The sequence below is a fragment of the Lissotriton helveticus genome, chromosome 5_1 (assembly GCF_964261635.1).
Source record: "Lissotriton helveticus chromosome 5_1, aLisHel1.1, whole genome shotgun sequence".
Classification (NCBI taxonomy): domain Eukaryota; kingdom Metazoa; phylum Chordata; class Amphibia; order Caudata; family Salamandridae; genus Lissotriton; species Lissotriton helveticus.
In genome coordinates, this window is record NC_136065.1 from 2,143,600,392 (window position 1) to 2,143,672,480 (window position 72,089).

General features: G+C 49.7%; 1 protein-coding gene across 1 annotated transcript; it reads right to left on the reverse strand.

Annotated features, from left to right (window-relative positions):
* Positions 1–2,707: 2,707 nt before the first annotated feature.
* Positions 2,708–53,677, reverse strand: LRRC8A (leucine rich repeat containing 8 VRAC subunit A). The gene is made up of 4 exons (XM_078646274.1): positions 53,428–53,677; positions 38,363–38,489; positions 16,092–18,255; positions 2,708–5,789 (listed from the first exon to the last, which is right to left on the reverse strand). Exons 3-4 carry the CDS (start codon positions 18,246–18,248, stop codon positions 5,514–5,516), a joined length of 2,433 nt encoding a protein of 810 aa, XP_078502400.1. The 5' UTR covers positions 18,249–18,255; positions 38,363–38,489; positions 53,428–53,677; the 3' UTR covers positions 2,708–5,513.
* Positions 53,678–72,089: the final 18,412 nt, after the last annotated feature.

Below are 72,089 nucleotides of genomic sequence, written 5' to 3' on the forward strand. Positions count from 1 at the left end.
GAACGATTATTTGGCACGATTAACAAATGATTTACTTTCTATTCATCAACAGGTTCGAGAAGCGCTCCCCAACAACTCCAGTGGAGGCTCATGATCTCCGCCCTGGAGATTACGTTATGGTAAGGGCGTTTGAGAGAGCTAGCAGTTTGGAGCCGAGATGGCGTGGCCCTGAACAAGTGCTGCTTGCAACCCGGACCGCCGTGAGAGTCACGAATAAGAAGCGGTGGATCCATTCTACCCACTGCCGTCGTGTTTCTCCAGATCTGGTGAATCCTGAAGTTTTGTCTGATTATCGAGACATCTTGGATGCAGAGAAGAGCCCAGCTGCTACGCCTAATGAATCGGAGGGAGCCTTCCCGGACCACACTGTTTCTGATGGAGTGAAGTACAATCTACGTTCGAGGAAATAATTTTTTTTTGACCAAGACTGGTTTGTTACCGTTCTGAGGTTTGTGAAAACGGAAGCCAGGAATATCAAGGGGGGGGGGGATCAGTTCTGTCCAGTGTAGAGACACCAGTCTTGAATCTCGGAGAAGACACCAACGGCAGCCTCAGTCCTCAGCACTAATTTTTATTTTTTTGTTTTGCTTTTGAAGAACTTTGTTTTGTGAACTATGGCACCTACTCCAACACGAAATAAGAGAATTCTTGGTGCTGTGCTTTTTGTTATGACAATAGTGGTAATAGCAGTGATAGCTTGGACTATAGAACGATTGTTTCCTGCACGAGACTATTTACTGCCTACCACTCCAAGCCCATCTGAACATTTTCACTTTACCTTGCCTTATCATGAAGAGAGACATAGACAGACTTATTTGAATAACAGTTTCATTCAGATTCTGCACCACACCCACAATATGACCAATGCAACAAATTGCTGGGTATGTGGAATGTTGCCTGGACACCAGAAGAGGGGAGGAACTCCACTTATTCCTCTCCCATTTTCTCATAATGGTTCCTGTAATGCTTGGTACACTCTTCTTTTTACTTTACGATGGCCAACGAAAGGTGGACTACTCTTCCGGTTAAATCGAGTATGCTACAATGATAAAGATGGCTATCCACAAGCTGAAGGAACTAAATTTGAGTGGGATGAATATCGTCCGGACAATGTATCTACACCTCGTATTTTTACAAATCAAAGACTTGTAAATATGTCAAGTTTGCATGTGATAACTGTTATCGATACAAAAGCAGATCTCTGTATTAGAAATAAAGGAACAATCCCTGTAGGCCGAAGTGAATGTAATATCACTCTTACCTTCGATACACCAAATGGCATCACATTTGTAGCCTCACGTAATACATATTTTATTTGTGGAAATAAAGGATACCATCGTCTTCCTATTGGATGGTTAGGAACTTGTTACATATCTTTTGTATTGCCACCTGTGTTTATTGCTCCGCCTATGTATCATAATGACTATGTATTATATCATGATTTCATATTGAATAGCGTCAAGAGAACATTAGAAATCGAAGATGTAGACCAAACCGACACCTCTTTACAGCAAAATGTAGATTTCAATTTAGGTTTGTTCTCTTTTGTTGGTGCGGCATTAAACAGTAGGAAGATAAGACGACTTACACGTGTTGTGGAAGCTGCTGCTAATGAAACTTCCTCAGCTCTGGGAAACATAACTGAAGAACTTCAGATTACTAGAATTGTGACGCTCCAGAACCGGATGGTTCTAGACGTAGTATTAGCTGACCGTGGAGGTGCATGCCGCATCATCGGTAGTAGTTGTGTGTACGTGCCAGATAACTCACCTTCTATGTACGATGCTATTTCCAAATTACATAAAATTGCTGCTGAGATTCATCCAGGGAATGGAACATGGACATTCTCTAGTTGGTTCTGTACTCTACTTAGTACATGGGGTTGGAAATTATTAACTATTCTATGTATACTCTTTTTCCTCTGTTTGTGTATTCAATGTGGCCCTACCTTATGTTCTGTATGTATTACAGCCTGTATCCCGTCCAAACGAGCTATTACTAAGCATGAGCAAATGATTAATGATGAAATGATGAAGATAATGGCCATCGATATCACTGATGAAAATCCTGACTATTCCCATTATGAGGTAGCTTCAGCTAAACGCTAAAAGGGCCGTCTGTCGTAATTTGGCAGCACCTGAGTTAGCGTCTAGCTCAGCTACACGATCTTTTCTGTTAACTTGACCAAAACGTGCGGGAGGCATTTTGAATCCTTCAGCTTCCATTTTGTATGAACATGCTGCCTCGTGGTCAGCATGCCCTTTTGTCCTTTCTCGATACCAATGACCATTCACCCTGCCCAGCAACAGGCTATTTTTAGTACTGGTCAGGCACACGCATGCGCATTTGTACACCGACTGGTCATCTCTCAGGAATGTCCTCCAAAACTGACCAGTGGTACTAAACTCCTCCCACATGTTGGCCGTGTTCCAAAAATGTCCTTATATGTACCTAAAACTGTGTAGAAGTATAACGCCTACCTTTTTATTGCCATTAAACTGTATAAAAGAGGTCACGCACCGATGTTCGGTGTGATACTTCTTGCATTGCCGAAGGGTGCTGTAGGAATGTACCACCACCCCATGGGGTCCTAATAAACTTGTCTTTTGCATTTTCCAGTGTCCGTGCCAACTTCTGTTTAAGGTGTTCGAGAGTTTTAGCAGAGTATGTAGACCTGATTGAACCCAACACCACAACGTACCCTATGTTGATTTGACCACCCTAACTTACTATTGCATTTTGGACCAAAGTTATAGGCCGTGTTCTCCATTTCCCTCTCACAAGTCATTTTAATACAACTGTCAAAAGGCTTTAGGTTCAATGTTTGCTACAAGGCATTTCACAGCCGTTCAATGTCTTTAGAAATCACTGAGAGTAATATTTGTATTTCAATGTCAAATATGTGTTTTTCGTATGCTTTCAGTTCACCCGCCTTTTTTATTTGCCTACAAGTACTATTAGAAGGTAGTTTTATGCACAGCAAGTGAACCTATTCCAGTTGAGTCCTGGTTTCTTTTAGATCAGTTGAAGACTGTACACAGTGATTAAGTAACCCCTTCAAACACAGACGACTCAAAGAGCTTCATTCTTACATCTGGCAGACAGAGAAACAACAAACAGGCATTTTTTCAGATTCTGTATTTTGTCATTTGAGAGTGTTTTGTCAGTTCACAGGAGTCCACAAATGTCTCATTCACTCCCATAACTCGAGAAACATGGAAACACTGAAAGGCTTTTCCTTTTAGAGCCCAGCTCCCCAAGTGCTGCTGAGATGAGCGGGCTCACAGAGTCATTGGCAGGTTAAACCTAGAGACACAAGTACCAGAGCAATCGGGATTATGCACAATGTCAGAGGCCCCGGTACGTATGCACAGTGGTGTCATTTGGTAAATACTGACAAGAAAAGGGGAAGCAAAGCTGCAGACAGATGCGGCAGCACCAGCCAGGGAGCTGCTCTTTCGCCGCAGAGGCACTATGTCGCAAACACAATTTATTACAGAGAAAAGAACACCCAGGCCTGAAAAGACGTTCTCCAAGCAGCCTGGCGGTCCCCCTTTTAAACTTTCCCTGATGGCCATCTCTTGAGAGGGTAGGGAGACTAGCAAGTTAACATATTCAAAGTCCAGTTCATAGAAAGCACTCATGCAGCGTGCCCAGGGTCACACAGTTTGGTCAAGTGTGGAAGGCAAGGTTGGAAGTCAAGTCTCTGAATCCCAGTCAGGGACAGCACTGCTAGCCTGTGCCTTACCCTGACAAGGACAGACTGCAGGGAGGACTCCAGCAAGAGACGGTATCTTCAGCCGTCCACCACTCGCCAGACTATGTGCCAAGATTCAGCGCCCACTCCAAACACCCAACGGCCAGCGCTGGGACCCTCCAGGCTTCCACCTCCTCCTTCGTCAGGTTTAAGCCCTTGAACTTTAATCGTTTGCCAAATCCTTATAATGTGACATATTTCAACGTCCTGGCTCTCAGGAACTCAAAAGGAAATTGCCAAAATGAAATACAAAGTTTTTTTGGGAGTGTGGAGAGACTCGGGCCAGGACAGGTCTGGGCACATCAACCCAGTGAATAAGAAAGTCAGTTATAGATCTCCGCCGTGAGTATATATATGAGACATAAGGAACGGCATTGGTCAGACAAGCCCAGCTCCAACCAAGAATCTTAAAAACATAATAAAAGTAAAATGTCTCCTTTTAGAAGAATCAACATTATCTTTGATCTGTTAAAGTACATAATAAAAACAAACTGTAAACTTTTCAGTCAAGAGAAAGGCATGACGGGGTTAGGGACGGGTAAGACTTGGGGGGGGGGGGGGAAGGGGTTGGAGGGTGATGCATCCAGGCCCAGAGGTGGGAGGGGGGCTGTGTGTAGTGTTAAGTGGAACATTGCAATGAAAACAGTTCAGGACACTACACTCCCACATCCTTTGGTCACCATCTGCATCCCCAACTCAAAGGTTGAGCAGTGGCAACCTGCAGGCCACAGTCCCCCGCCCCTCCCCCCTCACGTTGCACACCTTGCGCACCCCACCCACCTCTCTGTGCCCCCGGTTCCCATTCCCTCACAATGGGTGAGGCCCCATGGGCAGAATGGGCTTCACCCTGGTTAGTACATTTATGCTCGTCCATTGGCACAGCAAGAGCAAAATCATGAATACAAGAGGTCTGGCACCATGACACCAACTGTGCTGACTGGCACTCTGCCTTGCACCTAGTGTGGATAGAGCCAGATGCCACTAACCTTCCCTGCCCCCAGCTCTATCCCCGACAGCAGCAGCGGTGTCTGTAACAGTATGGAAGGTGAAAAACAGCTCTTGGCAGTCAGTGCGCGTTGGCTGATGCACTGGACTCTCTCTGATGGCGGGCACACGTGTACGCGGCCAGTGTGGCACACACATTCATGGCAGGTGCTCTCACACACTGCACACTCAGGTGGCACATGCCCGTGTACTCTCCAGCTTCAGACTCCAGTCCACGGCCACATTTTTATCCAATCCGTACATCCGATCCAGACTTCTGACCACAACTTGGAGCCATTGTCAAAGGTCTGGAAACCCCTAGCCAGGCAGTGGCTTGTTGGTGCTGCGGAGCACAGTCACTACCAACGCACCCCTGCAATCTCCGGCAGCCCAAACCTACAACGCACTCTATGGCCAAGGACCCAAGCCTCTCCCAGGAACTTGGTACAAGCATCAACGCGGTCAGAGGGTGCATAATGTCCAATGATAACATGACTGCAGACCTCAGAGGGGGCGTTGGCTCTGGTGTGGTCACCCCGCTTTCAGGGACATCAGCGCATGCAGGACAGCAAGGGCTCGGCTAGCCATCAGGTGGGTGCATGCAAGAGTGGGGCCTGGCTCTGCAATGCATTGGCCTACTGGAGACAACTGGTGCTCTGCAGGGCAGGGTACTTTCAAGAGGCTTCTCTCCATCCCTAGCAGCTGGTACCATGCCACCACCTACGACCCTCCGCTCCAAAGTCCTCTCGTGCCTGGTTCCAGCAGGGCTGGCTCAGAGCGGCTCCTTGTCCGCCCTCCACAGCTTCTCCTTCACCTCCAAGGGCAGGGTATTGAAGAGGTCTTCCTCCACAACCAGCCCACTCCGCTTCAGCAGGGGGCACTCGCCCAGCTCCACCGGCAGGACCTCCAGGCGGTTCCCACGCAGCTCCATCTGCGTCAGGCTGGTCAGCTCGCCCACCCGCGAAGGCAGCGAGTGCAGGACGTTGTTGCCAAGGTTCAGAGTGCGCAGCTTCTTGCACTGGAAGAGCTCCGGAGGAAGGGCCTCGATCTGGAACGGGTGGAAAAACAAAGTGATCAGCACTGGAAAGAGGGTGAGAAACAACAACCAGACACAGACTGAGAAAAACACCCAGACACCGACTGTGAGAAACAACACCCAGACACCGACTGTGAGAAACAACACCCAGACACCGACTGTGAGAAACAACACCCAGACACCGACTGAGTGAGAAACAACACCCAGACACAGACTGTGAGAAACAACACCCAGACACCGACTGTGAGAAACAACACCCAGACACCGACTGTGAGAAACAACACCCAGACACCGACTGTGAGAAACAACACCCAGACACCGACTGTGAGAAACAACACCCAGACACCGACTGTGAGAAACAACACCCAGACACCGACTGAGTGAGAAACAACACCCAGACACCGACTGAGTGAGAAACAACACCCAGACACCGACTGAGAGAAACAACACCCAGACACCGACTGAGTGAGAAACAACACCCAGACACCGACTGAGTGAGAAACAACACCCAGACACCGACTGTGAGAAACAACACCCAGACACCGACTGTGAGAAACAACACCCAGACACCGACTGTGAGGAACAACACCCAGACACCGACTGAGAGAAACAACACCCAGACACTGACTGAGAGAAACAACACCCTGACACCGACTGTGAGAAACAACACCCAGACATCGACTGTGAGAAACAACACCCTGACACAGACTGTGAGAAACAACACCAAGACACCGACTGTGAGAAACAACACCCAGACACCGACTGTGAGATACAACACCCAGACACCGACTGTGAGAAACAACACCCAGACACCGACTGTGAGAAACAACACCCAGACACCGACTGTGAGAAACAACACCCAGACACCGACTGTGAGAAACAACACCCAAACACCGACTGTGAGAAAGAACACCCAGACACCGACTGTGAGAAACAACACCCAGACACCGACGGTGAGAAAAAGTTACAAGAAATGTAAAACAAGCATTGGCAAACACAAAAGGTCTAGCTCACCTGCCCAGACACTGGCGTGCACGCTTGGGCCAGTGTGCTACAAAGTTTTCTGCTAGATGCAAACTAAGTGGATACTATACGTTCTACTGACCCACTTGATGCAGGAGGCAATGGATGTACATGAACATACTATGAGGACTGACACTTGCTGCAGACAAAATGCCCATGAATCAGTAGGAGAATATCGATCAAGGCCTGCCAAATGATCCACGTACAGTAAATGAGATGAAGAAAGAAATGAGGGAAATTGGCAGACTAAGAAACAATCAGAAAAGGCGACCAGGAGAACAAGGGAAAGAAAAAAAAGCCCTTGGGGCTTAATGGTTTTGCCAATGCCTATTGGCTACGCTCTGCAGCCTGGCCAAAAGGAAACGAAATGGCGCAATCAAGTGTCATTTACATTGTATGGCAGCATATGTATAGCGCTTACTACCCTTATGTGGGCACTGAAGTACCTGGGAAACAAGCTACGCCACGTAAGGCAAAGAAGTGCACGCCGACAAAACGACAGAGGTGTACATTTCTTTTTATTTACAGATTCGAGAGGATCAGTAAATAAAAATTTAAAAAATATAGGGAAAGCAAAAGTGCTTTAATTATGGCAGGCAGCAATTTGGTGCCAGGCCATCAACAAAAAAAAAATACGCAGGTGTGGAGGACGACAGAGGAGCAGGTGGAGGGAGCAACCGGGAGTGGGCAGGGGAAAAGACCCCTCCCCCGAATAACTAACAGGCATTGAGAGCTCTCCGCTGCGTTCCTGTTCAGAGGGGACCTGGCCGGGCAGTTCGGGCTGAACTGTTCCCATTGAAGCGGAATCAAGACTGATTGGCTACTTGGGCCCAATCTGAGGTGGCGTGGTGTGCAAAATAAGGATGGACTGGGATGTGGCCTTGAGTGATTACCGGTGGCTGAGATTATTCCAAGCATTCCACCCACCAATGTTGTATACTTCAGATGGTGTGGTTGCGTCGGGAATGTTTGGTGGGCTGGCGACGAGCTCTAGGCAGTAGCCGTGCTCAATGATGGACAAGACCCACTGGTCCGTGGTGATCCCCCAGCGGGTTTAGTGTGATCATGGTGGTTACGTCATGGTGGTTACGGGTAAGCCAGTTCTTAACGCTAGTGGCTCACTTACACGGGGGTCCTTCTGCCCTTAGACCTCTTCTCTCTAAAGCAGCCTCGAGTGAAACCCCTGCCATCCTCCTGCTGCCTCTGGAAGGACTAGGTTGGTTCTGGGGACGTAGGTTTTTGAGCAGCTTTTGGACTGTTGACTACGAAAGGAGACCCTGCCGGAAGGGACCTGCAAGGCACCCAACCACCCTGGAACACCCTCCCCACCCACCGGCGGCAGACCCAAGACCTGCTAACTTTCAGAGGACTCCTCAAGACATGGCTCTTCAAGCAGTAGCAGCATTCCCTACACCACAGCGCTTGAGACCCTCACGGGTGAGTAGTGACCTTTATAAATGCTATGATTGATTGATTATCTCTGTGTCTTTCTTGATTTTCTCAAGCATCGGGTCAACCCGAGGTCCACAGATGTGCTCCCCATCAAACGGGAGGTTGAAGAGGTGCTGTTGCACCTCAAGCTTGAAGCCAGCATCTCTGCCAGGAGTTGGCCCACAGGATTACAAAGGTGTTCGCTCGTCTTGTGGCGGCATCAGCGACATCCAAAAGACGCCTAATGGTGGTATTGGGATGGCTTTGCCTTCCTCAAACAGATCTTCCCACCTCTTATGATACTGGACATGGAGGTGTTGCAAGAGCACCTCCATCTCCTTCCAGTGGGCTCTGAGGTACCTGGAAAAGAGGCCTACTGAGTAGGCGATGCACCAGTGCATGGCTGCACGTACTGCCGCTCTTCCCGGCAACATCAATCCGCTTGCTCTCCTTGTCGGAGCGCCCCGTCGCATGGGCTGCTGCTCTCGCCTCAGGGTTAGTGACCACTAGGGAGTCAGGTAGAACATGATTCCTGATGAACAGTGAATCAGATAGGGCTGATTTATACTTTTTTCTTGATGTATGGTGTGCACACTCAAGATTTGACAAGCTCTTTAACTATCCTAGGAGCAGATTTAATAACTGGGAAATACTGTACAGAACACACTGTGTTGGAGAGTGTTTTCACCAGGAAGTCATCTTCTTCCGGGGGGTGGGTGTACATGTCCACTTTCTGGCACGTGGCCGCACATTGGATAACGCTGTGGTATGCAGTTATGTACTAGGTAGGGGATGTGGTCCAAATCAGGATCCGTCAGGGGCTCCACGTTGTAATCCTCTCTGGAGATTAAGGGCTTGGGCAGGCGGTGTGTGAGGAAAACTGAGGGGACCCCTGAAGAGAAGGCACAGGAGGAGAGTGAGGAGGTGGTGATGGCTAAGGAGGTGGTGGGGTAGGAAGTGGAGGAGAAGAAGGAGGAACTGAAGGTTTGTCCTTAGGTCTCTTGGGGTTTTAGAAGGACGCACAAGAAGGAAAGTTTGCACTTCTTGGGCAGAACCTTGTCAGACACCGGAATTTTGCCCGTGTGTGGATGAAGTGACAGGCCTCCTATGTCTATCGTCCAGCTCCTTCTGAAGCTTCTCGAGGATGGGGGCACTCCTCCCTCGGGGCGGCAGGGTTTAGTGCCAAATGTGGCTTTAGCATAGACAGCGGCTTTGGTGCTGGTGATGGATGCGAATTCACAGGCGGCCAATAGGAGGCACGGAGGCAACCTGGAGTCACTGGAGACCCACAGGTGGGAGGGAGACAACCTGGAGTCACAGGATACCCACAGGTGGAAAAGAGGCAGCCTGGAGTCACTGGAGACCCATAGGTGGCAAGGAGGCAACCTGGAGTCACTGGAGACCCACAGGTGGTCAAGGAAGCAACCTGGAGTCACCGGAGACCCACAGGTGGCAAAGAGGTAGCCTGGAGTCACCGGAGACCCACAGATGGTGAAGGAGGCAGCCTGGAGTCACTGGAGACCCATAGATGGGTGGGAGACAGCCTGGAGTCACAGGAGACCCACAGGTGGCAAAGAGGCAACCTGGAGTCACTGGAGACCCACTGGTGGCAAAGAGGCAGCCTGGAGTCACTGGAGACCCACAGGTGGCAAAGAGGCAGCCTGGAGTCACTGGAGACCCACAGGTGGCAAAGAGGCAGCCTGGAGTCACTGGAGACCCACAGGTGGCAAAGAGGCAGCCTGGTGTCACTGGAGACCCACAGGTGGCAAAGAGGCAGCCTGGAGTCACTGGAGACCCACAGGTGGCAAAGAGGCCGCCTGGAGTCACTGGAGACCCACAGGTGGCAAAGAGGCAGCCTGGAGTCACTGGAGACCCACAGGTGGCAAAGAGGCAGCCTGGAGTCACTGGAGACCCATAGGTGGCAAAGAGGCAACCTGGAGTCACTGGAGACCCACAGGTGGCAAAGAGGCAGCCTGGAGTCACAGGAGACCCATAGGTGGCACAGAGGCAGCCTGGAGTCACTGGAGACCCATAGGTGGCACGGAGGCAGCCTGGAGTCACAGGAGACCCATAGGTGGCACGGAGGCAGCCTGGAGTCACTGGAGACCCATAGGCGGCAAAGAGGCAACCTGGAGTCACTGGAGACCCATAGGTGGCAAAGAGGCAGCCTGGAGTCACTGGAGACCCATAGGTGGCAAAGAGGCAGTCTGGAGTCACTGGAGACCCACAGGTGGCAAAGAGGCAACCTGGAGTCACTGGAGACCCACAGGTGGCAAAGAGGCAGCCTGGAGTCACAGGAGACCCACAGGTGGCATGGAGGCAACATGGAGTCACTGGAGACCCACAGGTGGTCAAGGAGGCAGTCTGGAGTCACTGGAGACCCACAGGTGGCAAGGAGGCAACCTGGAGTCACTGGAGACCCACAGGTGGCAAAGAGGCAACTTGGAGTCACTGGAGACCCACAGGTGGCAAGGAGGCAACCTGGAGTCACTGGAGACCCACAGGTGGCAAAGAGGCAGCCTGGAGTCACTGGAGACCCACAGGTGGCAAAGAGGCAGCCTGGAGTCACAGGAGACCCACAGGTGGCAAAGAGGCAGCCTGGAGTCACGGGAGACCCACAGGTGGTCAAGGAGGCAACCTGGAGTCACTGGAGACCCACAGGTGGCAAGGAGGCAACCTGGAGTCACTGGAGACCCACAGGTGGCAAGGAGGCAACCTGGAGTCACTGGAGACCCACAGGTGGCAAAGAGGCAACCTGGAGTCACTGGAGACCCACAGATGGCAAAGAGGCAACCTGGAGTCACTGGAGACCCACAGGTGGCAAAGAGGCAGCCTGGAGTCACTGGAGACCCACAGATGGGCAAGGAGGCAACCTGGAGTCACTGGAGACCCACAGGTGGCAAAGAGGCAGCCTGGAGTCACTGGAGACCCACGGGTGGTCTAGGAGGCAGCCTGGAGTCACAGGAGACCCACAGGTGGACAAGGAGGCAACCTGGAGTCACTGGAGACCCACAGGTGGCAAAGAGGCAGTCTGGAGTCACTGGAGACCCACAGGTGGCAAAGAGGCAGTCTGGAGTCACTGGAGACCCACAGGTGGCAAAGAGGCAGTCTGTTGTCACTGGAGACCCACAGGTGGCAAAGAGGCAGTCTGGAGTCACTGGAGACCCACAGGTGGCAAAGAGGCAGCCTGGAGTCAATGGAGACCCACAGGTGGCAAAGAGGCAGCCTGGAGTCAGTGGAGACCCACAGGTGGCAAAGAGGCAGCCTGGAGTCACTGGAGACCCACAGGTGGCAAAGAGGCAGCCTGGAGTCACTGGAGACCCACAGGTGGCAAAGAGGCAGCCTGGAGTCACTGGAGACCCACGGGTGGCAAAGAGGCAGCCTGGAGTCACTGGAGACCCACAGGTGGCAAAGAGGCAGCCTGGAGTCACTGGAGACCCACAGGTGGCAAAGAGGCAGCCTGGAGTCACTGGAGACCCACAGGTGGCAAAGAGGCAACCTGGAGTCACTGGAGACCCATAAGTGTCATAGTACCAGCTTGCAGTCACAGGAGCTTTTGCATTTGACACCCTTCTGGAAGTCAAACAACGCCTTCGTCAACTGAACATTTCGAATGCCATGTTGTTCCCGGCCCATTTACGAGTGGTCACGCCTACTGGTGTTCAGTTCTTCCAAACCCCACAGGAAGGGTGGGGTTGGATTCAGTCAAGGACAGGGGCCCGAGCCAGGTGAGGACTCCCCGCAGCCCACCCCTCGCAGAAGGAAACCGGAGAAAAGAAAGGGGCCCTATCGATAGCAGAGGACAGATGCAAGCGTCACGGAGTGATCAGGGCTCTAACAGAAATCAGCAAGACTGGCATGAGCCCCCTTTCCTCTCAAAGTTAGCAGATTGACCCAAACTCTGAAAGTACCAAGGACACCAGTTCGGCAGAGGACGCGGACACTGACTTAACTAAGGTTACCCCGGGCACTGCAGACATCATTTCGAGAGCGCTTCGAGGACCATTGACCAGCGAGAACACTGGGGAATGGTTGACTGGGGGACCCATACCCTTGTTGGTCCCTTTCCTTTGTATCCTAGTTTATAGATTGGGGATACAACTCCTTTTATCCTGCCTAGGATTTGCGGGGGAAGGGTTGGGAAGTTCGGCACAGCTTCCGACCAATTTCACTTACCCCTTGTTGCAGTTTTGTGCGGATACCTGCAAATGGATACCAGTTGGTATCATGTTTGGATAGGATCACAATTATACCTGTCCTGGGGAGCAGGAGTTGGGGTTTTTGCTGCTTGATTGGTTCTCAGTTGGGGTTTAGTCGTGCCTGGCTGCAGGGGTCCACTACAGATACATCACTGGGAGAGAACGTTATTACTTGGTAGTAGGTGGCGCCAGGGATTGATTGCAGCTAGTACAGACTAACACATGGCACCCACCGTGGTATGTTAGAGGGATGAACACCATGACGAAATGACAAAGTGTTTGCCCATCTTGTCAGGAGAGGGGTAGAGATTGTCCTGTTGCAGGAAACACATCTCATTGATAAGAAAGGGGCCGCCCTACAACGCAGATGGCGGGGACAAGCCTACTATACAGTTTAATCCGCTTTCACTAGGGGTATGCTGGTGTGGATAAAAGCTGGGGTACGATTTCAATATACTAGCCATCTGGCGGATCCTGAGGGGCGGTATGTGTGGTGTCTGGTGAACTAGATGGCCGGGATGTCACTATTGGGAGCCTGTATGTGCCGAATGTCGATCAGGTCTCATTCCTAGCAGGGCCCTCAAGAACATTAGCACCAAACCTGGTGGGGTCGGTACTCCTGAGGGAAGACTATAATTGTGTGGTAGATCCCGAGGTGGATTGCTCTCATCCGTCCCGAAGGGAGTCCCAGATTGTCAGGACAGCTAGGATTAACAGGGAGTGGCGGACCTAGTGGGGACTCTGACTCATGAAGGACACCACATCCGAAGGAACGGGATTATTCTTTTTTTTTCTTACCGGCATGTACGTTTAGATGCAAACTTGATATGCATGAACTGGTCACAACTAGTGAATATCTTTCCAGGACGATTTCAAATCACAATATCCTGTTATTGGGGTTGAAATGGACAAGGGCCATACCCTGTATTCCCATGTGCCAACTGAAACCAGAATCCCTTGAGGAACCAGTTTTCCAAGCCACAATACAGGCAGCTAAGGGGCAATATTTGGCTGAGAATGAGGGGACGGCACGGCACCGAGCCCACTTACAGAGTGGGACGCCTTCAAGACGGTTGTCAGGGGCAGATGCATCTCAGTCTGTAGGTATCCGTGGGACCCTGCTGCAGGGGACACAGACATCAAGAAACGCAGGCCCAAGCAGCGGGAGATGCAAGTGACGTTGATAGAAAAAAAGAAAAAGAGGCCAAACAGGTCAAAAGACTGGGGTGCTTTGATTATAGGAACTATATGATCCTGGCACAAGCAAAGAGGAACCGCACTGACGCGCTTCCTGCATGGCTGGCCAATCGTGCAAAACGAGGTTTGGTCATTTTAGAGCTCAGAGAATACTCCCACCCTATATATATTGGCAACAAGATATTAACCGGGTGTTTGATACCTATTATGTTCACCTATATGGGAGCACGGTGGCCTGCACCGATGTGGACATGGATGCCTTTTTTGGGACGTTCGTCTTGCCAACCCTGACCGTTGAAGAGGCGTGCTCTCTGGGAAGAGACATAAAGCTTCCTGAGATCAGAGCTGCCGTAAAATCTATGGCCAGGAAGAAGACTCCCGGAACAGATGGACCGCCGGTGGTATTCTACTTTGTGTATGTGGAGGAGATCGGCCGCAGCTGGTGGAACTTTATAACATACTGAGGCAGTTGGGTTGGCTCCCCGCGACCACTCAAGAAGCCCAGTCGTGCCCCTTTTAAAACCCAGCAAACCTGCTTTTGAAAAAAAACTGCATATAGGCCGTTGTTATTGCTCAATTTTGATTATAAGATCCTTAGTAAGATTTTGGCCATGAGTCTTCTCCCGCATACGACCACCTCATTCATGGGGACCAGGTGGGATTTATCCCCAGTTGCAACACAGCCCTTAATATTCAGAGATTGCTGCGGGTGCTGGAGGCCGGTACATATGACAATGAGGAAGCCGCAGTCTTTGCGGTTGACATTGAAAAGGCATTCAATAGCCTGGAGTGACCCTATCTTTACAAGGTAATGCACTGGTTCAGACTGGGTACCCATGTTTGTGGCATGGACTGGCTTGTTTTACATGGACCCCTGGCTAGAGTGAGCGCAGGGGGTACGATCTTGGAGAGTTTTCGGGTGGGCCGTGGCACTAGCAAGGGTTGCCCTCCGTTGGCCCTGCTGTTTGCTCTGGCCTGGCATGCCAGGTCTGGACTCCCCTACCGGGGCCTGGAGGTGCAGGGAGAACATAACACATCGTGTTATACGCTGCCGATCATTTGCTCGTCCTCCACACTGTGAAAGAGGACCTTGTGGGAGCGAAGGAGCTCCCGACGCACCTCAGGAGGGTCTCGGCTTACAAGTTAACTGGCAAAAGTCATGCTTGTTTCCCACTAAGCCTAACAGGGACAGACCGGCGGTTGTGGGTGATGTGCTACGGGAACCCAGATGCCTACCGTACCTAGGGGTTAGAATCTATCACGACCCCACGGATCTCCTGGAGGGCAATGTCGGGAAGGCTATCCATGGAGTGAGAGAGAGTACAGAATTCTGGTCTACACTTCCACTATCTGTGGCTGGCAGAGTCGCCCTACTCAAAATGGTGGCTTTGCCACAGCTGTTGCATTTTGTGTAGACCTCCCAGAATGGATCTCAATGGGCTAAATCCAAGACGTTAAATACGGGATTTGTGTGGTGGTACGGCAGTCGCTGAGTGGCATTAACCACTATGCAGAGACCGACTGATGCAGGCGGCATGGCTCTCCCAGATTTTGAAAGCTACTACCTGGCAGCACAGTTACAATGGCTCACACAGTGGGTGGCCACAAGGGTTGGACGGACAGGGAACTTGTCAGCTGTCTTGCGTTGTTCTGGGGCTACCCACTCCGGGAGCGAGTGACAGCCCCGAATTTATGATGCTTCGTAGATGCTGGATTTGATGCCCCCAGAAGGCAAAACTAGGCGGCCATATGCTCCAGATTTTCTGATGGAATTTCTACTAGAACTTCCGCATGGAGGAGACTGTTGGGGGCTGAGAGATTGGGTGACAGCTGGGATCTGTTAAAGGGTGGTTTTCGACTCTCATTTGAAGACTTTAGAGAGTGACACAATCCATCACACAGGCACTTCCTCTTATATAGAGCGCTCACTGCAGCAATTCGAAAACACTGGAGTTCGGGATTGTCGGAACCTCTACACTCTAGAGGGTGCCAAGATATAGTTGCATCTTCAGGCACGTACAAAGCAGTCACCTGCTTATACCGACGTCGGGAAAATGTGATATCCCCCTTGACCGCCTGCGGTCGCGCTGGGAGGAGGACCTGGGTGTCCTCATAGAGGAGAAAGTCTGGGAAGATTCTTGTGAGTCGCTTCTCCTGGTCCAAAGGGAGATCGCCAGAAATTGGAAGACCCTGAGGGGGCCCAGTTGCGAGGGATGGAGAAGGGAAGTCCTCCGCTGGATGATTGTGAGGGAGTTGTCCATTTAATCTAATATGTGCATTGCTGTATTTCAAGATGCAAATTGCATCTCATAAAAAACCCCAAACCTAGAACAAAAGTCAGAGCCATGTTCTTAATCTTGATTCTGATGCAACCATCCTATACAAGCATGGGACAGCAGAAAGCTGGAGGTGAACCAATGGGCACAACCCTCAAGTAACGGCCACAGCACCCCCAACTACTCACCCGGTTGGCTGTCACGGCACAGTACTGAAGGTTCTGCAGGAGCCCGATGTCGGGAGGGATGACGGTGAGGTTATTGTGGCTGAGGTCCAAGTAGCGCAGCTTGCGGCAGAGGAAGAGCTGGGTGGGAATCTTGTCGATCTTGTTGCGGTTGAGGTAGAGCCGCTCCAGATTGGTGAGGTTGCCGATCTGGATAGGGATGTAGGCAATGTGATTGTACCAGAGCTTGAGGCAGGTGAGGCGGTGCAGGTGCTGGAAACTGATGATCTCCTCGATGGTCTTGAGGTTGTTGTCCTTGAGGTCGATTTCTTGCAGGTTGTGGAGACTGAAGATGGAGTGCGGGATGCGCTCCAGGTCACAGCGGAGGAGCTCCAGCTCGGTCAAGTTCACCATCTTTTTCAGGCTGTTCAGGACCATGAGCTTGGTGCCCTCGTTGTTGATGGAGAGCTTCTGCAGGTGGATGCCCACATCGGTCACCACCTGTGGCAGCTTGGTGAGGTTGCTCTTCAGCCGCAAGACCTTCAGCCGCTTCAGCTCTCGCAGGCCATCAATCACAATGTAGCGGTTGTTCTCGGCACTGAGGTTTCCAGTCAGGTGGAGCTCCTCCAAGTTCTTAAGGCTGTAAATCCAGAGCGGGATCTCTTTGATATCTGTAAACTTGATGTGTAAAGACTTTAGGTTCTCGCGAAGGAAGGCCAAGGCTGGGGCTTCTATTTTAGCAGCTGTGTGGTAGAGCCACAACTCCTTGAGGCTGGTGAGCTGGGCAATGCTGGGCGGGATGGTGACGTCAGGAATGAGCTCCAGCTTCAAGACCTCCAGCTCCAGCAAGTCGAAGACGGTGTCTGGGATGCCGCTGAGCATGAAGAGATGCAGCTCCAGCTTATCCTGCGAGTTCTTGGTGATTCTCTGCCGCAGCTTGTCCAGAGTCCACTCATTGTTAAGGTTCAACTGTCGCAGCTTGTTCTCGCTGACCTCAGAGAGGAAGACAGCAAAGCGCTTGGAGTAGAGGGGGTCGTACTGGTCAATGAGGTGCAGCATGAAGGCAAAGTCATTCTTGACGTCAGGAATGTCACTGTAGCTGCTCTCCTCCCGGATCGACTCAAAGGAGTACTTCTTCAGGGAGCGCCTCAGCATCCACCAGAGCGTGTACATGCAGATCAGGCCGTAGAAGATGACGAGGCTAATGTAGAAGGAGGCCAGGATCTTGAAGAGGGTGGCAAGGGGGTGGGCGCAGCGGAACATGCTGTAGCCGGTCAGGCTCTCAATGTCCACCTTGCAGTCCACGTCGAAGGTGATGTTACGGACATAGTACATAGTGTAGCTGATGATGAGAAGGAACTTTATGACCTTGATGATTGTTTGGCGCATATACAGGCGGTAAACGATGTCTCCTTCCTCCACATGAGTGCGGAACTTCTTCACCTTCTCAAACAACGCCTTAGCCTGCTCGCCTTCCTTCTTGTCTAAGACCCCAGTCTCGGAACGGTCCACAATGCCCTGCTCTATCCGGGACTTGGTTCTCTGCAACATAGGGACAGTGGCCTCCACATCCTCACTCACAGTGGAGGCCTTTTTATCCATTGAGCCATTCATCTTCCCGGGGGCTGGTTTGGAGTCACTTTCCTCTACTACAGTTTCAGATAGCGCTCTGGTGGTCCATGGTGAGTCAAAGCACTTTAGCAGGATTGAAACAAAGTGTTCCAGCTTGGAGCTGGTGCGGGGGAACTTGAACCAGAAGTTGCTGCAGGCCAGGAATATAAGTGTGTGCAGCAGAACTAGGTAAGGGAAGTACTTGGCAAACCAATGAAGGCGGTTCTCATAGCACACAGCGTCCACATAGTTGTACTGATGCCGGTCGAGGTCGTACTTGATGCCGGTCGGGCCAGGCTCCGCAGAGGAGATGATGCTGGCATTGTAGTAAGAGGCCTCGAGAGCCGGAGCGGACCAGGCACGGTGTGAGTCATTGCATGAGTCTTTGGTGACCCATTTGCATGGGAGGCAGATCATTTTGTCTTGTGTGACCTGCAGAGTCCCGCCGAAGACCGCAATCATCAACATGACAATCGAAATGTAGTCGGTGAACACGTCCCACCATGGCTTCAAGATGCGGTATGCAGGTTGGGTGTCAGCAAAATAACGAAGTTCAGTGATCGGAATCATGGTTTATCTGAAACGAAAGGAGCAGCAATCAATGGTGGTATATAATCAAAGGGGTCTGAACAATGCAGGTCTCTGGTCACACAGAGAATTAGCCACACTAGACCAGGCAGCGGAAACCACAAGCAGCCGTACAAAGCGCACCAACACATTTAGGGTCTGATAAAATAGTTCACTTTGCTCATTAAAAGGAACTGCTTTGTGACAACAATCAACAGATATATCTCTCTCTCTCTATATATATATATATATATATATATATATATATATATATATATATATATACACACACACACACACATACATACACACACATACATACACACCACTAGCATGCATAGTGTAGCTCATAAATTAATCGAACAGCACCCAAGGCATGTAGCTCATGCACTAACTACAGGAGGGGTTGAGTGTATACTCCGAATGAGACCCGATCGAATATTTTAAACGTCCTCCTTCACAGTCAACATTCAACAGTTTCATGCCCACCAACCTTCCCACCTTCAATTTACTGACCCTCAGACCTCTCTGCAGATTAAGCCTTCTTCCCCTCTAAACCTCAGACCTCCCTCAAAACCATCCGTCATGTGTCTTAGTTAGGCCCTGGGAGACACGCTACCATTATTCACCATGCAGGGCTAGAAAATTCCACTCGACCGCTCGCATAGTGGAGCTAAATTTAACAAGGTCGAGTTGTTTTTAGGTCCTACGCGCCCTTTCTGGAGAGTAGGAAAACAAACCAACTTTTGTCCTCTGTCTGTGAAAACGAGCAAATGTTACAAGATAAGATTCAAAGGCATTTTTATTGCTCACAAAGTTAATGAGCAATAAAGATGCCTTTAAATCTTGTTATCTGGTCACTTTTGCTTTGCTTTCACAGACTGAGGTCAAGTAGGTTGCAGTTAGGTTGAGGACATTTTTTTAAGGTACTAGTCCTGCAGGACTAGTACAATTTTTTTTAATTTTTCGAGCCCTGCCATGTACACGTTTCCTAAGTTGCCTTCTCTTTCACGTGACGGCTATTGACACACATTTACTAGCGTGCCAGAGGCAGATTAGTTTTTCTGACACCACCCCGGTTACAGATTCCACTTAATAAGATAATCATCACAACTTCTTGAACATCACGCACAAGGCCTCGGTACACATTGTGCAACTGGTATTAATTTTCATCCACAAGGCGACACAGCTATTAGTAGAATCATAATAAAGTTAGCCTGCCTAACGTCTCGGCTCGAGAACAAGGATGCCTTTCGTTATAAATTAACAAGCATTTCCGGGGTTAGGCAGAGGAGCACTTTGCTGTCATTGCGAGGTCAGACCCCCAGCTACTAGTTGATCCCTCGGCAGGAGATGTCCAGTTTGTGACCAAGACGGGGATTTACACTCTTTCCCTTCAGGTAGTGGGGTTGGGTCCACCAGATCCGGGGTTCTTGGCAGAAAACACACACACCAGGCATCTAGGTTAGGGAACACATAGCCGAAGGAGTACGAGATGTATACATCTATATACTGTTTTATATCTGTGCATATATGCATTGTTTCAGCAAAGATGGTGGAGCTTTTCATTCTGTTCACTGTCCTTTTATTTCTAATCATTTATCTGCTTCGGTCTATTGATCACCACAACACACATTCTATACAAGAATCACACTGGTTCAATAAATATTGACAACGCCCCGTTGTGTATTCCTTGTATACTTCTCTGAGAGTAAGAGTGACTAAGCGAAAAGGTTCTAGACCTGTTACCATAAGCCCTGAGAGGGGTTCAGAGTTGTCATGTTCTGTAGTTGCCAAAACCATTTGCTACCTGTCTAGGTTTAGGGGTGCATCGAGGGGCACTATGGGCTAGCTGGTCTCTAGGATGACATATCCTGCGGGGTGTATAGAATCAATCTGGTACCATCGCTACGCTTATGCTGTCCAACAAACACACAGTTCCTACTGGGAAGGGGTGAACTACACCACATCGCCCCACATCCTCAACCAACACAGAATGCTTTCTCATCTCGCCCCCCCACGCTGTTCATGTGTATTGACCAATCCCCACCTCTCACTTCCAGCCCTCATACTGGATGCAGGCCAACTGCCTGACAAGACTTGTCTTTGGAAACAATAACTCCCCGTGGGACGCCACCTGGCGGCCTCCCGAACTTGGACCCACACCACCAGCGACAGACCACGCCTGCGACCCTGGCATCATCCTGGACAGCAAACTCACCATGAAACACAAGATCAACAGAGTCTCCATCTGCTATTACACCCTTAGCATGCTCCGAAAGATCTTCAGACGGATTCCTGTTGACACCAGGAAAACCGCCACCCAAGCCCTAGTCACCAGCCGACTACCAAGGTAGCATGCTCTACGAAGGCAAAACCACACACCACCTGAAGAGACTCCAGATGATACAGAACTCAGGCGGCAGACTCAACCTCATCAAACAGAACCACATCAACACGCACCTCAAGAACCTCCACTGGCCCTCCGTCCAGAAGAGATTCCAATTCAAGCTGCTGATACATGCCTACAGGGCCCTCCACGATCAAGGACCATCATACATCAAGTGCCGTCTGAACTACCACCAACACTCCAGACACCTGCGCTCCGCCTTCCACGGCCTCGCTCACACTCCACGCATCTGCCAAAGCTACAGTGGAGGACGATCCTTCTCCTACCTCATCTCCAAGTGGTGGAACGACCCCCACACCCAACCTTCAAAGGCCATCCTCTCTCACAGAATTCAAGTCATCACATCAGGATCCTAGCACTTGGATACCCTCACAGGTGATCAGCCACGCTCTAAAAACCCTGAGTGATTGATACCAAACGTAGACCTTCCGTTGCCCTCAAACCTCAGAGTCGACATCATTTTCTCAACTTCTAGTCTCACTTACTTCCCAATTATAAACCGCAGACACCCCCACACTCACTTTAGCCCTGGACGCCTTTCCCACATCTTATACCACTCGAGATGCCACTCTACTCAGACTGGCACTATTCCAATCATACCACCAATTTCAGACCGCTGGCCAAGACAGTATGTTTCTCTCCTTTCCACCCTAAAATCTCACCACAGACTGATATGAAAAGCATTCATAGCTGTGGAACAAACATGGAGATGTGAAGTTTGTACTGGAGGTAAGGAGAGGGCACAACACTGCATTACAATGGACTCTGGTGGTATACTGTATAAAGGTGAACACAAAGGTGTTCCATCCCTAGCAAGTGGTGCCGAGGCCTTTACACTGTTCCCGATTCATGATCTCTAAAACTGCGATCTCATTGACCGGTCGCAGATCACTCCACCTCCACTCTTCCACTGTAGTGGTCTCTGAGGAACATCCCAGATTACCAGACCTCTGTAGCAGAGAACCCCAAGGCTGGTCCCAGATCACCAGGCGTCAGCAGCAGAGGTCACCAATATCAGTACTAGATTACCAGACCATGTTGACCTCTGCTGCAGACGTCTGGTAATCTGGTCCTGATCTTGGTGACCTCTGCTGCTGAGATCAGGAACAGATTACCAGACGTCTGCAGCAGAGGTCACCAAGATCAGGACCAGATTACCAGACCTCAGCAGCAGAGGTCACCAAGATCAGGACCAGATCACCAGACCTCAGCAGCAGAGGTCACCAAGATCAGGACCAGATTACCAGACCTCAGAAGCAGAGGTCACCAAGATCAGGACCATATTACCAGACCTCAGCAGCAGAGGTCATCAAGATCAGGACCAGATTACCAGACCTTAGCAGCAGAGGTCACCAAGATCAGGACCAGATTACCAGACCGCTGTAGCAGAGAACCCCAAGGCTGGTCCCAGATCACCAGACGTCAGCAGCAGCACTGGTCACCAAGATCAGGACCAGATCACCAGACCACAGCAGCAGAGGTCACCAAGATCCAGATTACCAGACCTCAGCTGCAGAGGTCACCAAGATCAGGGCCAGATCACCAGACAGCAGCAGAGGTCGCCAAGATCAGGACCAGATTACCAGACCTCTGTAGCAGAGTACCCCAAGGCTGGTCCCAGATCACCAGACGTCTGCAGCAGAGGTCACCAAGATCAGGACCAGATTACCAGACCTCAGCAGCAGAGGTCACCAAGATCAGGACCAGATCACCAGACCTCAGCAACAGAGGTCACCAAGATCAGGACAAGATCACTAGACGTCTGCAGCAGAGGTCACCAAGATCAGGACCAGATTACCAGACCTCAGCAGCAGAGGTCACCAAGATCAGGACCAGATCACCAGACGTCTGCAGCAGGTCACCAAGATCAGGAGCAGATTACCAGACCTCAGCAGCAGAGGTCACCAAGATCAGGAGCAGAGCACCAGACCACAGCAGCAGAGGTCACCAAGATCAGGACCAGATTACCAGACCTCAGCAGCAGAGGTCACCAAGATCAGGACTAGATTACCAGACCTCAGCAGCAGAGGTCACCAAGATCAGGAGCAGATCACCAGACCTCAGCAGCAGAGGTCACCAAGATCAGGAGCAGATCACCAGACCTCAGCAGCAAATGTCACCAAGATCAGGAGCAGATCACCAGACCTCAGCAGCAGAGGTCTCCAAGATCAGGAGCAGATCACCAGACCTCAGCAGCAGAGGTCACCAAGATCAGGACCAAATTACCAGACCTCAGACGCAGAGGTCACCAAGATCAGGAGCAGATTACCAGACCTCAGCAAAAGAGGTCACCAAGATCAGGACCAGATTACCAGACCTCTGTAGCAGAGGTCACCAAGATCAGGACCAGATCACCAGACGTCAGCAGCAGAGGTCACCAAGATCAGGACCAGATTACCAGACCTCAGCAGCAGAGGTCACCAAGATCAGGACCAGATCACCAGACGTCTGCAGCAGAGGTCACCAAGATCAGGACCAGATCACCAGACGTCTGCAGCAGGTCACCAAGATCAGGAGTAGATTACCAGACCTCAGCAGCAGAGGTCACCAAGATCAGGACTAGATTACCAGACCTCAGCAGCAGAGGTCACCAAAATCAGGAGCAGATCACCAGACCTCAGCAGCAGAGGTCACCAAGACCAGGAGCAGATCACCAGACGTCAGCAGCAGAGGTCACCAAGATCAGGAGCAGATCACCAGACCTCAGCAGCAAATGTCACCAAGATCAGGAGCAGATCACCAGACCTCAGCAGCAGAGGTCACCAAGATCAGGAGCAGATCACCAGACCTCAGCAGCAGAGGTCACCAAGATCAGGACCAGATTACCAGACCTCTGTAGCAGAGAACCCCAAGGCTGGTCCCAGATCACCAGACGTCTGCAGCAGAGGTCACCAAGATCAGGAGCAGATCACCAGACCTCAGCAGCAAATGTCACCAAGATCAGGAGCAGATCACCAGACCTCAGCAGCAGAGGTCACCAAGATCAGGACCAGATTACCAGACCTCAGCAGCAGAGGTCACCAAGATCAGGAGCAGATCACCAGACCTCAGCAGCAAATGTCACCAAGATCAGGAGCAGATCACCAGACCTCAGCAGCAGAGGTCACCAAGATCAGGACCAGATTACCAGACCTCTGTAGCAGAGAACCCCAAGGCTGGTCCCAGATCACCAGACCTCAGCAGCAGAGGTCACCAAGATCAGGAGCAGATCACCAGACCTCAGCAGCAAATGTCACCAAGATCAGGAGCAGATCACCAGACCTCAGCAGCAGAGGTCACCAAGATCAGGACCAGATTACCAGACCTCAGCAGCAGAGGTCACCAAGATCAGGACCAGATTACCAGACCTCAGCAGCAGAGGTCACCAAGATCAGGAGCAGATCACCAGACCTCAGCAGCAAATGTCACCAAGATCAGGAGCAGATCACCAGACCTCAGCAGCAGAGGTCACCAAGATCAGGAGCAGATCACCAGACCTCAGCAGCAAATGTCACCAAGATCAGGAGCAGATCACCAGACCTCAGCAGCAGAGGTCACCAAGATCAGGAGCAGATCACCAGACCTCAGAAGCAAATGTCACCAAGATCAGGAGCAGATCACCAGACCTCAACAGCAGAGGTCACCAAGATCAGGAGCAGATCACCAGACCTCAGCAGCAAATGTCACCAAGATCAGGAGCAGATCACCAGACCTCAGCAGCAGAGGTCACCAAGATCAGGAGCAGATCACCAGACCTCAGCAGCAAATGTCACCAAGATCAGGAGCAGATCACCAGACCTCAGCAGCAGAGGTCACCAAGATCAGGAGCAGATCACCAGACCTCAGACGCAGAGGTCACCAAGATCAGGAGCAGATTACCAGACCTCAGCAGCAGAGGTCACCAAGATCAGGACCAGATTACCAGACCTCTGTAGCAGAGAACCCCAAGGCTGGTCCCAGATCACCAGACGTCTGCAGCAGAGGTCACCAAGATCAGGACCAGATTACCAGACCTCAGCAGCAGAGGTCACCAAGATCAGGACCAGATCACCAGACCTCAGCAGCAGAGGTCACCAAGATCAGGACCAGATTACCAGACCTCAGACGCAGAGGTCACCAAGATCAGGACCAGATTACCAGACCTCAGCAGCAGAGGTCACCAAGATCAGGAGCAGATCACCAGACCTCAGCAGCAGAGGTCACCAAGATCAGGACCAGATTACCAGACCTCAGACGCAGAGGTCACCAAGATCAGGAGCAGATTACCAGACCTCAGCAGCAGAGGTCACCAAGATCAGGAGCAGATCACCAGACCTCAGCAGCAGAGGTCACCAAGATCAGGACCAGATTACCAGACGTCAGCAGAAGAGGTCACCAAGATCAGGACCAGATTACCAGACTTCTGATTCAAGCGCCCTATAACTAACGTCTTTCCTTCCAACTCACCGCCCTGAGATCACGTGGGTGGATTTAGATTATCTGACTGCTTCATCAAGAGCAGGGTCCATAAAGGGACAGCAGGGTGCCATACAGTTCCAAAAACAACAGGCTAGAAAGAGTTTTGTGATGCTCTATAAAAACCAGACCGAATACAGGAGACTGGCATTTGCCCTCGCATGATCTCGGAGTACCAGACCTCCATGGAGAGATTAACAGTGGAGAGGAAGAGAAGAGCAAATCCTGCCAAGCTAGACCAAAGATGACTCGAAGAGGGGGCTAGTTCAGATTACTCTCATCTGCTGTCTTACCACTCGTTCACAAAGATGGCGGCCACCAGCTCTATAAGGGAGAACATCAAATATTGTCCGTCTTGCAGCAGGTCGAGAGGAGTGAAAGAAAGAAGGAAGGACAGAGAGGGCTGTACCTAACAGAAAGAATGAAAGAAAGTAGTGGAAAGAGAAAGCAAGAGGGCTGGAGCAGACAGCTAGCATGAAAGGTGGACAGAGTCTGAGAGGGCTACAGTGGAGAGAGAAAGCACAGGAGAGCTCACGCAGACAGAACGATAGACCCCAAGTCGGGAGAGAGACAGGGGATGGAGGGGGAAGAGTGGGGATTGAGTTGACTAAAATAAAGAGAGAAGCCAACATCTAGATTATCTATTTTTCTACATACATAAACTATTTTTGTGTATGGACTAAAATGATGTGGAATAAATGATAAAGATTGTATAATGCCCTTCTGGGATTTTGACATTAGATGTGAAACAGAACTTGGAAGACAAACACGACAAGTTAGAGAAGGCGAACATCATAAACCGAGATAAGGATCGAACCTGCGTAGTATACCTCATTGTTGTAACTAGGAAGACAGAGTAACCCGGCTTAAATCCTCCAAGAGCCGAATCACACAGACAGTAGAAGTCCTGATGGGAGAGGTCAACCGGTCGAGATGGCTTTCTAAAATGGACTTGACCTCTGGCTAGCATCTGGTTATCATTTGGTTCCAGAAGGTCCTTGCACCTTCTGGGTATTTGTGTATACAAATATTCATCTGCACTTTTTAGGTCTGGCTTCACAGAGAAGATGTCTATTTGACCTATTGTTACCAATTCTTTAAATTTCGGCAGATGGGTTACTCCGTCACAACGGTGACCGATATCTTGCCTGTTGAAATATAAATCTCATAGGAACTAATGACATTCAGATTTTGGCGGATGGGATATCAAGAATGCAAAATTATTCATGACAAACATCTGCATCAAAACTAACTCCCCAAGAATGTAAAAGGCATGCGACTGATCAATCTAACAATCTCCCCAAGTATTTCAGTTAGTCATGTATTGAACCACACAATTAACTAGCCTTAGAACCTACCTATGGCTGCATGGAGCAGCATGCTATCCGTCTACAGAATGCTTCAAGGCATCGCTGGGGGGGGGGGGGGGGGGGGGTAGCAAGTGTCACATAAATTCACAATACAAGGCAGTAAAATCCAGTTCTTCGCGTAGATTACTTCTAAACTGAAAACAATGCTCTTTCGCTGCTGATTTCCAGGTCTCGGTTTATTGTGCTAAGCACCATTTGTCCATACCTACGGGTACATGGAATGGCATATTACAGCCGGACCAACTGGCTTTTCCAGTCCTTCTTTTTAGGTCTAGCCTAGGCAGCGCTTGCCCTGTCTCTTAGAGACATGCTGTATTCAGGATATTAGTCACACCACTTTTGTCCTGGTTGGCTCAGATATATAAATTCCTGATAGCAAACACAAGGAGATGGACTGAGCGCTGAAACTTTTCAGACACTCACCCCCAGTCACAGAACTGGGTGGAATCCATCATCTTTCTACCCAGATCTGTGACTGGGGGTGAATGTCTGAAAAATGTCAGCGCTCCGTCCATCATCTCCTTGTGTTTGCTTTGTTCACCCTAAGTTGGCAGGGTATGCCCAGACGTGGGTCCCTTGCTCACTTTGCAACTGGATTCAAGCTAACCTGGCTGATAAGGGCTGTTAACCCGAAACCGGTCCCAGGATGCTTGTTTCTGGTCCAGGGAAGACATGGCTTTGCAGTTCGGCTGGACTGTTCCCATAAGGCACAGGGTCAAGACTGATTTGCATATAGCTGTGTCTGAACTGGGGTGGCGAACTGAGCTAAAGAACGATGATGGATTCAACCCAGATCTGTGACTGGGGGTGAGTGTCTGAAAAGTGTCAGTGCTCCGTCCATCATCTCCTTGTGTTTGCTATATAAATTCCTGCTACCATATTTTATTTTTTTATTTTACAACCAATTTTTTTAATTCATTACTACCATTTTTTCAAATTACCCAACACATTAGTTCACATATTTCTCAGGGTTTTTATGCCCACTTTGCCCTTCATTCATAACACAATGCCATTAGTGCTTTTACAAAGAATAAACTATACAAGAGACATTGATTTTGCATATTCACACAATACATCTTATAAACCATTTTCAAATAGGGAATTTAAAGTGAACAATTCTTTGTTAACTTTAAATTCCCTTTTTGCGGTTTTATTCACGCGATCTCGACTCGTAGGTATTGGAGTGCTTTACATGAGCACCGGGTTCAGTACACACGGTAACATATTTTTTGTAGGATAGATTAGGTGATTGCCCAGAACCACGAGATGTTAAGTCCATGCAGAGACTTGACCCTCATCCCCCAGCTCCCGAGTTGGCCGCTCTGGCCATTACCCACATCCTCTCCCCTTCGTATCCGTTTCCTCCCAACCCCTTGACAAAAGCAGTGTCTTTATTATTCACAAACTAGCCCCCTTTGAGGTTTTTTCTACCCTGTGATGTTTTTTTTCGCTCTGTCTAAAACTCTTTCCCAAAACTTTCTCCAAGATATCCAGAGCACACCAATCTGAAGGTGTGACCGGCTGGCCAATGACAAAGCATCCTCACCCTTGTATCCCATACCCAATCACAGAGTAGCTTTCCTGGCGAGCCCCCAATCACAGCTCCAACACCCTTTTCATTCTCTGTGTGGGGCAGGAGGCTGCATGTTGCTGTTGCTGTGAACGTTGGGTGGCCTGTGTGGTGACGGGAACCTTGGTGGCGGAGGTTTGTACTCTTTCAGGAATTATTATAGCCACAGAGAGGAAGGTAGGTGCCTCCTGAGTCCGCAGGGCGTCCTGTAGGAATGGGGCATTACCGTCGGATTATCGCTAAACCCTTTCCTATATGTTACATTTCAGGGCGGGTATGGTCATGTGTGTGCGTGCGCTGAATTGTCTTAACAATCAATGTTAAAGGGGTGGGGTGTAAATGTAATAGTACTTGTATAGTGCAGGAATCGACCCAGGAGGGTATCTCGGCGCTTGTACGCATACCGCTGTGGACCCTTCCTGGCTTTTCCCTGTGAGGTGTCCACTCCTGGGCACCCCCCAGGTGCAGCCAGGCATCCCAGCGCTGTTGGGGCCCTTGTGGAGATTAAGCAAGCTATTGCCCAGAGTTGCAGAGTGGGACCCATGATTAGAGTAGGCACCGAGGCGAGAATGATCAGGTCCGAGGAAATTGAGCCCAAGACCCGCCGAGGCGGGGAATTGAACCCTGGTCCCGGGCTAGACCTCTGCATCAGAGTCTGCCGCTCTAACCATTGAGCCACCCGTGAGGTGGAGGTCTTCTTCAATTTTTGGTGCTTGAGGATAGAGCGTGGGTTTGCTGGCAGAAGCCACTGGGAAGCTTGGCCTCAGTCCAGGGCGTTCTGTGGCTCTGCCACCTGTACTCAATAAGCTGCACAGGCTGTCCCACACTTCACTGAGTCCCTGTAAACTGGCGCCTGTGGCAGCACACACTGGCATCAGCGAATCAGCTCCTTGTGTACAGAGGAGTTCTAATAAGTGATAATGTCCCACTTCGATAGCAGTGTCTGTTTCTCACTTGGCACCTCTTGTAAACGCTCCCTCTGATAACTTTGTCTGATGTTGATTCTCACGCGCAATCGCCTATAAACGTCCTAAGTTCTCACCCACAATCTGATGTCCCATGCCTCAACACCTCTTATAAACGACCCCTGGAAAACAGCCCTGGTTACTTATCTGTTTCCCGTCAGTTTTTAGCAGTATTTCTTATCTCTCTCTCCCATCTATCTCTCCTTCACTGGCTCCCCATCTGCCCCCTTACTACTTCTTGTGGAAGAGGTGTGGCGCAGCGGCCAGGGTGCCTGACTCCGGGGTTCACGGTTCGATCCCCGGTGCCGGCGGCAGGTTACCCCAGCACCATGCGACTCTGGGCAATAGCTCGCTTAATCTCCCCCACGGCCCCCAGCGCCTTGACACCCTCGGGTAATTGTGCGCTTTACAAATACTGGATTTAATTTCATTTTATTTCCTCTCTCTCCTCCCATTCTCCCCTCGCCGGTCTTAAGAACCTATAAAACGCTGCAGTTTACTTTGTCTGGCACATAATTTCTTACGTTATTATTTCTTAAGATCCCTGCCAGTGCTGAATTGCGATAGCGCTCGCGCAGCCCCCTCCAGCACTCCTCGCGCAGCCCCCTCCAGCACTCCTCGCGCAGCCCCCTCCAGCACTCCTCGCGCAGCCCCCTCCAGCACTCCTCGCGCAGCCCCCTCCAGCACTCCTCGCGCAGCCCCCTCCAGCACTCCTCGCGCAGCCCCCTCCAGCACTCCTCGCGCAGCCCCCTCCAGCACTCCTCGCGCAGCCCCCTCCAGCACTCCTCACACAGCCCCCTCCAGCACTCCTCGCACAGCCCCCTCTAGCACTCCTCACACAGCCCCCTCCAGCACTCCTCACACAGCCCCCTCCAGCACTCCTCGCGCAGCCCCCTCTAGCGCTCGCACAGCCCCCTCTAGCACTCGCACAGCCCCCTCCAGCACTCGCACAGCCCCCTCTAGCACTCGCACAGCCCCCTCTAGCGCTCGCACAGCCCCCTCTAGCACTCGCACAGCCCCCTCTAGCACTCGCACAGCCCCCTCCAGCACTCCTCGCGCAGCCCCCTCCAGCACTCCTCACACAGCCCCCTCCAGCACTCCTCACACAGCCCCCTCTAGCACTCGCACAGCCCCCTCCAGCACTCGCACAGCCCCCTCCAGCACTCGCACAGCCCCCTCTAGCGCTCGCACAGCCCCCTCTAGCGCTTGCTCAGCCCCTCCAGCACTTGCACAGCCCCCTCCAGCACTCGCACAGCCCCCTCTAGCACTCCTCGCACAGCCCCCTCTAGCGCTCGCGCAGCCCCCTCCAGCACTCGCACAGCCCCCTCTAGCGCTCGCACAGCCCCCTCTAGCACTCCTCGCACAGCCCCCTCTAGCACTCCTCGCACAGCCCCCTCTAGCACTCCTCGCACAGCCCCCTCTAGCGCTTGCTCAGCCCCTCCAGCACTTGCACAGCCCCCTCCAGCACTCGCACAGCCCCCTCCAGCACTCGCACAGCCCCCTCTAGCGCTCGCGCAGCCCCCTCTAGCACTCCTCGCACAGCCCCCTCTAGCACTCCTCGCACAGCCCCCTCCAGCACTCCTCACGCAGCCCCCTCCAGCACTCCTCGCGCAGCCCCCTCCAGCACTCCTCGCGCAGCCCCCTCCAGCACTCCTCGCGCAGCCCCCTCCAGCACTCCTCGCGCAGCCCCCTCCAGCACTCCTCACACAGCCCCCTCCAGCACTCCTCGCGCAGCCCCCTCCAGCACTCCTCGCACAGCCCCCTCTAGCACTCCTCGCACAGCCCCCTCCAGCACTCGCACAGCCCCCTCTAGCGCTCGCGCAGCCCCCTCTAGCACTCCTCGCACAGCCCCCTCTAGCACTCCTCGCGCAGCCCCCTCTAGCACTCCTCGCACAGCCCCCTCTAGCACTCCTCGCACAGCCCCCTCTAGCACTCCTCGCACAGCCCCCTCTAGCACTCCTCGCACAGCCCCCTCTAGCACTCCTCGCACAGCCCCCTCTAGCGCTCCTCGCACAGCCCCCTCTAGCACTCCTCACACAGCCCCCTCCAGCACTCCTCGCACAGCCCCCTCCAGCACTCCTCGCACAGCCCCCTCTAGCACTCCTCGCACAGCCCCCTCCAGCACTCCTCGCGCAGCCCCCTCTAGCGCTCGCACAGCCCCCTCTAGCACTCGCACAGCCCCCTCCAGCACTCGCACAGCCCCCTCCAGCACTCGCACAGCCCCCTCTAGCACTCCTCACACAGCCCCCTCTAGCACTCCTCGCACAGCCCCCTCTAGCGCTCGCACAGCCCCCTCTAGCACTCCTCGCACAGCCCCCTCTAGCACTCCTCGCACAGCCCCCTCTAGCGCTTGCTCAGCCCCCTCTAGCACTCCTCGCACAGCCCCCTCTAGCACTCCTCGCACAGCCCCCTCTAGCGCTCCTCGCACAGCCCCCTCTAGCACTCCTCACACAGCCCCCTCCAGCACTCCTCGCACAGCCCCCTCCAGCACTCCTCGCACAGCCCCCTCTAGCACTCGCACAGCCCCCTATAGCGCTTGCTCAGCCCCCTCTAGCACTCCTCGCACAGCCCCCTCTAGCACTCCTCGCACAGCCCCCTCTAGCGCTCCTCGCACAGCCCCCTCTAGCACTCCTCACACAGCCCCCTCCAGCACTCCTCGCACAGCCCCCTCCAGCACTCCTCGCACAGCCCCCTCTAGCGCTCGCACAGCCCCCTCTAGCGCTCGCACAGCCCCCTCTAGCACTCGCACAGCCCCCTCCAGCACTCGCACAGCCCCCTCCAGCACTCGCACAGCCCCCTCTAGCACTCCTCACACAGCCCCCTCTAGCACTCCTCGCACAGCCCCCTCTAGCGCTCGCACAGCCCCCTCTAGCACTCCTCGCACAGCCCCCTCTAGCACTCCTCGCACAGCCCCCTCTAGCACTCCTCGCACAGCCCCCTCTAGCACTCGCACAGCCCCCTCTAGCGCTCGCGCAGCCCCCTCTAGCACTCCTCGCACAGCCCCCTCTAGCACTCCTCGCACAGCCCCCTCTAGCACTCCTCGCGCAGCCCCCTCTAGCACTCCTCGCACAGCCCCCTCTAGCACTCCTCGCACAGCCCCCTCTAGCACTCCTCGCACAGCCCCCTCTAGCACTCCTCGCACAGCCCCCTCCAGCACTCCTCGCGCAGCCCCCTCTAGCACTCGCACAGCCCCCTCTAGCGCTCGCACAGCCCCCTCTAGCACTCGCACAGCCCCCTCTAGCACTCGCACAGCCCCCTATAGCGCTTGCTCAGCCCCTCCAGCACTCGCACCCCCTCTAGCACTCGCACAGCCCCCTCTAGCACTCGCACAGCCCCCTCTAGCGCTTGCTCAGCCCCTCCAGCACTCGCACAGCCCCCTCCAGCACTCGCACAGCCCCCTGCCCCCCCCCCGCCCAGCCCCCTCTAGCACTCGCCCAGCCCCCTCCAGCACTTGCACAGCCCCCTCCAGCACTCGCACAGCCCCCTCTAGCACTCGCCCAGCCCCCTCTAGCACTCGCCCAGCCCCCTCCAGCACTTGCACAGCCCCCTCCAGCACTCGCACAGCCCCCTCCAGCACTCGCACAGCCCCCTCTAGCGCTCGCACAGCCCCCTCTAGCGCTCGCACAGCCCCTCCAGCACCTTGCACAGCCCCCTCTAGCACTCCCACAGCCCCCTCCAGCACTCGCACAGCCCCCTCTAGCGCTCGCACAGCCCCCTCTAGCGCTCGCACAGCCCCCTATAGCGCTTGCTCAGCCCCTCCAGCACTCGCACAGCCCCCTCTAGCGCTTGCACAGCCCTCTAAGCACACGACCCAGTGCGGAGGCTTCTAAGCCATTCCTGCTCTGCAGGCTGCATGTCAGGAGACTGGACTTGCTCAAAATACTTTTAAAAAAATAGAAAGGGGGCTGCCCAGGAAAGTGGAAATAAAATCTGGACGGCATGAAATACTTTCCGAGGAGACATATGTGACCCATTGCCAGAATCAGATGCAGATAGTTCAGATGAGGAGGGAGAGGAAGGGTGAGAAGACCATTAGGACTGATGTGGGATTGGGGGCAAGAGGGGTAACGATGTCTGCGTGTATTTAACAAAGAATTGTTTTAAATGTGAAACGGGATCTAAACGAGCTGGGAACACATCCAATATATATGCTTATGTATGTATTGCCAAATTTCTTTTTGTTTTAATAAAAACAGTTTAAAAAAAATAAAAAATAGAAAGGGGTGCGAGTAGCTATGTACATACTGCACAAGAAAAGCAATTGGCAGCACATTGGCGCAAGCTTCTCAACCAGGGCATGTGCTGACATCACACTTAACAAAACATTTCGAAAAACAGTTGGCTAGTTGTCCCACCATTGGGAGGGGAGGGGTGCAAAAGAGGTGGGAGGGCAAGGTTATAATGTGCTCAACCAGATTCAATCTCATCCATGCTTCTAGGTTTTTTTAATGGTGCCTCCCACAAACGCCCAATGGCAATTGACCATAAAGCATCAAACCATGGAGCTATTCATATGAAATGCTTTGGTCATGGCTTCAGTAAGGCATTTCTAATATAGTAACTTATGCCGGTAACAGAAATTATGATTTGCACGGAGCTCATGTTTCTGATAAACAAGTTAAAAAAACATAATACTCTTATGCAGCTGTGCAGCACTAACTGAAAAAGGTTGGCTTGTGTACCAATAGACCATAAAACAGGCACATACTCAAAACACCGGCCCTTTCACGGTCCTCTCAAAGCAACCCACCTGGCACTGCTTAATAGGCAGGGCCACTGCGATTATGCAGCAGGAAAGGGACATATTATGTGGCAGATTTGAGTAAATTATGCAGCAAGAAAAGGCAAATTATGCAGCGTAATGCTGCACATTTTGTAATAGTATTACTTCAATACTTAGACAAGTAGAAAACTAAAATCAAGGCCACTATAATAAATATGTTAACACTTGAACAGCGCTAGAGTAGAACTCTATTTGGCGTATGCCCTGTATTTACAGAAATCCCGAACGTTTTCATGCCCAGAAACTGCCTTCTAACAAGTTACAAGAAAACAGCCTGTGGCAATGCACCCCTGCCTTGCTTCGTGGATTTCTTTTATTGCTGATGCTACAGCTGGGATGTTTTTTACAACAACAAAAACATAACTCAGAAACATTGGTATTTGCAACCCCAATAGCTCAAACTTTCACTAATGTGACACCGATCGCATTACACATGCTTGTTATTTAATTGTTAAACAGCGAGGGGGCAATGAGTTGTTTGTGTATCTTGTGTAGTGTGTTGTGCGGTCTCTGAGCTTCTATGACCCTGAACCCACGAGGGTGCCGGAGGGAGTAATGAGGACATCCAAGCGGAGAGCGGTTCTACTAGCAGGCCAGGGGGCCAGGACACGAGGTGAACAGGTTGTTCAATGCTTTGTACATTTGGCTGCACCTTCAGGGACGCACACGCTGGGACATTAAAGGACTACACTAACCTCAGGCCTAGAATATTTGGGGAAAACTTACATTTTCATGAAATAGCCAGGCAATGGCATTTACTCTTTTGCCTCCAGGCCTACTCTGGGTTAAGTGTGGATCTAAAAAGAAAACCAGTAACCAAGGTCACCCCTGGCTCCATCTTCTAGGGAGCTGAACTCAACTGCAGAACAGACTCTGGAGTGAACAGAGGGGCACACTGCCAATGTGGATGATCTATATAGGAAGGGGAGAAGGCTCAGAGGGGGCACTGAAGCACACTGCCCTTTTGTTGGTCTCTTTAGGAAGAGAGGGGGCTCCGAGGGGACACTTGGTCACTCAGTCCCTGTGTATAGTAACTCCATATTTGTAAAGCGCAAACTAATCACCCCCAAGGGTCTCAAGGCGCTGGGGGATTAAGCGAGCTATTGCCCAGAGTCGTACGGTGCTGGGCTGAGCTAGTGCCCAGAATCGAACCGCGAACCCTGTGTTTCGGAATCAGCTGGCCTAGCCACTGCGCCACACATCTCCCTGATCGCCACACATCTTCCTATAGTCTGTTTAGGAAGAGAGGGGCTTCAAGGGGTCGATGGTGCACACTGCCCCTATATAGGGTCTCTTTAGGAATAGGAGAGGGCTCCGAGAGGACACTGGCCCTGTGTATAGTCCCTTTAAGAAGAGGAGAGGCCTCTAAGGGGACATTAGAGGCCATTTCTCTTTGTAGGGTCCCTTTAGGAAGAGAGGCGGGCTCCGAGGGCACACTGCCCCTGTGTATAGTCTCTTTAGAAAGGGGAGGGGGCTGTTATATGAAATGAAATTAAATGTGTGAAGCGCAGAACATTCACCCGTAGGTGTCCAGGAGCTAGCTCATCAGACAGGATTAACTGAATGGTTCAGGGCCACACCAGAGGTCAAACAGCCAAGTCTTCAAGGTTTTCCTGAAGGCCAACAGGTGCGTTTCTTGTTTCAGCCTCAGAGGGAGGGAGTACCACAGTCTGGCCATGCCGACAAAAAACTTGTTCCACCCCAGGAGCATTTTTTAAAACTGGGAACTATCAGGTTATGGGAATGGGACGAGCGAAGATTGCGAGCAGGTATGTAAGGCTGTAAGTTATATTTAAAAAAGCCCGGCCCTATTTCATGTGTGGCCTTAAAAGCGATACAAAAAGCCTGAAACTCGATCCGCCTCTTCACTGGCAGCCAGTGTAGTTCTTTGAGCACTGGTGAGACAGATTTGTGTCTTGGAATGCTCAACAGAAGACGAGCAGCAGCGTTTTGCACAATCTGTAGCTTGGACAGGCACTTCTTTCAAAGGTTGATAAATAAACTGTTACAGTAATCAGCTCTAAACAAAACCAGAGCAGAGACCACTAGCTTCCACAGCTCAACCGGAATACATGGAAGAATCCTTCTCAGTAGTTTTAGTGTGTAAAAAGAGGGATGTGAACTGATCCACGTGGCTTTCAAAAGAAAGCAGAGTCAAACGTGATTGCCAGGTTTTTCACCTTATTCGTAGGCGTTGGTAGCGGGCCCAATTCCAAAGGTCACAAAGTAGGGCACCAGAAATTAGTATGGCCACCAAAAAGTAGGACTTCGGTCTTACTAGAATTCAGTTTCAAACAATTGGTGGCTATCCAATCCCCAACCTGACGAAGACAGGTGTGAAACTGTGCAACAGTATCAGCAGGCGAGCCTGTCACTGAGACTGCAATCTGGGTGTCATCGGCATAAGAAATAGACGAAAAACCCAGGGACCGGATTAGCCTTGCCAGTGGTGCAACATAAATGTTAAAAAGGGTTGGGTTTAACGAAGAACCCGGTGGCACTCCGCATGGCAGTGTAACATTCGGTGACTTGAACTCACAAGGGCCACAAATTGCTCCCGATCAGACAAGAATGATTCAATTAAAGCAAACGCTTTCTCTTAAATACCAATACCCTTCAGTACTTCCAATCATTTTTGGTGGTTCACCGTATCAAATGCGGCAGAGAGGTCAAGCAGCACAAGACTGCATTGCCTCCTGCATCAACGGTCTTCCTAATCAGTTCGGACGCTGTGATCAATGTCAGTTCTGTACTTTCCAAAACCAAACTGAGTGGCATCCAGGAAAGTATGCTTCTCGATATATTCAGATATAGCACCACTCATGGCTTTCTCTACCATCTCAGCAGGCAGAGGGAGTCTGGAGATTGGACGGTAGTTGTTAGGATCTGCCCCATCCAAGTTTGGCTTCCTCAGCAGGGGGAGAACAGATGCCAGTTTCCAACTTGTGGGGATTATACCCAAAGAGAACATTTGATTAAAAATAGGAGACAGCTGTAAGGCGAATAATTTTGGTAAAAGATGGAAGATTTTAGGAGGGTATAGGTCCATTGGGGAGCCAGATTTAGTGGACAGCAGAAGGTTAATGACCTCCTTGGTGGTCCGTGAAGGAAAGAACAACAGTTCAGTGGGGTCACTGAAGTCTAGGGGGCAAAGAAAATTTAACTGACTGGACTAGATGCAGCTAACGACGATAAAGTTTTTTTTAACAGTGAAACAGGAGAAGCCACTGTAAACCGCCTTAACTTTATCTTGGAAAAATGTAGCCAAAGAGTTACAGAATGTCAGATTTTTAGGTGACTGTGTTACTTCGGAACATTTGGCCAGCTTTTTTACCGTAGTAAAAAGTTATTTTGAGGAATTCTTTGCAGTTAGTATGGTTGCAGTAAAGTAACACGTTTTTTGCTCGTGCAAACATTTTTTTATACTCAAGCAAAGCTTGTTTATAGACAATTCTGTCCTTCGAATCGCAAGAAGTTCTCCACTTCCTTTCCAGACGGCGACATTTTTGTTTTTGTGATCTGAGGTTTTCTGAATTCCAGGGTTCGGAGGGTCTTAACCTATGACTAGTTATGGATTTAGCTGGTAACACCTGATCTGTTGCCCTCCTAAGCAGCTCATCAAAAGCAGCAGCTGCCATATTCAGATCCTCTATAAACTTTAGAGGGTTCTGAGATAGGGACTTTTCAAGAGTGTCTGCAGCCATCTTATTCCAAGGCCGCACATTTTCCCATTGCTTGTTTTGGGATTTCTCTAACCGTGAATATTGGAAGAGAAGTGAGAACAGGACAGCTTTATGGTCGGACCACACAAGCGGTAGCAATGGAAGGCATTTTAAGGACTTATTACTGGTGAACACTCCATCAAGCAGGTGTCCTCCAGAGTGCGTACTGCCAGTCACCTGCTGAGCGAGGCCACGGCTATTTGCGATGTGAATGAATTGTACTGCATCTCTGTCTAGTGAGTCCTCAAGGTGCAGGTTAAAACCACCCAAGAGCGTGAAGTCAGATGACTGGGATATTACATCCAGGGAGCTGCCTATAACCTTCAGGAAATCAGCCCGGGGGCCAGGGGGTCGGAAACATAGCACCCCATTGAAAGTATAGTGGTTATCTTTTAGAATTGTTAATACTTGTTCTCAACCACCTCCTCACACAGGTACATCGGACCCAAATGCAGCAGCATCATCATGGTGGAAGCAGCCGCTCAGAAACCCACTTGTACCCCTGCATGAAGATCTAGGAGCTCCTGACTATAACATCAGCACGCCCCTCATCTTTAAACCGCCCCCCACATCCAAACCAAAAGAGTGCAGCCTTGTGCCGAGGCTTGCAGTCGCTTCATGCGTCAGACAACTCACTCACCAACCATTCAAGCCACCGGCCCTTCTGATGGAGCTGTCCTTCTTTTTCCTCTCGTTAAACAATTGTGCTAATTCTTCAATGATCCATCAACCAATACCAGCAGTAACTTCCTATCGCTGCACTGTCCTCCATGCCAACCCTTAAGCGCCACAACCCACTCTATGAAGATGGTGCCTTAACTCTGCCCCAGTGCACATACCCCAAAGGCCCCCTCCCCACTTACCTTGATGATCCAGGGATGCTATCTGTATTGCTGCTGTCTGTGTGGCTGTGGGTAGAAGCCCCAGTGAGCGCTACCTTGGTTGGTTCCTGCTGCCCCACTCACTCGGTGCGCCATCGGACCTTCAGTCCTAGGAGGGACAAAAAAGGAGATGTATAAGGAAGGCAGGGGGGACACAGAAGGCATGGGCATACAGATGCAAACTCGTGGCACAGGTGCAGACTCACAGGCACAAGGGTTGACACAGTGGCAGACTTACAGGGGAGGAGCACTTGCCATTAATTGTGTGTATCAGGTCTGCACTCACTCCACCCGCATGAATGAGTCGATGCCAACACAATTTATTCCCATGTCCGTCTGTACCATGTAACTAAGAATTCAAATAGAATCTCTTGTTGAGGCGCTAAGTTGGCAAATAAATGAAATAAAATCTTTGCTTCCCCCGACATATCCAGTGTCTTCTACCACATCCATGAGAACCAAGATCCACGCCCAGAACCAACCTCCCTAAGATTGCATTGGGCTCCCAACCCCTCCTCAGCACCCTGCACCCGGCCGCCCACGTGCAGCTAATGATGAGGGGACTTGGTGCCAACCTGAGACTCCCTTTGCCCTGACGTTAACCCTAGGACCTTGGCTCCCAAAACCGAGTGGCCTGCCCGTGAGCAGTCCCCAACCGAAGTGCCCACTAGCCCCATTGGCTAACATTGGGACTCTGGTGGTGCAATTTGAGTGCCTAACTGGACCTTGGGGAATCTTGGTCCCAACGCCCGGAACTCATACTTGCAAGTCATTTACTTAACTGTAAACCTTTAACACTCTTTTTCCCCATCGGAACCAATGTTATGAGTTTTGTTCCTTAAAAATGTTGTGTTGAACTGTTGTTTTGTATGAAAGAAAATAAACTATGCTATAACTTAAGAACTGTCGTACTTACTGGTAAGTGACAAAGTCTAGTGTTTGATATCTTGGCATATCACCTCAAATATACAATGTAACTGAAAAGTAATCCAAGAGTAATCAAAAATCTTTCTGTATTTTGAACTGTTTCAAAAGTAATACAGCTCTGTAAAGATTGGATTACTGTGTACAGTCTTGCATTTGAAAGTATTTCTTACTTGCCTGAGCCAAGTCCTGCATTGTTCTACAAAATCAAGCCGAAGTATACCTTTTTATACTTACCTAATTGATCTGGATTCTGTCTGAGTGTGTGCATCAGCCTTGAATGAGTGAATACAATAAATGCTTAACACACCCTCTGGATAGGCCTAACTGCTTGCCTACTGTACCACAAAGAGAGCCGTTAGTACTTACCTAATGTAGCCTCTGCTATGCCTCTGGGGACCCCCTGGACTCTGTGCACACTATACCTTACTTTGGTATAGTATATAAAGAGCCAGCTTCCTACAACCACAGACACCAATTTCAACGAACTCCTTAAATGAATGGACATCAGCCTCACGCAGTTAATCTTACACTCCACGCACAGAGCAGGACACACACTGGACCCATCTTCACATCCAGCAACAGAATCAGATACAGCCACACCAGGGAACTCACATGGTCCGATTATTCCATGGTACACTTCACCATCAGCCTCCCCACACCCATGAAGAACCACCAAACACCCTCACCACATGGGAACTCAGCAGATCGAACATTACGTCCTTAATTAACTCTATTCACTCACGAGAGCCTACCGACGAGCGGTCTCATCGACTTTTCAAACCCAGAAGCGACGTGATTAGACACCAGCTCACCACCAGCCTCAACACCTCCATTGCCACCTTCCGACGCCTGGAAACACAGAGAATCAGACCCCCCTCCTCAAGAAACCCTTCACAGACCCCAGCGACCACCAAAACTGCTGCCCCATCTTGCTGATCGAGTGTCCCGCCAAAGTTCTGGAGAAAACGTAAATGTAAATCAATCAGGATTAAGAGCCAACCACAGCACCGAGACAGCCCAGATCGCCACGACAGACGACATCGGCACCCTACTCGACAGAGGTGAATCAGTCGCCCCGATCTTGCCGCAGACTTTGACGTCATCTCCCACCACTCATCAACCACCTGAACCAGATCAGAAGCAAAGACGATGCTGTCAGATGGATGGCATCTTTCCTAGGGGGATGCACCCAGACAATCTCTCTCCCACCCTCACCTTACAGCCCAAGAGCACCATCTGCGTCAATCCGCAAGATTCATCCCTCAGTCCCTCCCTCTTCAATACGTACAGGACACCGCTAACAGACATCGTCAGAACCCACGCCATCAACATAATTTCCTATGCCAACCACACCCAGCTCGACCTCTCACACTCAGATTCCACTATGACAAAAAACAACTTCCACAACTGCATGAAAAACGTCTCAGCCTGGATGAAGGAGAACTGCCTGAAGCTCAATAAAAACAAGGCCGAAGTGCTGATTTTCAGCAGCCACACCTCCCTCTGGAACGACTCCTGGGGGGGTTAACGGAACTTGGACCTACCACCACCCCAAAAGACCAGGCACGTAACCTCGCATTCTCCTGGACAGCGAACTCCCCATTAAACATTAGGTCGGCGCCATCTCCTCAGCTTGGTTTCACTCTCCACAGAATCTTCACATGGCTTTGGATCACCACCAGGAAAACAGTGACGCAGGCCCTCATCCCCAGCTGTCCGGCCTACGGCAACGCACTCTATGCAGACACCACCATCGAACTCTTGAGAAGACTCCAGAACACAACAGCCAGACTGATCCTCGACCTGCCCAAAATGACCCAGATCACCCAGCACCGGAGAGACCTCCACTGGCTCCCCGCCCAGAAGAGATGCCAAGTCAAGCTTCTGACAAGCGCATACAAAGTCCTCCATGACCAAGGACCGGCACACATGAACCACCACCTGAACTTCCACCAACCATCCAGAAACCTCTGCTCCGCTCATCCAGGCATAGCACAACCGGAGAACGGTCCGTCTCCCAACTGGCCACCAAATCCTGGAATGCGCGTCCTCTCCACCGTCGAGCATCACCCTAGTTGACACTTCAGGAAAGGTCTGAAGACCTGGCTCTTCGACTGAGACCAGCAGCCCGGGACATGGATACCCTCACGGGTGATAAGCTGCACTATACAAGTAGTGATTAATTGGTAGGAGAGAACACGGCTGTGTATCTGCACCGCACCCTTGTCTAGCCCATAAAGCTCCCCCGGGGAAGACAATGCAGCCGGGTTTCCGCACAGCACACGTATTTATTGCACTGACTTCCAGAGGGGAAGAGAAGGTAGCTGTGTTTCTGCACAGCACATGTGCCTAGTGCCCAGACCCCTTTCCCAGGGGTAGAGAAGGCAGCTGTGTTTCTGCACAGCACATGTGCCTAGTGCCCAGACCCCTTTCCCAGGGGAAGGAATGCAGCTTTGTTTCGGCACACTTGCCGCTGTGCTTCTTCACAGCCAGCTACCTTGTGCACAGACATAATTCCCTGAGGGAAGGAAATGCAGCGTTGTTTCAGCAACCACCCCTGCCTGGTGGACAGATCTCCCAAAGGAAGAGAAAGCTGCTATCTTGGTGCGCAGAGGTTCTAGTCCCTGCGGTCCCATACTGACAAACGGCATCATGTCTTGGCAAAAACTCAACAGATACCAGAGAGGTGGTAAAATCAGAGCACCCACAATGCTGTGCCAGGGACCAGACATACCCACGGTTCCTCAGTTCTCCTTATCTTGAGGCAACGTGAAACAAATTAACTTTTTACACTGAAATTCTACACAGATAAACAGAAGACAGTTAAAAATCAATCAGTGGGAGAGCCTGGCTGCATCCAAGACAAAAGGAATTTCCTGCTGTGGAGAGCAGGATGCGCCGTGATGCACAAAGGAAGATGCAGTGAGGGTGCCAAGGACGGAGGACAGAAGGGGCTTCGGTGCCAAGGCCAGGGTGGGCTGTGGTGTACACAGGGAGATGCAGTGAGGGTGCCAAGGACGGAGGGCAGGAGGGGCTTCGGTGCCAAGGCCAGGGTGGGCTGTGGTGTACACAGGGAGATGCAGTGAGGGTGCCAAGGACAGAGGGCAGGAGGGGCTTCGGTGCCAAGGCCAGGGTGGGCTGTGGTGTACACAGGGAGATGCAGTGCAGGTGCCAAGGACGGAGGGCAGGAGGGGCTTCGGTCAAGGGGACATTCGGACACCCCATTGTTGGTGGTACGTGGATGGTCACCAGTCCCAGTGATGGATGATGTCACAATGAGAAGTGATTGTCGAATCAGACTTGGTCAAATACCCAGGAGCTTCTCACGCCTGTACCCAGGGGTTCCTCACACCCAGGAGCACCTCACACCTGCACCCAGGGGTTCCTCACACCCAGGAGCTTCTCACGCCTGCACCCAGGGGTTCCTCACACCCAGGAGCTTCTCACGCCTGTACCCAGGGGTTCTTCACACCCAGGAGCTTCTCACGCCTGTACCCAGGGGTTCCTCACACCCAGGAGCTTCTCACGCATGTACCCAGGGGTTCCTCACACCCAGGAGCTTCTCACGCCTGTACCCAGGGGTTCCTCACACCCAGGAGCTTCTCACGCCTGCACCCAGGGGTTCCTCACACCCAGGAGCTTCTCACGCCTGTACCCAGGGGTTCTTCACACCCAGGAGCTTCTCACGCCTGAACCCAGGGGTTCCTCACACCCAGGAGCTTCTCACGCTTGTACCCAGGGGTTCCTCACACCCAGGAGCTTCTCACGCCTGTACCCAGGGGTTCCTCACACCCAGGAGCTTCTCACGCCTGTACCCTGGCTAAAACTGCCCTGTGGTTCTGGTCTCCTGTGTAAAAGTCCTCGAGTCCTGGAGAGTATGGAGCGGAATGGATGAGTCCAGAGCCCTTTTCATAATTGGGCCTTAATGCCATCTGCACATTACACATGATCACAGGGACTCCTCCAGGCCCGAGGTTCTGACCGAATCATTTCACCATGCACGTTCAAATGAAAGAAAACTTTGAAAAATGCATGAAATGCTGCCAAAAAGGCACAAAATGTATCCCTTTTCACTCGATTAATTTTAATTGGGTAAATGCAGTTGACAGCTATGAACATCAGATACTCGAAACCCCATGGCCTCTGGCTGCACAGCTTCGACAAGCTACTCTTCATTCCAAGTTTTTTCTTCTGGGAAAGATCTTGTTTCCCATGCGCTGTATTTATACTTAAACCTACAGTGCGCCCCCCACACATTTTCATTTGATCAGCTTCGCATGTTTACCATTAGCATACATGTGGTGAATATATATATATATATATATATATATATATATATATATATATATATATATATATATATATTTATTTTTGAGTACTGTATTGGAAAAGAGTAAAATGTTTACATTGAGAAAATTATCAAAGTTTACATGAGCAAAAGCACTTGTTTCTATATTATGGTTCCCATAGGCACAGGCACTTTCTCAAAGGGGGTAATTCCTCTTTTTAAAGGATATGAAGCTTTTATTGTGCGTAAATTGTAGTAATTGTTTTTTCCCGTACAGAATTCTAGTTTGTTTTTCTTTTTTCTTTGTTGGAAATGCAGAATTTGTAAAAATGAAGCGCTAGCACTTTTCATTTTTTGCAAGAACAGATAAAATACTGGAAAGGGCACTTGCCAAAAAACGTCGAAGGAAAAACTTCTAGTGTAAATTCTTTTAAATAAGCACTAGCACTTTAATTGTAGAATGTATGCACATGGGAATTTATGAAATGAATATTCCCAATTAATATATATAGCCAAAATGTGAAAAAGATAGTAAAAAGAAAAATATCTTTTTGTAAAGAATGTGCAACAATAATCATTGCCATGAGGTTGAATGCCTAGTGATTACTGCGAAGTAATACGTTAAAATATGGCCGCCGTATTCCAGATAATTGTGGTCTATCGTTAAACACGGAGTCCATTCTCTGTTTTTACTACCTCTGTGAAGTGTATTTTAATCGGGTAAAAGTGGTGGTGAAATTTTATGAGCAGGGGAGCGTGACTCCCGAAACACGTCGATGTAATTTGTCATTTTAAACAAAATAAAAGGACTTTCTCAACCTACCACGGAGTGCCGGATGATTTTCTACTTGATTTGGATAAACCTTATAACCAATATTGAGCGGCGTGACGGATCGCCGCTGTAACCGGCACCACCAGCGCTTTGGAAGCACGCCAGCACAACACGTCGAAACTTGGAATTACACAGAGACAGGCGCGCCCCCCGGAATTGCTTTCAAGTGGAACCCGGATATGAGGAGTGAGCGGAGCTGCGTCTGGTTTGCTGGGAGTTCGGGGTCGGAGGATCGCGGAAACCCGGTAAGGCGGCGCGGCTGCATATCTCCTCACTAGGCGGGGGATACTACGCGGCACCGGGAGCTGGGTCATACTATTCGGTCGCACATTTGTGATTGTGCGCGACCATTCCGTTCTGGAGCAAGAGCGGACAGAATTGGGATAAAAGCACGAACTTGGTTGGAAGTCCAGTAACAGAAAAATGAGTGATGAAGAATGTGCAGCCAGGGAATTAGAAGCCCATAAACTCTTCGAAGAGACAATGCGACATGTGTATAAGGAAAGAGGGGCGGCTGCCTCAACAGGGAATACTGATTTAACACAACAACTGCAAAGTTATGAGAAATTGAAAAAGAGGGAGATCTCACGGTGGTGGGAAGTTGCTTCCCACCGTAAATATCTGGAAGTGAACCGTGTCCCGCGGGGATTAAGAATCATGATCACCCCCTCATATGAAAACCCCGACGTTGAGATGCTCGGAGAATAGCGCAGCCAGTTCTGCTAACATGGTGCGCATTTTACTAAAGTATGCAGAAAAAGAACGTATAGAAGTAGTGGCAAAAATCAAAGAACTAAGTGAGATCCTTGACAAAAATTAAGACAAGGCGCGTATCAATAAGTTCAAAACAGACTTAAAAGGCAAGCTGGATAAATATGAAAGGCGCATAAAGGATAGGAAAGCCACGAAATTTACCAGGGATCGTATTGACCACGAATCTGGCCGAATTTATACTTTTGCACAGAAATTCGACTTGGCAAGACGTCAAAAAATTCAGTGTGGCCAAGTAGATCAGCATACTGCCTACCAGAGCGAAGTAAGCTCAGATACTGGTTCAGAGCAAGAATTAGATGAACCAGGGCGAAGGGGATCCGGAGATGTGAGACTAGCTGTTACGGAGGAATTCCATTTTATGTTGATGGAACAACAGTCAGACCATCGTATGGGAAGGGGGTGGGTGGGAAGAGGCCGAGGAAGAGGAGACAAAGGCAGGGTGAGGGATACAGGAGGAGGGCAAGGAGGGCAAATAAAGAGAACATTGCGCTCGAATACATGGAAGTAATCAATATACCAAATGATAATGCAACTATTATTAACTTGAGTTCTGTGGAGATAACAGAGGATGAAAAAGCAATATTGAGTCTGGGACTATCCTATTGTGACAGCAATGAATGTAATTACCCAAACAGTAGAATGGACCTATATCAATACATCCGAAAACTCAAGCTATCGAAAATGCATTCAGGAAAACATATTAATATCCCTCAATCTGAAGAACGTAATCCGGCCTCGGATAATGATACAAATATCTTGAGTGTCAATGACATACCGGCACTAGAAGACATGATAATCCTACTTGATGACACGTTTCTGACGGAAAACGAGGAAATGTTGGGATTGGGATCTGGCTTAAAAGCAAGTGATCATACACCTTTCAGAGCACCATCCAGATTTTTACCATAAACTGTTAGGGATAATCTGGACATCTTTGGAGAGAATGTAACAAGGGATCTAAAAAAGTTGTATATTGTGGAAAATCAGAAAAAACATAAAATGGATTCCAGGAAAGCTTTATTTCACAAGACAGTGAAGAAACTACAGGATGAAGATGGACTCCTTATCAAACCCTCAGATAAAGGGGGAAATGTTGGTTTGTGGGGGAGGGAGCAGTATAAAAAAAGAAGCTCTTAGTCAATTGCAGGATTGTAGTTGTTATAGTAAAATCAATCCCAAAGAGTATGATAAGGTAATGGTAGACTTCTTTGGAAGGCTAGATACTTGGAGGGATGAAGGGCTCCTCAGCTGGGATGAGCATAAGTTTATCGAAAGAGAAAAACCGACTATCCCAGCATTTTACATGCTCCCTAAAATACATAAGAACCCCACTAGTCCACGAGGGAGACCTATCATTTCATCTTGTGGTAGTCTATTTGAGAATGCTTCCTGTTACATAGATTACTTTCTTAATCCAATAGGTAGGTCCCTTCCCTCATATATTAAAGATTCGACCGATTTTTTAAAATGTATTTTTGACATCTGATGGGACAATGAAACTATGGTTCTACTGACATTAGATAGCTCTACGTTGTATACTAGTATTAGACACGTAGATGGATTGAGAGCGAGCGAATATTATCTTAATAGAAGACCAGCTCGCTTTGCTGCCCAAAACAGAATGATCCTGGAACTGATGGAATGGTGCCTCACAAAGAATATATTTTTATTTGGTAACGATTTCTTCTTACAGGAAAGGGGGACCGCAATGGGCACCTGTTTCGCCCCGAGTTATGCCAACTTACATCTCGGCTGGTGGGAGGAACGGGTGCTCGGGGGCAGTCCCCTGGACCATTGGACTGAACATGTTCTGCTGTGTGTCAGATTCATCGATGACGTCTTCGTGCTGTGGCAGGGCACGGAGGCGGACATCGAACTATTTATTGGTGACCTTAACCAAAACTCCATAAATTTGGAGTTTGTGGGTAACTATAGTAAGACCACAATAGATTTTTTAGATGTCAGAATAAGTCCAAGTAATGATAAATTGGAAACAACCGTTTTTCGAAAAACAACTGCTGGGAATTCCGTTTTCCATGCGGACAGCGCTCATCCTGCCGCATTAATTAGAAGTATCCCTTTTGGGGAATACTATAGAGCAAGGAGAGCATGTAGCAGTGAAGAAGAGTTCGATAAAATTGAAAAAGAGATGACCTGTAGATTCATCCAAAAAGAGTATAAACCAGGAATTCTAAAAGGAGCAGCCAGCAAAGCTAGGAATCTAATGCGACATAAGATTTTATTTGAACCTTCAAGGACCAAAAAACAGCAGGAACAGGATAAACTCCAGGGGAACCAGACGAACTCTAGATTTATTACCACCTTTAATGTAAAACATAAGGAAGTAAGATCAATTTTAAAGAAACACTGGTATCTTGTAAAAAATGACCAAGTGCTAGGCACTAGAGTCTGGAAAAATCCAGAGATCACTTACAGAAAATCTAAATCTTTAAAAGATTTAATTGTTAACAGTGAATTTCTGGAGAAAAAGAAGGGTTCATCTAATTGGCTGAACAGAAACCAGGCTTTCAGAAATGTGCTAAGTGTAAGGTATGCCATCATGGCATGAATCAAACAAGCCTTAAAACATTTTTTAATAAAACCATTACCATCAGGAGTTTCATGACTTGTAAAAGCAGTTTTGTTGTTTATCTGTTACAATGTTCATGCCCAAAAATATACATAGGTAGTACGACTCTACCTGTCCATCAAAGAATCCTCCAACACAGGCGCGCAATTGTCAACCAAGACAGAACGTATCCCGTTGCGAGACATTTTGAGTCCCATCACCAGAGTAACCCTGAGAGTCTGCAATATACTTGTATAGCAGAAGTCCCCAAGAGAAAGAGAGGGGGGACAGAGAAAGGGAACTCCGGAAGTTAGAGACATGTTTTATTCTGGATTTTAACTGTAAGGAACCATATGGGCTCAATGTGGACGAGGATCTTTATACATGTCTGTCTTGAGGAATGTAAAAGAATATGATGAAGAGCTGAAACGTTGATTTGCACTTGTAACCATGAACTGATTGTTTTTAACTAGGAATATTTTTTCTTTTAATAGTGGTAGTATTTTTGATACATATATGAAATGGACCAGCGTATTAAGATTGTTCTTGCATTATAGGAATTATTATGCATTTGCACTTTATGATAAAATTGCCTTTTTAGTACGGTTAAGTAATGGAATATTATATTAGTATAGAGTGGAAATGTTTACTATAAGAGAGATGAATTTAGTTTACATAAGCACATGCACTTTATTTTTTGAGTACTGTATTGGAAAAGAGTGAAATGTTTACATTGAGAAAATGATCAAAGTTTACATGAGCCCAAGCACTTTTTTCTATATTATGGTTCCCATAGGCACAAGCACTTTCTCAAAGGGGGTAATTCCTCTTTTTAAAGGATATGAAGCTTTTATTGTGCGAAAATTATAGTAATTGTTTTTTCCTGAATTCTAGTTTGTTTTTCTTTTTTCTTTGTTGGAAATGCATAATTTGTAAAAATGAAGCGCTAGCACTTTTCATTTTTTGCAAGAACAGATAAAATACTGGAAAGGGCACTTGCCAAAAAACGTCGAAGGAAAAACTTCTAGTGTAAACTCTTTTAAATAAGCACTAGCACTTTAATTGTAGAATGTATGCACATGGGAATTTATTAAATTAATATTCCCAATTATTATATATAGCCAAAATGTGAAAAAGATAGTAAAAAGAAAAATATCTTTTTGTAAAGAATGTGCAACAATAATCATTGCAATGAGGTTGAATGCCTAGTGATTACTGCGAAGTAATTCGTTAAAATATGGCAGCCGTATTCCAGATAATTGTGGACTATCGTTAAACACAGAATCCCTTCTCTGTTTTTACTACCTCTGTGAAGTGTATTTTATTCGGGTAAAAATGGTGGTGAAACATCGTGAGCAAGGGAGCGTGACTCGCGAAACGCGTCAATGTAATTTGTCATTTTAAACAAAATAAAAGGACTTTCTCAACCTACCTCGGAGTGCCGGATGAGCAAGGACTTTACGTCCGAAACGCGTCTGAGGGCTTGTACCACGAATGAAATAAAGCATTTTTGAAATTTGAAAGACTGACTCCGGCGATATTTTTGGGAAGTTTGCGTACCTGTCGGTGCGGTCAGGCACATTGAAGACAAGTTTGGATTTATATATATATATATATATATATATATATATATATATATATAATTTGTGCTGCTACATATACAGTATATTAAATGCACATTTTGTTTTGTTGTAAAACGTGGCCGTCGATCCCGCCATGTCCTGCTGAGGTGTGTGATTCGCGAAATAGCAAAAGACAAGACAGGTCAATCTGTGCCATGAGCGTCACACGTGGTCAATGTTAATGAAAGTGGCTTTGGAGTGAGTGAGGACAGACAGGCATGAATCAAGGGGACATTCGAACACCCCCATTGTTGGTGGGACGTGGATGGTCACCAGTCCTAGTAGTGGATGATGTCACAATGAGAAGTGATTGTCGAATCAGACTTGGTGAAATAAAGCAATATTCCGATGACCTCATTGTTGTTGCATCAATGGTGAATGGCTCAAGTTGTGTGTGATGTCATAATGGGTCTCTCTTGTGGAACCAGATCTGATCAATCAAAGCAACTCTGATGACCTCATTGTTGGTGCATCAATGGTGAATGGCTCAAGCTGCGGGTGATGTCATAATGGGTCTCATGTGGAACCAGATGTGATCAATCACAGCGACTCTGATGGCATCATTGCTGGTGGGACGAATGGCTATCAGACCAAGAATTGGAAGAAAAATGTAAGAGTCTCCCTTGTCGAACCAGACCGGATCAGACAAAGCCACACTCCGATGTCCTTGCTGTTGGTGATTCACGATTGGTGAAAGACGCCATGATGGTTTCAAAACTAACTCAGACGCCATCATACAAAGCAACATTCTTTTATCCTCATTAATGATGATACATCCCATATAAACAGACCCTCTAATGAAAGATGTCACAGTGAGACTCCAATGTCCACTGGGCTCCTCAAATAGCTGCTGGAAACGCCGAGTTCGGCTTTTGCACATAGTGGGAATATCAAAACAGTGTCCAGCAGCAGACTGCTCTGGGACTTGGAACTGCTAGCCCCAAGACAGCACAATGCCACAAAAAAACAGGATGACTAGCAACCCTGTGCTTTTGTGCTTGGCTTAACCTATGATCCAGGATGTTCCCACAAAGGAGAATAAAGCAAACAAACACTCCCAGACACTTTAAACATGCCTATGCCAAAGGGTAAGAATACTCTGCTCAACCAGTTTCTGTTGATTTAAGGCTGAAAAGAAATGATTACAAGTAACCCCTCGCCGCCACACAGCTCCCCCTGTGTGCCCTGAGCCCGCTGCTGCCGCTCGCATTGGTTCGTGCCTCGCATATCCCTCATTGCTTGCATTCTGCTCTGTTATCGTTTAGTACTGTATTTAGCACTGTGGCATTCTGCTCTGTTATTGTTTAGTACTGTTGTCTTGCCCGTTCTCATATTACGTTAGCGCTGTTGTCTTTTTCCCTCTGTGCCCTCTATTTTGCCTTCTGTAACCCCCGCCCGCTCCCCCCTTCATTTTCCCGCCGCTGCGTCCCTCGCGGCCCCGCTCTCCCATTTGCCGCCCCGCTCCCACCTCCCAGCTGCTCCTCCCTCCCACATCCCCTCATATGGTGGCCGCCCAGCGGACATGCGCAGCGGGCGTGCCTATGGCAAGCTAGTCCGCGCCCAGCGCCAGGACTCCTGGCCCCCGAGAACGCCACGATGCCCGCCTCTGCTACGACCCCAGCCCTCTCCACGCACTCAACGCCAGACGATCACGCACCTGCTGCCTGGCCGCCCTGAAGCGCACCCAAGGACCCTTCTCCTGCCAGAACTGCAGCTTCACCAGCATACGGCCCGCCAACCCACCTACCAAAGAACCCAACTACCTCAGATGCATCCTTCTCAGCACCCGCTTCGCACGCAAACACGCCGTTGAACTCTGGGACCTACTTGACTCCAACAGCCCAGACATAGCCTTCCTGACGGAGACCCGGCTGAACTCCTCCTCGGCACTAGAAATCGCCATACGCATACCGGAAGGCTACAAGATCACCCGCAAGGACCGCACCAACGGAGGAGGAATCGCCTTCGTCCACAGGAACACTCAAAATCTCGACAAACATCGACGAGACCCTCAGCACCACCGAACACCTGCACTTCCAGATCCACACCGACCCCAACACCAGCCTCAGAGGAACCCTCGTCTACAGACCCTCCCAGATCTCGACCACAGTTCAGCGACTCCATCGCCGACTTCGTCAGCACACACGCCCTCGCCTCCACAGACTACATCCTCCTCTGGGACCTGAACTTCCATCTCCAGAACAACAACGACTCCAACTCTTCCACCCTGATCGGCAAACTCGCCAGCCTCGGACTCAGACAACTCGTCACAACACCCACCCACTCCCCCGGCCACACGCTTGACCCCAACTTCACCGCAAGCCCCAACGTCTCCTTCAAAAGCGCACACTGAACTCCACTGGACCGACCATCGCTGCATCTCCTTCACCTTCTGGAAACCCACCTGACACCACCGCACCCAACAGATCCCCCGCCGCTGCCACCCCTGTACCGGGGGGGGGGGGGGAGATCTTCACCCCTGGACCCTGGGGGAGGGGGGGGGGGGGATCTTCACCCCTGGAGACCCGGGGGGGGGGGGCGGGATCTTCACCCCTGGACCCTGGGGGGGGGGGGGGATCTTCACCCCTGGACCCTGGGGGGGGGGGGGGGGATCTTTACCCCTGGACCCTGGGGGGGGGGGGATCTTCACCCCTGGACCCTGGGGGGGGGGGGGGGGGGGGGGATCTTCACGCCTGGACCCTGGGGGGGGGATATTCACCCCTGGACCCTGGGGGGGGGGATCTTCACCCCTGGAGACCCGGGGGGGCGGGATCTTCACCCCTGGAGACCCGGGGGGGGGGCGGGATCTTCACCCCTGGACCCTGGGGGGGGGGGGGGATCTTCACCCCTGGACCCTGGGGGGGGGGGGGGATCTTCACCCCTGGACCCTGGGGGGGGGATCTTCACCCCTGGACCCTGGGGGGGGGGGGGATCTTCACCCCTGGACCCTGGGGGGGGGGGGTCTTCACCCCTGGACCCTGGGGGGGGGGGGATCTTCACCCCTGGACCCTGGGGGGGGGGGGGGGATCTTCACCCCTGGACCCGGGGGGGGGGGGATCTTCACCCCTGGACCCGGGGGGGGGGGGATCTTCACCCCTGGACCCTGGGGGGGGGGGTTCTTCACCCCTGGACCCTGGGGGGGGGGATCTTTACCCCTGGACCCTGGGGGGGGGGATCTTTACCCCTGGACCCTGGGGGGGGGGATCTTTACCCCTTGACCCTGGGGGGGGGATATTCACCCCTGGACCCTGGGGGGGGGGATATTCACCCCTGGACCCTGGGGGGGGGGGGGATCTTCACCCCTGGACCCTGGGGGGGGGGGGGGGATCTTCACCCCTGGACCCTGGGGGGGGGGGGATATTCACCCCTGGACCCTGGGGGGGGGATATTCACCCCTGGACCCTGGGGGGGGGATATTCACCCCTGGACCCTGGGGGGGGGGAATCTTCACCCCTGGACCCTGGGGGGGGGGGGATCTTCACCCCTGGACCCTGGGGGGGGGGGGGGGGGGGGGGATCTTCACCCCTGGACCCTGGGGGGGGGGGGGGATCTTCACCCCTGGACCCTGGGGGGGGGGGGATATTCACCCCTGGACCCTGGGGGGGGGAATCTTCACCCCTGGACCCTGGGGGGGGGGGGGTCTTCACCCCTGGACCCTGGGGGGGGGGAATCTTCACCCCTGGACCCTGGGGGGGGGGGATCTTCACCCCTGGACCCTGGGGGGGGGATCTTCACCCCTGGAGGGGGGGGGATCTTCACCCCTGGAGGGGGGGGGGGATCTTCACCCCTGGACCCTGGGGGGGGGATCTTCACCCCTGGACCCTGGGGGGGGGGATCTTCACCCCTGGAGGGGGGGGGGGATCTTCACCCCTGGACCCTGGGGGGGGGATCTTCACCCCTGGACCCGGGGGGGGGATCCTCACGCCTCGGGATCTTCCCCCCCCCCCCATACCCTGGGAGCTCTTCTTTCCTCTCAGCCCCGCCTCCCCTGGCCCCCACACACGAGCTCCCTCTCCTCGCCCCCTCGTCCTGTACCTGTCTGGAGCAGCTCCGGGCGCAGGCAGCGGCTCCCCCGTGTCCAGGCGTCGGGGCCCCGCGGACGCTCCTTCCAGGCCGGGACCGAGAACCGGAGACCGAGCAGCAGGCCGAGAATGAAGCAAGCACCATCACCCGTGGAAAGAGGCCCAGAGCAGGCCGCGCCCACACAACGACGACAGCAGAGAACCAAAGCGAGACTCAGGCCTGAGCCGAGCTGCGGCCCGCCCGGGGCCGCCTGAGGAGCCGCACACTGACAGAATGATCACCGGGCACTAGATTACCCAAGACCGCGGCGCCTGCGAGCCTGTCGGGCCGGCGTGTTCGTGCCGCCTCCCTCCATGTGTAAGGTGTGTGAATGACCAGACTCGGGCCGGCTCTCCAAAGCCGCACTGCTCAAGAATAGATACTGGGGCCGGGCCTTGGAAAGAAGCCAAATGTTTATGTCAACATAGGCCGCTCGCCTAGTCTAAGATGGCCGCCGACCCAATCCAAAATGGCCGCCGACCCAATCCAAGATGGCGGCACTTGAAGATCCTGGCTCGTTGTCCCTCTTCCATGCGCACCGCCCTTTTAGCTTCACCAACGAATAGCACGGAGCGGTGTGGGCGGGCTCTTCAAGTTCTCCTCCAATGAGAGAGGCGGGTGGCTAGAGCCTGAGGAAGTGCCGTATTGAGAGGCAGACAAGTCAACAAACAAAGTAGGACAGTGACGGAAGGGGAGGGGCAGCTTGTGGGGAGGGGGGCGGGCCGAGGGGCAGGACAGGGGCAGCCTCTGAGAGCGCGTGGGGGGTCAGTCTGGTGCCAGCACAGCTTTGGTGACCCTATGTGATCAACTTTATAGAGCTTTGGACAGGTATACCGCCATGGACTTGATTGGGTAAAAGTTGTATCCTTCCGCAGAAAGTGACCCTACCACACAGCTGGAACTATATATTTTTTTTTTTTCTAGCTGCATTAGGTAACAACAGTACCCTGCCCAGAGCAGCTCACTAAAATGCAGAAAGCAGTGCTTAATTTGTGCCCGTGTTTTCTGGTGCTCGGCACCGGTACTTCATATTAAATATTAAACATCAGCACTTGTTTATGAGAGTGCACCACATTGTGGGGCTTTGTCTATTTATCCAGCACAGCACCACTATTTTGCAATATATAGTATTAAAAAATTATAAAAAGTTTAATAATAAGTACGAAATGATGGCGCTGCCTTTTGGTAGCAGTGGCAGAAGCGGTGGGTGGTGCTGCAGAAGCAGAATGCATTGGGCCCAGGCACATTCAATTTTACAAATTAAGCACTGGCAGAAAGTATCACGTTTACAGTGGGATGGAGCTTAAACTTTCACACATGGCACGCTGGCACTCTTAAAATGTCTTAGATAAGTAGACAATTTATTGTGTTTTTTTTTCTGGCATCAGAACGTCTCTCCATCTTTTACTTTGGACTTCAGAGTGCAGTTGTGTATTTAAGAGCAGTAGGACGCCCAGGGCTGGAATAACCATATGCATTTTAGGCCTGCTTTGACAGCACAATTGTACTACTGACAGAGGTGCTTAGGCTCCACCCACATGCTGGTTTCTCTACCATCTGCCAAGATGGCCGCCTGGTAGGAGCTCCTGTGAAGAGCTCCCGGTGCTTGGGACCCCGCCTCGGGCTTTATCCCGATTAGCACCCATCAGACCCATCAGAAGCAGAAAGAAAAGTAACTGGATCAATAAAACAAGTAACAGGATACTACAAGTAACTGGATTGCTGACCTGATTGACGGCGGAGCCTGGAGACGGCCTGGAGACTGGAGACGGCGGAGCCAGGGGAGCACCGACCTGCCACTGGACACATCGCAACGCCGTGACTCTGGACTTTCCCCCCGTCGCGTCATTGGGACTGGGCGGCTAGGGCTCCGGGAGCCTGCGGAGTGCACCGTGCTACCTGCACTACGGTGACTGACACACACCACAGAAGAGGACTCGCAGCGGCACTGGGGAGGTGAGTGAGGCCCCCCGCCCCCCCCCACCGACCGCTCCAAGGCAGAGGCGCGAGTTGGTGCGCCGGCTGCTGCGACTGGCGGGGAACTGCAGAGAGGAGCCGCCAGACGCACGCACAGTGAGTACTTCACTGCCCGCGGGAGGGCTCCTGACGGGCTGAGGGCATCCGCAGCAACACCGGAGCGGCCCTGAGGGGAGTGAGCCGCAGGAGGGCTCCAGGGACTGCACCGGACTGTGGTGTCTCGCGGCGCTGGCCGCGCTCGAAGCTGCGAGCCCTGTGCTGCCTGCGGGAGGGCTCCTGGCTGAGGGGGTCGATCTACCGGAGCGGCCTGACAAGATTCACGGCGGCCCCGAGGGCGGAGAGAGGACCACCCGTCCCACGGCAGAAACGCGGACTGTTGCGCTGGTTTCTGAGACCAGCGGGAAATAGAGCAACATAGGATCAGAGCCGCCGGCTCCACAGCAGAATAGGTGGCGGCTGCAGCGGATGATTGGCTAATGCGGTAAATTATACTCAGCATTATAACTACTTTTTGCTGCCTAATTCAACAGGCGAAAGTTGGAAAAGGTGTCTAACTCAACAGGCGAAAGTTGGAAAAGGTGTCTAACTCAACAGGCGAAAGTTGGAAAAGGTGTTTACTCTGCCCCATTCGTTTGATGGAAAAGGTATTTACTTTGCCCCATTCGTTTTTCGTTTTTGTTTTTGCAAAACATCTCTGTTCAAAATGGCCGGGGCCATAAACTGCAATTAATCCCCTCTTGCAGCGCCTGAGTACACAAGGCCCCTCAGCAGCACCACTTAAAATAACTAAGATTACCAGATTGAAGATAACACTCCCGAATGCAAGGTCCGAGCCAGCCGGAATAGAATCTGAAACTGCTTTCCCTGCTTTGAAAACAGCAACAACTAAAAGAGGACTAATGATACTAGCCCCCTACTTGGCGGCCGCTTTGGCGGCCATCTTAGACTAGTCATTCCCACCATTTGATCATAACCTAAGAACTGGCCATTTATACCAATCCCACCCATCACAGACTTTGCATAGCGCTGCATCTAATTCTTCTTGTGACTAAGTGGCTGCCTTTTATTGCAGTATTATATATTTAATGGTATTTTACACATTTTATGTAACCTGCTCTCATATTTTACCGGTTGAGCACTAGAGTCTTAATTGTCTATTGTAACACAAGTTTGCACATATATTGGTACCAGTATATCGTTAGCATTTATTCCAGCAGGTATTTAGTATTCTATCCCTATTGCAATGTGTATATTTTTGCAAGCTGATCCCATCTCACTTTTATCCCTATTATGCACTGATTGCCACCTCATATACCTCATTAAGTTGTAAACTACACCCATTCACTTTATACTACTGGATTACATTGATGCTACCCTTACATGCCACCTCATATACCTCATTAAGTTGTAAACTACACCCATTCACTTTATACTACTGGATTACATTGATGCTACCCTTACATTCTGGTTAATTCTGGACACTCACTAGCATCACGGTGGTTCCATTTAACTGATTGCCCCCTCATATTACCTGTACATTTCTATAAGCTGCACCTACTCACTGTTTACTCCCGGACGACACCGATTGCTACCTCACATACTGGATATTTGGCCACTCGCTAGTGTCCCACTTACGCTACGTAACCTACGGTTGACATTTGTTTTTGCACACGTGTATTACTATTGCTCCTCGGATTCAGTAATTCATTAGTAGCTTTTTTTTTCTTTTTTTTTTTTCTCTTTATATTGTACATAAGCTACACCTATCTCACCTTCATCCCTATCATTCACCATTCACTGTTCGCTACCTCATTTACTTGTTGGTTCTTCGATATAAGCTACTTCACGATGTTGCACTGATTATTACTACTTCACTCACTCGTTTAGTCATGTAAGCTGCACCCAGCCACTTTCTACACCTAGACTACACTGCTGTTACCTAGTACATTCTGATGTCTAAATTTTGATTCCACCTAACCGGTTCTACCTCTCATATTTTGTACATGGTGTAAGCTGACTGTTACCTCGCATATAGGATACATTAGGTAAGCCACACCTACGCACTGTTTTGTTTTTCGATTGCACTGACTTCTACCTTTTATACATTTGGTCACTCACTAATGTAATTCCCCTGCCCTGTAACTAGCGGCTGACAGTTTTTTATTGTCGTCCTATCTCCTACACCCAACATCACTTCATTCCAAAATGGAGCTCAACGGCAAGCACACTTTTAGAATTAACTACCCTTCCACACTCTCCAAAAAAGCCAATAAACGTTTTAAACATAACCTCTTGAGGATGCACCCTGAAACACCCTTTGCTGACACCTACTTCTCACCGGGTAAGGGAGCCCTGAATACTGATATCATCTTCCACACCGCACGCAGAGCCCAATGGAGAAAAGCCTTCCTATCCCTACTCACCGTCTCCACCACCAGGAAAACAACTCATGGCCTAACTCTCTCTATCACACCCTCCCACCTCTTCCCTGGCAGGACTACCATCACTATCTACAATAACGGGATTGTCCTAATTCAATCTACGGACAAGAACCTAGAACTACTAGACAACCTGTTCCCCAAGTTCAAAGAGCACCTTTCCAAGCTGAGGACCCCCACCCAAAAATCCACCAGCACTATCACCCCTGACGTTGCAGCCTCCACCTACAACACCTCTACCCCCAGCACCCCAGTAAATGGCCCACCTGCTGTTAACGCCCCACACTCCCCTAGGACAGTCACAAATCTCCCCACCTCATATACTAGCCGCCCTTCTAACATGACCCCTCTTATCCCCACTCATACTCCCTCCATCCCCCTCCCCCCTGACATAACAACTCCCATCCACATCACGCCACCATCTGAACACACCACCGCTCGGAGTTTATCCACCCCCCCCATCCCCCCCACGACAGACCCCGCTCCCTCCCCAGCCCCCTCCCCACTCCCACCCACAAGTCTCTCACACCTGACACAACAACTCTCAGCCATAACACGCCACCATCTGACCACTCCACCATCTGGAGTTTATCCACCCCCCCCTCCCGTCCCCCCCACGGCGGACACCTCTCCCTCCCCAGCTCCCTCCCCACTCCCACCCACGACACTCTCACCCTCCCAACAAAAGATACAGAACATACCGTCTCCTTTACCTTAGCATCCCCCTCTCTCCCTCCTCCTATTCTCAGCCCGCACTACCCTCCTGTCTCCCCCACTGTCTTCAGCCTCCACTCACTCTTCTATTCACCGGCTCCGTCTCCCACTGACGTCACTACCTATGCCTCCCACCCACCGTCTACTTCACCTACTTCACCCACACCCCTCGCCCACAAACACGCCCACATTTTGAAGGCCATCCCACTCATTAGCACCGCAGAACCTCCCAACAACGCTAGTATATCCCCCCCTTTGATACCCTGCCCGCTTTCCAGCTCACTACACAACCATTCACCAATGGCTCTCACCACCAACGCCATCCCCAATGCACCTCCTGACCTGACTTTATCCACCCTCCAACAAATCAAAGAGGATATTCTACAAATCAAAAAAGATGTCCACGCAATCAAAGACCGTCTCTCATCACAGCCCAGTCTACCTCCCATCATCCCTCTACCCTACAAACGACGCACCCGCCCTACATACCCTCTCCTCCAACGACACCCGCGCTGGCCGACTATCCCCGTTCGCAATAACTCCCACCGCCCCCGTCGTGTCCTCAACACATTGTCGGACCGCGACCTATGCTCTCTCCTACGCTCATAAGGCCCAGGTCCGGTAAAACACATATCCAACACACACATCCCCATACCCACAATTCTTACAAACCCTCTGAGGCTCCCAACACTCAACAACAGAGGTTCCGTCCCTAACAACCTCAGAATAGTTCCCCTCACTCTAGAAAGCTCGACCACCCTTCTCTCTCCCAAACTCAAATGCATCCTACTCAACTGCAGATCTGCCCAGAGACACTCCTCCGACATCGCTGATCTCGTCTCAGCTAGGGATCTGGACCTAGCCATTCTAACAAAAACTTGGCTTACTGAAGCCTCTACCCCGATTATGGACATACTAGTCCCCCCCAACTATCACATCATTAGGCTAGACAGGTCTTCAGACAAGACGGGCGGGGGAATTGCATGCATTTTTAGGAGCAACCTCTCCGTTACTAAAGTCACCTCCCCCTCCCTCTCCTCCTGTGAACTCCTCAGCCTCGACATCACCAGCGAGGGCAAACAAGTTTGTGCTTTACATCTCATCTATCACCCGCCTGGTGACAATCTCATATTCACCCTACAACTCTTGGACATGATCACTTCCAATGCCGGCCGGCAGACCACCCAAGTCTACCTTGGTGACTTCAATCTCCACTGGAACGATCAGAAAGACACAGTGGTGGATAGTCTCAAAACTTTCCTTAATGCGCTTGACCTCACCCAAATATGCGATAGACCAACACACGACAAAGGCTCGATACTTGATCTCATCATTGCCAAAGAGAATTCTACACAACTGGAGGCGATTCTACCCTGCGACTGGTCAGATCACCACATCATCACCTTCTTTATCAATGAAAAAGTTAAACCTAACCCGGTTCAACCAATCAAATCCAAAACATGGAAAAGGGACATGAAGAATCTTAACCCCTCTACCCTGCCTCCCCACTTCGGCAATCTCCTCCTTCCCCCTTCTGGTGCCTCGGATGTTCAATCACTGACTGACCACTACCTTGAATCTATGAATACAATAGTCAATGAAGTCGCCCCACTGCAACTGAAGAGAGTCTCCACCAAAACTTCTAACCCCTGGTATGACGATAGACTCAATGACGACAGGCGTACGATGCGAATGGCAGAGCGCACCTGGAGATCGAACCCTTCAGCACTGCACCTCAAAAGGCTTAAAAACAAGAGAAATGCCTACTTCAGGAAAATAAAGCGCACAAAGTTGGAATTCTTCAGCCGCCAGTTGGACCAAGCAAAAAACAGGCCAAGAAAACTGTTCGAACTAATCAAGACCCAAACAAAGACACAACCCCTACAATCAAACAGCACAACATGCGACACCCCACATTGTGAAGCCTTCTCTGCTTTCTTTAAGCTAAAGACTGACAACATAAGTAATGACCTCATCATGGATATTAGCCGATTCCCCAACCATACCAAGGAGAAAAGTGGCTTAGGCATCGGTGTCTCTAGCTCGTTGTTTAGGATTTTCCAATTTCGATTTATGATATTTTTAATTCTATTGCTTAGGCCCGAGTATTGACTTACAAAAACTATTCTGTTATCCGTTTTGTTTGTTTTTTGTCTGTTGGTATCTAATAGGGCATCTCTATTGTAAAATCTGGCTCTTTTTAAAGAGTGTTTCACCAATGTTTTGGGATAACCTCTTTTGCGCAATTTCTTCTCCATTATGTCAGTGTGCAAATAAAAATCCTCCAAGGTATGATGGCAAGCCAATGAGCCTGGCTATTGTCCTGATTCTGTTTTTTTCATGAAATGTTATGTAAAAGGCAGTAGGCATGATGTTGTTTTTGTGAAAAGCACATGTTAACCCGTTTCTTGCGTCGAACGTTCAGCGCCAGTGCTGAACGTTCTAAGAAACTGGTGGGGCCGCGTCTCGGCCGTTAGACGTGCACAGCACTACGGAGGTAGTGCTCGCAACGTCCAGCAGCCGACGGCAGCACTAAAAGGGTTAAAGACATTACGCATTTGAGGGTCGATTGTTATTACTCTGGATTAAAGCCTACAGATACGTATTTTGTTACATGGAATGTCACAGATTACAATAGTAGGCAAAGCTTTTGGTGTTCTTTACCTCCCTCTGACAAACCATACATATATATATGATTTGCACTGTGAGAAGCCTTGTTTAGCTTTCTTAGGCGCAATAGTATTTTGCTTTCCCTACTGATATTTTGTATATATTTGTAATTTTATGGTGTGTGCCTGATAGTTGCCTTGTGGGAAAACTGACACTCCGTACAGTAGGCTTGCGTTGGTTATAATGATGAGCCCCATGATAACACCTGTATGCGTGATGAGTGTGCAGGGAGATGTTATGACAGATGCTATTGGCCAGGTGTTTTTAGTATGAAAAGTTATGACAGAGGCAATAGGCTTGGCTTATTTATTGTGAACAGCATTTGTTAAAGCCATAGGCCTCTAACAGTGTATTATTATCACACCATTTTACCAACTGCAGACAGATATTCATTTACATAAGTGTTTTGGTGTTGGTCACTGTGGCGGGGTTGAATTGAGGGCTCGTAGACTAGATCTTGCTAAGTAAGGTTTTATTTTGGTAAAGGTTATTTTGCTCCTTGAGGAGAGTCTCTCCCGGGAAATGGCAGCGGGATCCGTGGTGAGAGGTTCCCCCTTCTGGGTGTCTTCCTTGGCCTTGCTCTGGTCTCGGTGAAGTCCTCTTCCACTTCGTCCCGATAGAGCATGCGGAAACAAAACAATTCAAGGGGTCAGGACACCGTCCTCTGTGTTTCATTGCCCGTGGGAAACCAGGGGGTGAGAGGAGCACCTCTGACTTAGTGTTTTGTACAACTTTTATCTACACGGGCGGTGCAAGGGGAGAAGTAGTGAGGAAAGCGTGTTTTGGGGAAGGTACAGGGGTAGGCCGGAAGGTATTTACAAGGTAGTCAGAGGTTATAACAGTCGGGTATCTACTAGCGAGACGAGTTTCCCCGCCTCCCCACCCAACCTGTAACCCGCTGACGTACCTGCTGAAGCCACACTCCTCCAGGAGCGTGGCCCGGCGGCTCATGGTGACGTTGGCCTCCTGGCGCTCCAACACTCTCGCTCAAGCAGCTCGTCTCTCGGTTCGGCAACCCTTCTCCTTCCGCCTCCTGGATTCCGCTTGCCTCACGGCTCCGGTAATCTTCGTACTCTCTTCCTATTACGCTCTCCACGACCAACTCCTCCGGGGTGATGTCACACACCAGGCCTTCTCCTTCCTCCTTTTTGGCCAATCCAACCAGCAGCGCGTCATTCTGGGGCGGACCTTCCTCTTCGACACCGTATGCCCAATTAAAGGAGCCGAGTCCTAAATCTTCCTCTTGTGTGGTCCATATGTGTCGTTTATCGTCTCTCCATTCGCTCTGGTTAGGTGGGAGAGAGGGGCATCATCAGAATCAACGGTCCACCATTCGAGAGGAGGGGGTCCCTTACGTACCCGTTCATCCACCCCGCTACAGTCACCCACTCACGAATCCAGAGAGCAGAAGATTGTTACTGTGATGATTCTTTGTAGGCCCTATTGTGAGGCGTTGTATACCGTTTCTGTACATATTTATAATTTTATAATCATGCATGATGGTTGCCAGTTTATGTGCGCTTCAATAAGCTTGTGTTGGTTATAGTGCAAAGCCAATTGTAAAGGCTATATGTCTTATTGGTTCACTGGGAAAAGTTATATCAGATTCCTTAGGAGTGATCTGTTTATAATGAAAAGTCATGACAAAGCATGTAGGCCTGAGTTACGTATTGTGAAAAACATTTGTTAAAGACATGTTGCAAGTGCGGTGAGCTGCACACCAGAGATGAGACAGGACGTCTTTTCTACAAGCTTTGTTTATTGAGCCAGGTGGCGACTTTTCAAATCTAGAATAAACGAAAGATGATTTGAGCTTGAGTGGAAGAACTAATATAATAAGACAATGGTTGGGTCATTTTCCTCCAGTCACTTACCCTCTGGTTATAGTTTGATCTTTTCTACCTGGCAGTGTTCTGAATTGTGATAAAATGGGCAACCTAACTTTCATATCAGGTTTTCCCAGGCAGACTGGTCCGTGAAGCTCTCATCCTCAGAGGAGCAAGAAAAAAGTATCGGGTTAGTGGACTTTATCCTCTCTCCTTCTTTCTCGGGACTTAATCTTCTCCTGGGCTTTGCTTGTATTTTTCTCTGCCTTGCTTGCATTTTCACTCTTGACCTTTTTCCCATTCCTGCCAAGCCTTTTATTACTCTTCTTTTGTGTTTTTCAGGGAGCCGTTTCTGTCATTGGTCTTTTACTCCCTCTCACTCCTTGTTATGTTTTCCCCAGGTGGATTCTGGCATTATATCTCTCATTGCCCCACAGAAGTTTAGAATTTCCCTTATAACAAAGGTAACAAAGGGCAGACTTACTACCTCATGACAACTGCTGGAGGTGCCTAGAAGCTGGTTGCGACCGCCTCCATATACAGTGGTCCCGTACTAAACAAACCCACTACTGGCCAGGTATATGGAGCACATTGTGGAATACTAGCCCCACCCACTTTATTGCATCAGCCAAACTAGCTGTGCTGCACAATGTTTTGTGCGCGGATGACAGTTCCGCTCCTTGGATGAGGTGGATGTTCATGGCCTTGATGGTCACAAAGATCTGCGTCCTCCGGCACTGGCGCCTGTCGACACCCCAAACACACCAAGAAAGGTCAAGCATATTTTTCAGATTAGCCATGTATGAGAAATGTATATGCAGAGTACAGGACAAACTCGCCCAGTTTGAGGATGTGTGGGGCCCGTTCCTGTGACTTACTGACCGTTAACCTCTATTTCTCATGTAACAGGGTCCGACTGAGGGAGGAAGGCTTGCGACCACCAGGGCATCTTCATGATGCACAGGTTAACCCCAAAGAGAGCAGGGAAATGGGGGGCACTGGCCATGATGCAGCACCGATGACTCGAACCCAGCAGGGCCCAGAGACGTTTGACTCTCATACTATTGATGAAGTGATTTACGTTGCCCAAATACCTGTATTGAGATTGCCAGGACAACCTGGGAGGGATCGTCTGACTGGTGGAGTGAACTAATGTACTAGTGCACTGGTGTATTGACAATAGAGGGGGTGATAGACTAGGGGGAGGGATATAGGAGCTTAGCCCTCCGGGTGAATACTCTGTCAGCGGTGTACTGTATTTGTAAATATTCTTTAGCTCTTCCTTTTTGTTTTCACCTCGACCCCATAGTCAGGTCTATTGTTCTAGACATGTTGTATTGTAAAACAATAATGAATGATTAAAAAATAAAATGAAACAAAGGAAACAGTTTATACTTGTTTTCTATGTTGAGACTCTTGCACCCATATTGGTAAGCCGCGTTCCTTCGTGAATGCGATGAGAAGGCTGGTGCTTTCCCGGAATGGGAGCACTCACCTGTCGGTTTGCCTCCCTCTGCTTCTGCCTGCTCTCACTGCCTCTGTCTATGTTCACGGTCATTCTCATGTCTCCCTATGTGTTGGGGGTCTCTCTTTCGGTCCATTTCTCCTTTTCCTCTGTGGTTTCATCCTGCTGCCTTTGCGTGTTCTTCCTCCTTTCCACTCTTGCAGCAGTCCTCACTATCAGCATTGCGTTGGCTTTATGGAAGGCGCCACAAGAGAGTCTAGCTTCAGTCTTCTTATACTCTTTCCGTTCTTCCCATCTCTCTTCTCTGTTTCTATCTCACTTTCCTCACTTTCGTCTTCTTGTTCCCTAGGTCCTGTTGTCCTTCGGACCTCCCACCAAAGCGAGACGAGCTCTAGCCTGTCGGGTAAGTCTTCCCTCTCCCTTCAAGCCAGAAGGCTTTTACGGACGGGTTGTTATTACACTGTGCTAAAGCTTGTAGGCTGGTGTTTTGTTACAATGAATCCTGCAGATTACCATAGTTGGCAAGGATTTTGTGGTGACGCACCTGAACAAATACAAATGGTATTCCTTAATAGGATCTATTAGCAGGGATCTCATACAGTATTGACAACTGTAATTTTGTACATATTTGTAATGTTATCACCGTATAACTGATGGTTGCCGCGTGTGAATGCGTATGCCGGCAGAGCAGGTCTGAGCTGGTTATGGTGCAAAACCAATGATAACGGTCATCTGTCTGACTGTTTAATGTGAAATGTTACGATAAAGACAGTTTGAGAAGTTCTGGCAAAGCAAGTGGCCCAACAAACTTATTGTGAAAAGCATGTGTTCAAGGCGATACGCTTTTGAGGGTGGATTGTTATTACGCTGTGCTAAAGCCTGTAAGCAGGGATTTTGTGGGGGTGTTCGATAGTCACAGCTTTCATGTAATTATGCCAAATTTTGTAAACATTACGTGACATACAGATCCATCGTTTTGCACCACATTTTATCTCAGAATCCATTGTCTTGTCAATTGTTAACTCAAGGACGGATTTTGTACTAAAACATAGTGCGAAAAATGCAAGCAAACAAAAAGCCACTTGCATTTTGGCTTTTTGTGTTGTTTCTGCGCTTTCATTTTGCTATGAACAGCAGAGTAATCACGCAACCTGGTACAATAGTGAAATTCAAGCATTTCACATAACATGCGTAACACAAAATTCCTAAAGTTACACACATCACGCCCTTATGATTTAAATTTTGCCTGCGCCTATTGTTTTGTTATACAGAATCTCGCAGATTATCATAGTAGGCTGCGGTTTTGTTGACCTACCCGAACAAATGATGTGGATAGGAAATGTTCACTATAATAATGTTTATTAGGCTCTATTCGTAGGGATTGGGTATTGTTTTGAGAATCTGTTATTTTGTACTTATTTGCAGTGTTCCCTGGAAGCTGCGCGGCTGGGCGCCCGCGCACATCAGTGCCCCCGAGCGCTCACTGCTGTGTGTGTGGCGCGCACACACATCTCCGAGAGCATTCGCGCCACCGAAGCAGCGCGAAAAACCAGCATTTCTAACTTGCTGAGGAATAGGCATTTAGCAAGTGCTTGCTAAATTCCTTTTTTTTTCTAGAGTGTGGCTGTGGGGCTCGTTGTGTGCTTTTGTTTAAAGCATTCGTGTCAATTGCAGAGCCCATCACGAGCTGCGATTAACATGAATGCTTTAAACAAAAGCACATGATATGCCCTTCAGCCACACTCTGGAGAACAAAAGAAATGCAGCACCAAACACAGCGTGTGCTTTTAGAATCACCTAAAAGCAAACGCTGTATTTGTAGACTTGCTACATTTCTTGTCTTAATAGAGCTGGGCTGTGGGGTGTGATTCTGTGCCTTTCTTTTTTTTAAAGTTTTCATGTTAATTGCAGCTCATGGACGTTGCCATCAACATGAAAACGTTAACAAGGGCGCACAGTCACCTCACAGCTGCACTCTATTAAGATAAGAAATTTAGCAAGTCTACAAACGCGGCATCTAACTGGCACAGTAAAATGTAAAAAAAATGTAAATAGATACTTGTATAGCGCACTACTCACCCGCAAGGGTCTCACGGTGCTTGTACGAATACCGCTGTGGAACCCATCCTGGCTTTCCCAGTGGGATGTCCACTCCTGGGCACCCCCAAGGCGGAGGCCAGGCATCCTTAGCGTTGTGGGGGCCGTTGTGGAGATTAAGCAAGCTATTGCCCAGAGTTGCAGAGTGGGGCTCCATGATTGGAATAGGCACCGAGGCGAGAATTATCAGGTCTGTGGAATTTCGAGCCCAGTACAATCCCATCTGTTATGAGAACACTCATCTGTGTCCGCAAGGGAACACCGCGAAACGACCAGTCGTCGGTAAGAAGAGAAGATCCGGAATGCGTGATACCCGTAGATAGTTTGAGTAAGCGACTCATACTCTGTGCTCTTCAAGCTTAGTATGAGCATAGCAAGTTATGAAGGAAAGGCCTTTTTTGCATAACATGTACTTCCCATGATTCACTGAGGCTCTGGCCACTTTTCCTGGGTGTTTCATTTATAGCAGTAACAAGTGCACACTTTAATTATTAGAGCCATGAGCCTGAAGAAGTTAGTTGGCATACATGGATGTGTGAAACTTTCTTGTTTAAACGTCAAAGGCACGCCTTAAAGTGGTTTGTGTTGCACACTAAGCCTTGTCGCAGGCTGTCTGTTATAATGTGCCAGTTATGTAATACTTCCCGTGCTTTGTTCAACCAAGTGTAATATGTTATAGATTGTTTCGAGACTGTGCCGGATAGGGATTTAGAGTGGTTTGAAGTAATTTTATTTTACTTCTGGTGAGGCGTTGTGCTACGCAACTTTACCCTCCCATCAATACACCAACAACATGGTTATCGATGTGAACTGGTTACCTAACTGCTGCTCGCAAATAGACCACTTCAATTATAAAAGCACGATTCGTGTTTCCATAGTTTTAGTGAAGACTAAGAGAATGAACATATGTGATGTCAGAGGCAGGCGCGGAGCAACGCTAGTAACATGTCAGACTAAAAAAGTGTCACATGGCAAGGGTTACCTATATCGGGTAGGCCACATGCCAGGGTCGGGACGCTATTTAATCACTTATTGGTCCATAAAGCAGGAACACGACTTTAGCAGCCTCTTGACGGATTGGACAAGGTTTATCAGTCACATAACAGGACTATGGTAGAGCAATGTATATTGGGCTCTTCCTGAGGACGAGTTATTTAGTTTGTAGTTTTATAAAGCGTTACAGGTTGCTTTTTGGATGCTTCCTGGCATTGGACGTCGATGTGATAGAACAGTGTGCTCTATCAGGAATTTAGAAGGTTAGATTCTCATCTGGTAGGGTAAGAATTCATCCTGCTATTCTTATTTTGATCTCCATAATCCGCCATGACTTAGTGAGTTTGAGAAGTTTGCTTTACAAGTTTTGTTCCGAAAGGTAGGTTGTTTGACTTGGTTCCCATGTTTGGATACAAGAAGAGAATGTCCTCCTTCATCATGACAAATACATGGTTAGGCATGAAGTAACGTTTTCCTGATTCTCAGGTGTGTTTTTCAGCCTGAAGTAAATTTGAATGTTGTAGTACATTTTGAAGTTCATTTAATATTGCTCAGAAAGCTGAGCCAGGAGGTGCATGTAGTTGTTGAACAACAGACACGTTTCCAGTATGCCACAGTAAATCATAAGGATAACTTCGATCCAGACAGACCCATATGTTTTGGTTGTGGTTCGAGAAAAACGTTTGTGTTCATTCTAGTCCAGTCATGGTCATGCGTTGTTTTAGCCTTTCTGCGAGGCAGCTGATGGGTCAAGGACTAACTGACAGATTTCTTGTCTTTGTTCTTGCAAAGGTTGTGCAGGAGCAAATATGCACTGGCACCATGCAACTACTGGCAAAGCCAAGATCTTTGGCTTGCATAATTATTCGTGACACACAGGATGGGGTCTTTGGTCCATGCAGCGGAAAATGACTATAGGCTATTTAACCTACAACATAATGTTCTCTTTGGCAGTGTTTCTATCTGCCATATTCCGTTGCCCTGTACAGAAGTTATTAGTGCTGGTGCATGCATCCGTAGCTGTGTGTAGCCGGACACTGCAACCAGCAGAAAGCATGGTGTCTAGGGGCCAGGATGTAATTGAATGGGAATTTAACCTCCCAGTTTGTTTATAATCTGCAAACCCAGTTTATACTTTTGCAGGGGTGTACCACTTCACAGACGACAGGAGCCATGGTAGAAATGAGGAGTTTTATCTTGTAACCACCTTGATGATTTATTTTCCCACGGAGTTCTGGTACAAACCTGATTACCTCTGGTTTGTTTCTTTCCTACCATTACACCATGCAAAATGTGTGTGCACCCTAGATCCCTTTTTACCGCTTATTTCTCCTTTTTCTACCACTTACCATCCCCTAACTTAAACACACGCTCCTTCACACACACTTCTTTCTTGGGGTCAGAAAACTTCGAATTCCCCTTGGCAATTATACCAGGCAATCTAACTCTAACCCAATCCCCCTCTTTCACCTGAACTTTCCACACACTTTTCTTGGACACATGCTTACTTTGGGCATCTTCGTCGCCACTGCAGGGATTTACCACTTCACAGATGACAGGAGCCAAGGTAGAATTAAGGAGTTTAATCCAAGTAAGTCTTGTACAACAAGCAGGGCAGCCAGCAACCGACTAACCGCCCACTATTGAAAAAATACATTCCAATCCCCTACATTCCAGTAAGTCCCCACCAAAGTTACACCCACAGAATTATCCCTGCGAGCTCAGACAGTCCCAACAGCTTTCCAGTAAAAAAATTCCCACAGTCCCACTTAGCAATCAGAAATTCTAGGGTAAGGGAAACGCGCAGTAGACCCCCATTTACCATACCACTTCATACCCTATGATGTAGGCGCTTATGGCGGTTTTAACTGGCATTTGGAAACAGCCCTGATCTCAATGGTAAGAAAGTTACTGAAACTCGTAGAAAGTTCAAAAAATTTTGTTGAATTCTCTCTTCAGACTTCTCCTGTTGATGTACTGGGGACCGGAAGAGGCTTCACCCACTGAGACTGAACAAATTAAAATAAATGATATTTATTCTTTTAATCTCAATGATTTATGCAAACACTTGTTGTTGGTATGTTATGTTATGTTAAACAGATTTGTAGAGCGCTCAGCTGCCCCAGCAAAGGGGCGTCCCGGTGCTGTGTCCAGCTTATAGGAAAAAATAGGCAGGTAGCATGGAGCAGACAGAAGGGATTAGGTCAGGGGAAATAAATGTGTCTTGATGCCTTTCCTGAACTCTAGTAGTCCTTTAACTTCGCGAATGCGGGCAGGTAATGCATTCCAAAGTTTGGCTGCTAGAAGGCGGAATGAGCTTCCGTCCGCTCGGCTTCGATTAATCTGGGGTACTCTAACCAAGTTTTGTCCAGCCGAGCGTAAAGCACGGGTGGGAACGTACATTTCCAGCAGGGTACCAAGCATTTTGGGGGTGTTATGTCGCAGGATTTTAAACGAGATACATAGAGTCTTGAATTGTATCCGTTGGACTACTGGGAGCCAATGGAGCCTCCTGATGGTAGCAGAGATGGACCTGAACCGGGGTAGGCCCACTAAGGCTCTGACCGCCGCATTTTGAACGCTGCATTCGGGCAATTTCTGCTTGGTTGGCACCCAGCAGCAGAGAACAGGCGTAATCCAGTGTGGACATAACCGTAGATTGGATAATAAGCTGTCTTGTGGCGGGATCAAAAGATTTTAGAGCCGGTTTCAAGCTGCGTATTATGCCAAAGCACGTGGCAGCAACTTTTTTCGTATGGGTCACAAAATGTGTAGGGCAAGGCCTGCAACTGTATTTACTGTAAGAAACCATACGCATTGCATGTCATTTATTTTGAAGTTGAGGGTTTTAGAGCAACAGTTGCTATCATTTCTTTCTAAGCCTAGTAAAAAGCTACAACCAAACCATTATTTTATGAACCACGAGATAGAAGGTCGGGGCACTCATGGCCTGCACCCGTAAGTATAAAAATGTGAAAGTTTGGGCAGGAATGGTAGTGCAAAGAGCTGAGAACTTGCCCTTCGTAGTTCCCACAAAGTTGGATAGCCAGGGGCACAGGGTGCATAGTGGCTCCGCACATGCCTGGGTGCAATGTGTGGTGGCGGGGTGGTGCAGTGATGTGTCCAGGTTAGTGATTGTCGGGCGGGAGGTGGTGTCCCAGGGGAGTGGGTTAAGTCTTCGGATTCTTGTGATTTTTCTTTCTTTTGTTCCTTTGTATGGTGCTTCTTCATCGGACTCCGTTCGTTGCAGGGCACAGAACGGGGTTCGTGGCCGGCGCTGCGCGTTTCGTTAGTGAGTGAGTGTTAGCCTTCCGGTGAGTTCCAAGCCTGCCTGCGCCCACCACGGTAGGCGCGTTGCGAGCTGCTACACTTTTAGGCAGCCTTCAGTACAGTGACAGATGCTGACACGCTGACTATGCATATTCCTGACAATTCATTTCAGGACGGTAATGCGGAGCACCACACTGAAATGCGTTAGTCTAACGCCTGATGCGTGGTACTTGGCAGGACTAAAACCATTTGTCTCCAAGCCATGCAGCTTCTGTCATCAGCACTTCTCCCTTTTTTCCACAAGAGCAGTTAAGCATGAATTGCAAAATATCCTAGTTTGCAAATGTTTTCTTTATAATTCTGGTTTCTGCAATATTTGCAGCATAATGCATCATCTGCTGCGGAATTTAACGATTTTAACTAATAAATCGTTTGTAGCTCAAACGGATCAAATGTTACTAAAAAATGTGACTTGTGTTTCTGCAAAGTGGACCGCCCTTTGCGAAGGATGACTGATCACCTTTGTCACTGCTGGATTTGTATGTTGTACTACTACTAAAAAGGCAACATTTTTCCAGAGACTGTTACCGTCGGTAAAAATTTAAATATAATAAAGTATCATAAAATATACTGCATTACATTCCAGCCTCTTTTTTGCTGCATAATTTAGTCAACACTGCGGCATAATTTTGTCCTCCATTGGTGCATAATTCCAGTGGCCCCAAAGCAGGCAGCACATGTTAAAAGTGCCTGTGCATGAAGCAGAGAGACTGTGAAGATTGTGAACTTAGTTTGGTGTGCTTGCAAATCATGCATTGTCGACCCCTGGTGAGTTACAGCTGCTACTGCAGAAACAAGGCCAACGGAGGGACCAATGGGTGAGGCGGACGGACCTCAAGGGCAATGGTGGCATAAGCGCCGGTGGAGCCCTGTGCAACAATGTTTGTTGGTGCCCCCTCAATGACTCCCTCCACCACTGATTCCATCACTACCACCCTTTAACAGTGCCCCTCAAGACTCCATAACCATACTCTCGCTCAGATGAATTTAACTTGATTTACAGCGCCGCTCATACCATTGTAGAGCGTCAGAGCACTTTACATCACACTTCTTACACGGAGACAATTACTCATATATGTGTAAATCTTTGTATAAGAAATGTTACATAAGACAAGGGACTACAAG

What these genes read in the sequence shown, in the direction of transcription:
- LRRC8A (XM_078646274.1), bottom strand. Translation starts at nt 18,248, where the DNA reads ATGATTCCGATCACTGAACTTCGTTATTTTGCTGACACCCAACCTGCA. An exon ending in GTGCCGTGACAGCCAACCGG is followed by an intron (nt 5,790 to 16,091) that starts GTGAGTAGTTGG and finishes CACCCGTTCCAG; the next exon opens with ATCGAGGCCCTTCCTCCGGA.